Here is a 72,089-nt window from a genome sequence, read left to right as displayed (position 1 = left end):
TGCATATTTGGTATATATATATTAATTAGCTATATATAGAAATATATTTTTTCCAAATTGATTTTATATATTATTTTCTTACTTTGTATTCTATCCAGTTTTAACCCCCCAAAAAAAGGAATTTACTATTATTTATTAATAACAAGTAATTAGATCTTTTTCCAATGAGAAATTGTAAAAAATATATATAGCAACGTATATATAGCTCATAGCTGGTTCAATATTGGTCCAGCTATATATATTGGTCTAGCTATAAAGAGATTTAATAATAGATAAATCTCTTAATTTATACTGATTCTTACAAAAAACTAGTATTTCAGATATACTCCTTCTGATTTACAGTTGAAGAAATATCTTTTTAAACTAAGTTTTCTATTTCCGCTAATAAGTTGTATGAATGGAATATTGACTGATGGATTATTTGAACAAAAAAATCTTCAATATTAAAATGAATTCGCTATATATATATATATATATATATATATATATTTGTCTCATTTGATTATTATTTCCCTCACATGATAAATTGGCCTTTTCCTCGATAAATTTGTAAATTCATTACTCGAGTAATAGATCGATATTCTTCCAGGTTCCAACCCGCGCGCCCCCAGTTTTTGGGTTTTAAACTGCATGCGATAGAAAGACAACTTAGAAAATTAGAAAGCCCTAGTTAAGACGTTATTGATATTCAAGCAATATATCATGCATGTAAACAGGAAGTCATGTAATTAATAATAAGGACGTTTTTGCAATATTTTATCCTTGTCTCTATCCCTTCAGGTAATATTGTTATATACAGTTGTGAAGTGTGTAGTTCTCGCATTTTTTTTAAAAAAAAATAAGATTATTATTAATATTTTTCACATGGATTTTAGAGTTATCTATTTTTTTAAAAAAAATATGTAAAAATTGTTCACTTTATGACTGTAAATATTATTTATCGCTAAAATAACTTTTTTTCCAATTAAAAATAATTGTTGGAAATTAGACAGTATTCAATTCAGAACAGAAAAAAAACGTAAAAAATACGTTCGCGTGTTTCATGCATGCATTTCATGAGATAATCGATCTACTTTCCGAGATTTTTTCTTTGGTTAGGAAAATATATATATATATATATATATATATAGAGAGAGAGAGAGAGAGAGAGAGAGAGAGAGAGAGAGAAAGTTGACTCGTTGGTGTTTGCTTCCATTTCAGGAAACCACTCACGCAAGATCACCCACAGAATCCCGGAAAAATAAAAATATTCCAAAAACAGTAAGACTTTAAACACACATATATATGTGTGTGTGGTACTGTCAAATGCTACTTCACAGCATTTCTCAATAATAATCTAACCAAATTATAAATAAGTAATACTAGATACAATTTTAAAATATGCAAGTCTTGTATACTGATAATTTTGAAAAATAGTGGAACCCATCATTAAAAAGTGAGATTTTTTCTGTGACTTTCAAATTTGTCTAATTTTTTCAAAGAAAATACACGTGAGTTTGCAGAATGTAAGAATATACTAATATTTTCCATTATAAATACAAGTTAGAGTGATATATATATATATATGTGTGTATGTATGTGTGCGCGCGCCCTAGGATTTGAGCTACTAGAAAGAAGCTAGCTGATCATTTGCCATATCAAAATGCTGCATAATATTTTTAAATAATTTTGAATAATGCTAGATACAATCGTTGAGTTTGCAAGCGATGAACGATCTTTTTTAAAAAGAATGAGATCAGGTCTACTATTAAAAAATAATTTTTTTCATGTGAATCTCATATTTACTCACTTTTTATCAAAAGGATTAAACGGCGATTGCACACTTTATGACTGCAAATATTATTTTTGCTTTCAATTAACGAGTCCTACTATTTATACAAAACCCAATAAAAACTCCCTCGAAATGATTTTTACTACTATTTATACTAATCAAAACTATTTTTCCCATCCAAACATCCTTTAGCCACAAATGAGGAAAAGTAGGAAATATGTTAATCCAGCTATAAATATTGGAAGGGTTGAATGGATATCCAAATCTATGTGCTCCTTTCTCCTTGAAAAACTAATGGTTATAATAAACCTACATATATATATATATATATATATATCATATAAACACAAAAAAAAGGAGAGATCGAGAAGAAAATTCTGTTGATATATCATATTATAATTATTAATGGAACGTGTTGATCAGGGGACTAAAAGTGGAAAAAAATTCTTCCAAATGGGGCCCCTTTCCTTTGAATTTCAAGCCCTTTTATGTTATCCCAACTAAACTGGGAATTAATTAATTAATTAATTAATGTTGCATGCTTCCTTCTCCTTTCCTTTGCTCTCCAGGTTGACTATCCAACGGCCGGCTGATCCTCTTGTGTTACCGTATAACGATCCATTTTGTAGAAAATCATGGCTGTTGCTATATTTGCAATACTATTCTGACTGGAAAACACCTAGCCATGTCAAATCCGGCCTAGCTAAAACTAACCCTTTGGCACCATCTTTATAATTATAACATAATCTCGAACCAAACTATATATATATATAGCTATATATGTATAAACAGAACTTGTGTTTAATTAATTCGCTATTATCTTCATCATTTTGATATTCTTTACCTATCCGCATATATCTGTTTTCGGGTATATAGATACGAGCCAAGACGAAGAAGTTCTCGGAGTTTGGAAGGGAAACTCCAATCGATCATTCCATTTGCTACTTAAGCTTTCATTTTTAGGTAAATAAAGCATTGCAAGAATAAGATCAATTGAATGGAAGAGATGGTGACTGAGTTTCATGCATGTCACACTTAAAATATTGGTCCCCCCATGGTGTGTGACATAAAGAGGAAAAAGGAAAGAAGATTAATTATCAAGAGGGGACAAGGGACGGTTATAGGTTGTTAAAATGTCATCTTAGATACCTAGGCCATGCACCTCCCTAATACCTACTAGACCTTTGATAAATTAGAATATCATGTATATAGATTTGGCCTTTAAAGTAAAGGCCGTAGTAGTAATGAATGGACTAGTTTATGCAATATAAATGCTTTAATTATAAAGAGATTCGATCTATAAAAATAAATCTACAAACTGACGTGACTTAATATGATATGTTAAATTGTAAAACTACTTTTATTGTAAAGTCTAATGTACCATATAAAGTCCAGTCAATTTATGAGATTATTTTTGTGAAATCTCTGTAATTGTAGTAGTTCTCTGTACATAACGCGATAATCTGCTTGCGCTTTCATCGCATTATAATAGTACTTCAACTCAACTCCTTGACCAATGCATATAAGGAAAATTTAAGAAATAAATGAATTCTAGTGTCATAATTAGAATGATTTTGCTTTCAAAAACTTTTTGCAAGTCATATTGGAAGAAATATTATTCCCCCCATTCATCCCCCCTAAAAGATTTGAAATAATAATATTCCTCTCAAATCTGTGGACCGGACGTGGCTACATGCAGCATATGGGTGGTTAGTTTCAATGGTCAATTACGTTTTGGAGACAACATTTATCACAATTTCATGTCAGCTGAGTCATTAATATAATTAGGACCGTAAACAAACCGAGACGTGCCTCGTGAATAATAACGTGAAATTGATCTTGATTCGTTTAAAAATCATGACCTAGCTATTTATCATGACGTACTATGAGTTTTGATTTGGATATTAAACCATATATATAAACTCATATATTAATCTCTCTGCTTAATTAACTTGATAAGTTGAGTTATAAGTTGAGTTCTTTTACTTGTATATATAAGCCGGTATGTAAAACACATCATCTCTATATATATATACTATTGTCGACATGGCATGTTGTTGTTGTTCCATCAAAACATATAAATGTTGAATATTAGTCTATTAACATTGAACTTGGTAAATTAAATGAATAGTTAATTAAATAATTGAAAAATGAGACTATTCATGAGCACGGATTGACTAGTGCTGCTAAGATTATGCAATATTGAATTTCTAGCAGTATATCCCATAATAAAAAGTGTGTAATTATATTGTTCGAGAAGAAAGAAACAAAAAAATGTGTTAAAGCTAGTACAATATTATTGTAGAGAAGCATGATTATATATCAACATTATCATCATATATAAGTTGTTTCGTACGTAATAAATTAATCATTCGTTGCTTATACTTTATATATTCTCAATTCCTTCTTCTATAACTCGAGCACCATCTCAAGGAATTGCAACAGCGGTCGGTTAAGCACATGATCTCAAGGAATTGCAATAATGTGGCTCATTTATTAGTTAAGGATGTACTTAAACTCTCTGAGGAGAGCATTGTACTGGAGGGTATTCCTCCTTGTATTCAAGCTTTGTTACTTTAAGATGAATATATAAGAATTGATATTCTTCTTTTTTTTTAAAAAAAAATACTAATAATAATAATAATAATTCGAGCACCATGAAAGAAGAGATAAAGATAACCCCACGAGAAATTGGTTAGAAATCCATATTAATAGAGTCCGAACACAGCGATATATTATCTTCATGTATAAGGATCTACATTAGGTTAAAACCAAGTCTATACTATATATATATATATATATATATATATATATATAGATATTTAAAAATCACAACAACACACCCTTTTTCTTTTCTATTGCAATTTTTTGAATTATTATATGAGGATATTTAGACACTCTATAAAGAGAAATAGAAACTTTGAGACATACTGAAATTGATGACATCTCTTATATATCCCAATAATGACACCAAATTAAGAAATATTAAATGAATATTGGAATTCAGACATAGATGGAATATAATAAGATAGAGTCACTTTGAGGTTTCGTATGAAATGATATTGCATGGATTAATAAAGACATTGTGGAGAACGGGAATTGGACTCCGTTAGATCTATAAGTTCAATTGTTCCTCATAAGCATAGTGGTAATTAAGTGGTCTGGTTATAAGTTTGAGTTATTTTATTCTCAAGTCAGTATATAGAATACACTATTTATATCACGTAAATGGTAAGATTTAATTTGTAAGATTAAAATTTTAAAATTTATCTTTAAAATCAAATTATGTAATGTAAGCATTTTACTATATATACTTTACATACCGAATTTAATTGGGGAGATTTGATTCGGCTCCGTTTGGATTTAGGTTGCGTTTGGATGTTGAAGTGAGTTGAGTTGAGTTGAGATGATAAAATATTGTTAGAATATTATTTTTTAATATTATTATTATTTTGAGATTTGAAAAAAGTTGAATTGTTTACTATATTTTATGTTGGGATTTGAAAAAATTGTAATAATGAGTTGAGATAAGTTAAGAGATGTTTAGTAACCAAACGAAGCCTTAGAGTTTACCTCAACTCATCTCATCTCATCATTATAACTTTTTTAAATTATCACACAAAATATAATAAACAATTCAACTTTTTCAAATCTCAAAATAATAATAATATTAAAAAAATAATATTTTAACAATATTTTATTTAACTTTCAACTTCCATGTTAACTCAGTATATCCAAACCTCACCTCAATTTAAATTCTTTAATTCATAATAAAATGGTTGTATTTAACTCTTAGGAACATGTAACGGCCTATTGTCTCCGTCTTTGTTTCCATGGCATTCCATCTATTTAGCAATAATGCCTTGGTGTAGGTGCAGGACAATTCTAATTTGTTGCTCTGTCTTGGGCTGTTTCCAACTAGCTGATTAAGAAGTCTAATGTCAATTAATTAAGGATGGAGGCTTTAATTGCACAAATCCTATTGGATATGAGTGCTGATTTTATTGATCATGTGGTTTAAAAAAAAAAAAAAAGAAAGGGAAAAGAAAAAGGCATATATCAATGCCCCCTTTAGTGGTTACAAGATATTCTTTTAATTGATATGATAATACATTATAATACTCAAAATAAAGGCCTTGTATTATAATTATATATATATAATTTATATATATATTAGAAAAGTTTTATAGTGACAATTTTTTTTTATAAAAATAAATACACAAATTGATATAGTTTTACATGATATATTAAAATTATTTTATAATAAAAATAATTTTATAATCTTACTTACGTACGTACCAATAATACAAATAGTGTAACATTCTAATACTTATAAGAAACGTCAACTTCAAACATTAGCAACGATGTAATTATTTATGGTTCACACAAAGGCAAGTAAGCAAGATCATGTCTAATCTTTCTAGCTAATATGTTGCTTATCTGAGCAAGCAACGTGAATTAAGTCATAATTAACAATGTCGCCCTCAAACGATCAGTATTTTAATTTAATATTCTTAGATTCATCCCTCCCACTTTTTTTGACCAAATTGAAAACAAAAACAAAAACAAAAGCTTTTCTTCCTAGAGTGCTTTATAATTTTTTTTTAAAAAATGAAAAGACTATTTGATGGATCATTAATTGCTTATGGGTCCAAATCTAATGCAAATTTGCATAACTCTATCTTTTATGCCTTCCATCTAGGGGTGCTACCCATGGTACAGGGCGGGGGCACCCCCTCCCCGCCCCTCGCCCCCCGCTACCGGGGGGTGGGGTTGAAACTACACCCCACCTGGCCCCCCACCCAACCCAATATCTAAATTTTTTTTTTGTCTAAAATTTTTTTAAAACTCAAATTATAGTATAATTTCAATTATAAATTAAAATCTATACATTTAAAAAAAAAATATAAACTTATTAAAGTTAAATTTTGGATTGTCTTGGCCTCCTAAGCCAACTATTATGTAAGAGGTCAACATAATACAATAGTCATGCTTAAACAATCGGGGTTCCGCTAGAGTCAACCCGCCTCCTGCCCCTGTATGGGCGGTGCGGGGTAGCCTGCCCTCCCATGCAAGGGTGGACTGGGGCGAGGTAATCATTCTTCTTTCTTGGGCGAATTACACTTACAACTTTTTTACAACTCATTTTAAATTAACTAATATAATTGTGACACTTTATTAAAAAAGAATTAATTTTACATAGATACCCTTCATTTTAAGTAAAGTAGTAAAATAAATGTAGAGAAATTGTAACTTTATCATTTTCCACATTATAAATAACACCATTATTAAAAAATAATAGTTATTCCCTTTTTATGAATCCTTATTTATTTTCACAAAACAAGATTTGACTTAGAATTACTCATTTCATTTAATGGCAGGGTTTCACTGAATTAGAAAGTTATAACTTGGTAAGTTTCCATGATACTAACGCCACGTTTGGATAGTGAGATGAGATAAGATAATTTTAGATGAAAGTTAAAAGTTAAATAAAATATTATTAGAATATTACTTTTTAATATTAGTATTGTTTTGAGATTTGAAAAAGTTGAATTGTTTATTATATTTTGTGTGAAAATTTAAAAAAATTATAATGATGAGATGAGATGAGATAAAACCATTTCTGTAACAGGACCTAAAGGTGAGATCCAATTAGGTCCGTGGCGTCTACCTATTTTTCCGTATCCCCTATTTTTTGTTTTGTTGTTTTAATTTATTTTTAATTATACACGACAAATATACAATTATATAATTATGGGTGGCTATTATTTTTTGTGAGCTTCTTTCCACACACACACACACACATATATATATATATATATATATATAATATGTACATATAAAAATTGAAAAAAGATAAACTTACTACGTACTATACAACTATTTTACAATACTATTTCAAATGAAGAGTAATTATGTAAATTGTAATTAGTTTTAATGAAATTAATTATGTGACATAATTAAAAAAAATAAAGGGTTGGGCTGCTTCTATTTTTTTTTTTTGGAATAAATACTTCTCTTAGCATTTAGCTGATGAAGAGAGAGAGAAAAAAAAAACTACAATATTTTCTTGTAAAGAAATGAAATATAACCTTTATATTTTGTTTTATTGTGTAAGAAAAAGTGCTTAATCAGTCCACAAATTAGCCAAAAAAAGAGAGTAAAGGACCATTTAGTCCATTTGTTAATACTAATGGGTTCAACATATTATTACTTATAGATGATGCTTCTGATCTTCATGCATTGGATCTACATGAACAACAATATATATATATATATATATATATAGATTTATTACTTTCTTTTTTACTGCCCACAACAGTATAACTTATACTACTAATAATTAGGCGATACTTTTCGATTTCAATTTTACATTAATCATACTTTATATTATAATTTTATTTATTTATTTATTTATTTTGTAGGGAAGGAAGATTAATATATATGTATTGTAAAATAATAACAATAAGGGGTCAACGGGGAGATCACTATAAATAGGATATGTCCAAAGTGAAAAGCTGGATACCCTAAATTCCATATCAGATTTTCAAAGATACCCAAAAAAAAAAAAAAAAAAGCAATTTCTAGCACTAGCACTCTACATATATTAGTATCATTAGTACTATGAGAATGAATGAATGAATAATATAAATATATATATATGACCTTTGGATGGGACAAAAGGATGAAGCATGTAAATGGTAAAGAAAATTTGCCAGAAAAATGGCGCCAAATTAGGTGTCATGTCATGAGAGATGTTGTAGGTCTTTCCAAAATCTAAAGGGTTCTTCTATATATGGTGGGGGCCATTTGAGATGTATTAATTTGGTCCGTCTTGTTATATAATGCCCACCACCTCGACTCTTTCATGGTCCCTCTAATTCTCTTTTCACTCTCCTCTCGTTTCTTTCCCTTTTCCTTTTGTCACAAAGCTGCAGATCTCTCTTCCTTTTGTCTTTCGTCCTCGATCTACACCTACATAGCTTGCAGCTGCAGCAGGCCTTTGTGATCTTTTGCTTCCACCTTCCAGCTTCCAGTTCCAGGAAGAGTACTGCCTTGCCTGCCCTGTAAAAACTAATTAGAAGCTGACTAGAGATCACTGTTAGCTAGGGGGCTGCAGATCATCAGGGACACGTATATATATATAACGTACGTTGTTGAGACAAGCTGGTATATACATACATATATATAGCATGAAGGAGAGTGGCAGGAAAGCAGGTGCCCCTTCACCCTGCGCAGCATGCAAACTGCTCAGGAGAAGGTGCGCTCAGGATTGCGTTTTTGCTCCTTATTTTCCAGCAGATGAGCCCCAGAAGTTTGCAAATGTCCACAAGGTCTTTGGTGCCAGCAATGTCAACAAGATGTTACAGGTAAATTATTTCTACCTTCTTATATATATATATATATATATATTATGTTTTATTCAATTAATTAATTTGAATTAGGAAATTCTTGCATTTAAGACTGCCTTTAATTTATTTCTTCTACTCGGATCAAACTTTTCTTAAAAGAAAATTGGAGTTTTACTCTAAATTATATATGGTATGTAATTTGAATTATATATCCGGCCAGATCATATATATATATATATATATATAAAAGTAATGTTACATATAATCGTAAAGATCGTAAATTATTATTAAAAAATTAATTTGAATTATATATCCTAGCTAGCTAGATCATATATTATATATGGTACTTCGCATTTGTTCAAGTCAATAATTCCCGAACTTGAAGGTTGCAACTGTACGTCCTAAGAGTACTGCAGCTAATTCTCATCGCTTTGAAGTAGCTTTCAAAGATACCCTTAATTACGATATTTCTTATTAATTTTCTGACTTTTCAGGTTCACGTAATGTTAACATTCTTTTTCTGAGATAGATGTTTGGGTCTCGCGACTGGGTCCGTGACTCCGTATACGACGTCATGAGAAGTGTTATCGTTATAAAAAAAATTTATAAAATTAAACTCATAAATTAGAATTTCTATATTATATCTATTTTATGATAAATATAATTTTATATAAATTTAACGTATTACAATAAATTATATCAATTTATAAATTTATTTTTATAAAATCTTCGTGATTAAAATATTTTCTGGATAAAATATATATATAGTATATGGAGACACATCATGAGTACCGATACATGACATGATATAATATGCCAATTAATTAAAAATTAACAATACAAATCCCTAACCATATTATATAGATGAGAAGTTAAATTAATGTATCTGTGACACGTTTTGAATGTTTTGGATCGATTAATTTGTGTATGGTGTTTGCAAAGATCGAATCTCACTAACCCCCATTAGTTTGTGTTGCACACGCACAAAGCAACCAACAGACTTAATTATGTAGTGCCAAAAAGATCAGAACTCCACCTCTTGATTGGACTTTAATATCTTATAAATTCTCTCTCTCTCTCTCTCTGATCTGTAATTTCACTAATAATATATCCAAATCGTAAGGAGTATCTGGAAACTATATATAATTATTAATGGAGAATTATTCTAAGAGGATGGCCTGAGCACTTTTTATTAAAGAATTTTTAAATTTTTGTCTGAATTGGAGTATTTTAAGTGAATTAACTATCTCTCATTTGAAATTTTAAGATTAGTTTGGATTCAGAGATGAAATAAGATGGTTTTGGATAAAAGTTGAAAAAAATATTGTTATAATAATATTTTTTATTTTGAGATTTAAAAAAGTTAAATTGTTTATTATATTTTATGTAGGAATTTAAAAAAATTTTAATAATAAAATGTGATGAGATGAAACGAAACGAAACATTTTTTGAATACAAACGGACTAGAATTAGGACAAAAAGTTGGAAGATACGTTTTACCCGAGATTTTCCTGAAAAATGAAGATCCCGAAATTAGAAAGAAAGAAAAGAAAAGAAAAGAAAATATGATTATGAATGTGTGATTTTTCAAATTAGTTGCCTCGTCTTTTCGTAGTCCAAGATAGACAAAGCTTGACAGCTCGGAGCACGAGGTAGGGATCAGGGGCATTTAAGTAATTTTACAGACATGATAGATATCTCTAGCCCGCCATTGGTAAAATTTTATTAGATTGATATGTCTGTGGGTTGCAGCATGTGTATCTATCTTATATACATCATGATACAGACATTATATATATATATATATATATATATATTTACTAAAATATATGGTCCCCTGCCATTAATTTACTAAAATAGTTCCCATAATTCAACTACCCGAACTAACCAACCTGATTTTCTTTGCTTTGTCCCCTTTGGATCAAGACATGCATGAAGGTGCATGCATGCATGCAACTAAGCTAGCTTTTTGAAGAAAATCATCAAAGTAATCATGTCATGATTAATATATCCTAAGCTGGTTTAATTGGAGCCATGCATGGCTAAGACGGAATTGCATATTGTGAAACGTAATTTGCAGGAATTGCCAGTGCATCAGCGAGGTGATGCGGTCAGTAGCATGGTTTATGAAGCAAATGCAAGGCTGCGTGACCCTGTGTATGGCTGCGTTGGGGCCATATCCTCTCTGCAGCAGCAGATTGATGCGCTGCAGACCCAACTGGCACTGGCTCAGGCCGAGGTGGTGCACCTCCGGCTGCGGCAGACTGCATCATCATTCTCCCCCCATGCAGGGTTCCACCCCGGTAGCCCAAGCGGTAGCGGCTCACCCTCATCTAGGCTCATGGGTTCACATGTCAAGCCCATCTTTGACATGGATCATATGGTGGTGGATCAGGCCAGCTTGGGAGAGTCAATGTGGTCATGCTAGTTTTAATTAATTATATCTAAAATATTAATTAGTCCCCCTAAATTTTATCCATCTGATATATATCCTCAATATACTTGTGCTTGGTAGAAGTAATTAATTGCCTTGGCTGCGGTGATGGCGGTGGTGGTGGTGATTGGAGCGGTGGCGGAGGCCATTCGCCCGCTTTGGTTTGAAATATGTCTTTTATCATTAAGTTATATGATATTATACGTATCTTGTAAATGTAATTTTGATATATCTTAGCCAGTTAGTAAAATTAATAGTAGATTGAGGACTTGAGATCATGCTATTTGAATGGATTGTCCACAGTTATTACTCTATTAAGAGATGATTTGGGTATGATCAATAGCAAGTGAGCATCAATGGGTGGCATTTACTACTGGTTTCAGGATTGGGTATGTAATTTGTTCTTGTGGTTTGGAAATATACAATGACATATCAGCTTTTTGAGTGGAGTTTTTGATCCCCTATTTATATATCCTTCCACTCTTTTTTCTTTCCTATTAGAGCTGAAACTTCTCCTCCTCCTCCTCACTAACCTAGCTAGCTAGCTGTTTCATAAGTCTAAGAAATTAAAGAAATGGTTGCTTTGATGAAAATAATTTGACAATAAATCAATATGCTCATGCTTTTACTCGAGCCTCCAAGGGAACTGAAACTATATATATATATATATATATATATATAGCAATATTAAGTGCCTCGACTACCACACTTAGGATGTTTGGAAATAATTTTCATCTCATTCCATCTCATCTCATTTTATCTTATTTTATTTTCAAACATCATTCAAATACAAACACTTTTAAATTAATCATTACAGCTTTTTCAAACTAATCATTACAACTTTATTAAATTTTCAATAAAAAAAAAAATCAACTTTTTTAAATCTCAAAATAAAAATTATATTATAACAATATTTAAACTTTATAATATTTTTTACTTAAATTTTTCTCTCATTTTTCTCAAAACCCAATAATACTAAACTCAAAATACTATCTCATTACTATTTATAAATTATTTTTTTATTATTTACAAAATTTTAATCTCATTTCATTAGTCAAGCATCTCCTAAGAAAGCAAGAAAGGATGCTGAGAATTTCATAAAAAATATCTGTTAAAATCAACCTGCATAGCTCCTTCGAAACGCAACATATAATATATTCATAAACAATCTCTTGCACCAGTGACTGGCCTAGACCGTACGTACCTGCTTGTCGTTGCACCTAAAGCACTACCCTTTCCTTTGCCTTTTTCTCAATTCATTACCGGATGCCAATCTTTTGGTAGGTAATTCAATTGGTTTGGTTGTTGGATCATTTCCTTTGGTTGTTTCCCTCATGCAAGGATATTGAGTGTGTATGTTGAGTACCGTATCATAAAAACTGCATATGGATGTGGCAAAAATTGAGTGTTCAAATTCAATTGATCATATCAGGTATTGGGTTTTACTTAAAAGACTGTTTCTGACTTCATATATATACACGAGCCTAAGCCAGTTCATGTCGAAAAAGAGTGAACTTGTTGGGAAACAAGTACCAGCTTAATTGCCATTAATGGGGGTCTGGTAAACAAGTAACAAAATAATTGATATGTACTTTTCTTCTTTGGCAATATTGAGCCGACCTTGGCGAGAAGACTCCCAAATTGTGCTTTGTAGTCCCCTGTCGAGCCAATTTAGTCAGTTTGCCAAAAGAGTAAAGAAACTGATTAGGACTATACCTTGCATATGTTGGAATGGTGGCTTGATTCCAGTTGAAAAAGTATCATTCTAGATTGTTCGCTGGACACTCACTTGATAGACAGCTTAAGCGAACTTCAGATAGATTGTTCGCTTAACATCTGCTCTACAGTCCGTTCGAGTGAATGTTCAAAACACTTAATTCTTACGTCGTTTGATATATAAATAGATTTTTTGAAAAGTGAGATACATGAGAGTTGCAGCCAATATATAGAAAAAAGTCTTTTTATGAGATTCTAGAGAGTTTATTGGGTATATTGAGACTTTGATTGAGGACTTCTATGATTGATCTCTTGTACTCTACCTTTGTTTAATAGTGAATTCGTTGAGACCATCCTACCAGTGGACGTAGGCTTGTTTAAGCTAAACCACTAAAATCTTGGTGTTCTGTGTGTGTGATTGTCGATTGTGTTATTTGCTTTCACTAATCTATTGCAAAGTCATCTCTAAATATCTAGTTAATCCTAACAAACTGATATCAGAGAGTCAGGCTTTGTGAAAGATCTTGAAAGATGGCTATAACAAAGTGAAGTAGAGAAGTTTGATGGTCAGAATAGCTTCAACTTATGGCCCATCAAGATGAAGGCTCTGTTATAACAACAAGGTTTGTCAAAGGTCTTGGATGAGAAGGTGTCGGATGAATCTCCTACACCGACAAAGGAAGATGAAGAGAAAGCACATAGTGCTATTCTGTTGTCTCTCTCAGATGGAGTATTGCGAGATGTCGCTATTGAAGAGACCGTTGTCGATCTTTGGAAGAAACTAGAGAGCTTGTACATGAAGAAGTCGCTTACCAACTGATTTTATCTAAAGCAACAGTTACACTCTCAAAATGAAGGAATGTACTCCTATTTCTAAACATTTAGATGAATTTAATAAAATCATTATGAATCTAAGAAATATTGATATTAAGTTTGAAGAATAAGATCAAGCTTTAATTGTTTTGTGTTCGTTGCCTATATCATTTGATAAATTTGTGAACTCAATGCTATATGGTAGATATACTATCTCCTTGGCAAATGTAAAATTTGTTTTAAATTCTAAGGAGTTGAGAACTAAGTTGAGAATAAAAGGCACAAATAATCAAGCCAATGACTTGTTTATTAAAGGTTCATTTAGTAGAGGTAGATCCAGTGAAAAAGGTTCGGAGAAGGGTAGGGGTAGATCTAGGATTCTAGAGGTAATTCAAAATCGAAATTTAACAAGAAAAATATTAAATGTCATTATTGTCATAAATTTGGTCATTACAAGAATGAGTGTCCAAGACTGAAGAAAAAGGAAGAAGGTAAAAGTTCCTCTAATGCTGTTAGTGTTGCCAATGAAAAGTCTAACAACTCAGATATTGTCCTAACAATTAGTGGCTCTAACAGTCATATTGGTGACAAGTGGGTTATGGATTCGGCTTGCACATTCCACATGTGTCCTAGAAGAGATTGGTTCACCACCTATGATTCAGTCAACAGTGGTTCCATTTTGATGGAAAACTATATGGCCTGTAAGATTGTTGGGATTGGTTCTATCAAAATTAAGATGTTTAATGGAATTGTCCAAACTTTGTCTAATGTTTGACATATCCCAGATTTGAAAAAAAATCTTATTTCTTTAGGCACTTTTGATTCCCTTAGTTTCTGGTACACGGGAGAAGGGATTATTAGAGTCAGTATGGGCTCTGTGGTTGTAATGAAATGAGATAAGATTAATAGTCTTTATTTCCTTATGGGTAGTACAGTGACTAGTGCAGTTGCAATATCTACTTCAGATGATCCAGACTCAAACATTACTTGGTTATGGCATATGCGTTCAGGTCATATGAGTGAAAAATGAATGTCTATTTTAAGTAAGCAGGATTTGTTGTGTGATCAGAAAAATGGGAAAACTTGACTTTTGTGAGCCTTGTGTCTTTGGAAAATAGTACAGAGTTCAGTTTACTACATGTGTTCACAGAACCAAAATCATTTTAGATTACATTCATTCTGATCTTTGGGTCCATCCTCTTTTCCATCCAAAGGTGGTGTTCAGTATTTACTCGCGTTCATTGATGACTATTCAAAGAAAGTGTGGGTTTATTTTTTTTAAGTAAAAAGATGACGTATTTATTAATTGTAAACAATGGAATGTTTCGATTGAGAATCAGACATGCAAAAAGGTAAAGCGATTTCGAATTTGATGAATTTTACAAAAATGAGGGTATTGTCAGGCACCATTTAGTTAGACACACCTACAACAAAATGAAGTAGCTAAACAGATGAATATGACTCTCTTTCTTGGAGAGAGCTCGTAGTATGCTTTCGAATGCTTGCCTAAAGATTTCTGGACTGAAGCAGTCAACATAGCTTGCTATCTGATGAACCATTCTCCAGCCATGGCTATTAAATTGAAAACTCCGAATGAGGTATGGTCTGGAACTCCTGCTGATTATTCAAATTTGAAAATTTTTTGTTGTCCTACATATTTTCATGTGAATGAAGGTAAAATTGACCTAAAGGCAAAGAATGACATATTCATTGGAAATGCTAGTGGGGTGAAAGGATTCAGATTGTGGTGCACTGATCCTAAATCACCCAAGTTTGTAATTAGCAGAGATGTTGCATTTGATGAACAACGCATGCTTAATTCGAAAAAGGAGTTTAATGTTTCCACAGGTGAAGAGAAGGGTAATGGAAAGAAGGTGGAGTTACAAGTTGAAGCTTCACAAGGAGTGCATAGTGGTACTCAAGATCATGTTATTGTTAATGAGCATGATTCTGATTTTGATAATGGTGCACAGGGTGAGCAAGACTACAATATAACTACTAGTAGACAGAGGAGACATATTAGGCCACCTCAGAGATATGCTCATGCAGGCATGGTGATGTATACACTTACTATGGCAGAGAACATTGATAGTCAGGAACCTTCCATGTATTCAAAAGTTGTCAAGAGTAAGGAGTTTACACAATGGTGCGCAGCGATGACTGAAGAGATTGAATCTCATCATAAGAACCAAATCTGAGATTTGGTTAAATTGCCTAAGAAGACGAAGACTATTGGATGCAAATGAGTTTTCAAGAGAAAAGATGGAATACAGGGTGTTAAAGATGCAAGATACAAGGCACGCTTAGTTGCAAATGGCTACAATCACAGAGAAGATGTGGACTTCAATGAAGTTTTCTCTCCAGTGATAAAACATAGCTCTATTTGCATGCTGCTTGCCATGGTTGCTTTGCATGATCTGAAATTACACCAACTTGATGTTAAAACATCTTTTTAACATGGTGAGGTTGAAGAGACTATCTATATGCATCAGCCAGAGGAGTTCGTTGTTGAAGGTAAAGAAGACCATGCATGTAAGTTGAATAAATCATTATATGGTTTAAAGAAGTCTCCGAAGTAATGGTATAAGCATTAACACTTTTATAGTTGATCATAGTTATTTGAGAAGTAACTATAAGGGAAGTTGACAAAAGTTCAGACAACTCATGAAGCTGCCATTTAGCTGAGAATCAAGGACATCATGTCTGCAATTCAAGCTTGTCGAAAATCATTTCTTTTGTAATAAATGCCGAGAATCATGGGCTTTATTCTCTGCAATTAATGCCTTCTGAGAATCACCTCTTTTGTAATGAGTGCAGAGAATCATGGAATTTATTTTCTGTAATTAGTGTTGTCAGGGGTAGAACTAGGATTTGGTGCGTGGGGGGGCGATTAGCAAAGTGTGTCATATGTATGGGTGAACAGTAACCAACATTTAAGGTAACAAAGTGTGTCACCGACATTTAACATTAACCATATAAGGTTGTTATCTAGGGACAAACTAAATTATTAAAGTCACCCATCTAAACATCTCACTTGAGCTCTATCGGACTTAAGTGAAAGATAAAAATTAAGATAGAAATAATCATGTAAGATTTTTTGAAGCAAATGATAAAAATTAAGTAAATAAAGATAAATGTTTTTGTTGAATCTAAGATTGAATATTGTAAAGTCTCTATAATATAGATAAAAATAACTATGCGAAATTTGTTGTATTCACTCATAATTGTTAACTTGATGGTAATATATATATATAAATATATATATATATATATATATATATTTACTAACAAGACTAATACAAACAAGCTAGCTAGTGGAAGACTTAAAAGGAAAAGTGTAAATAAATAGGAAAAATGAGGTTGTAAATTTACCAAATAGCTTATGATAAAAGACCAAGATATTTTATTGCCTCTTATGAGATGTAAAAAAAAAAAATTTGAGAATGTGAATTTTATTAATGACAAAAAATAGGTGTAATTATGAAAAAATTAAAAGAAACCTAAAACCTAGACAACTAAATACTAAATGAGATTCTTGAAAATGTTTTTTTTTTGGGGTGGAAATAATTTTTATATTAGGATATCTTTGATAAAGCCATGTACTAAAGCATATTTTTGAAAGATTTTGGTGGGGCAATAGCCCCCCCAACTACCAACGTAGGTCCGCCCGTGAGTGTTGTGTAGCTACTGCTATAACATCTGTATATTTTTTAAAATATAGTTGGAGTCCTGTATATAACTACTCTGCATAATCAATAGAAAGTGTATTGAATCTTTCCATTGAAAAATTCCCAATATATGATCTTATTCTTTATATGGTATCAGAAGACCAAAATCTCTAACGAAAATTCAATCCAATGCAACCATATCTTCCTCAGACAACCCAAACACACAGCCTATCTCTTCCACTACCACACCACTTGTTGTTTCCAACATCACTACCCAAATCAATGAGAAACTCACACCTTCCACATTTCCACAATGACGTGCTCAATTTGAAGCTCTCATCATTGGCTACGATCTGATGGACTATGTAACCAGTGATTTATTGTGTCCATCATCCGATGGCGCCTCTTCTTCCATTTCTCAGAAAACCCATTGGGTTAGACAAGACAAACTCATCCTAAGTGTTATCCTTGCATCTACATCCACCACCATTACCCCCCCTCATTGCCATCGCCAAGACCTCTCATGAGGCATGGAAAAAATTAAACACCATGTATGCAAGAGCTATGCAACTCAAGGAAGAACTCACCATGATCCAGCGTGGGAATTGATTGGTTTCAGACTATTTGCATATTGTCAAAGCCTTAGCCGATGAAATCGCCCTTATTGATCACCCGATCTCTGATGATGATCTCACTCTCTATGTTCTAGATGGCTTGGGTCCCGATTTTGGGAAAATTGCTACTCCCATTCGGGCAAGGGAAAAATCCCTTGTTTTTTAGGAACTACATGATTTGCTTGTGGGGCATGAAAGCTATTTGAGAAGAATGGATGTTGCAACTCAGCAGCTTGTTGCTGCAACAAATTTCACCAGCAAAAGAAACGGCTCGCATGGAGGACAACAACCGAAGGGCTTAAATTGGTCAAATGGGTCTTCAAGGCAACCAACATCCAATCGCAACTCTCTTGGGTCCAACTTCAACCAACGCCGTTTCTCTCAACAATCGGGTAAGCCCAACTCAAATCAGCAATGTTTCCAGCCCAAGTGACAGTTTTGTGATCAATTGGGCCACACAGCCAAGGCCTGTCCACAGTTGCAGCAAAATGAAGTGACTGTAAATTGTGCTACCTCTTCTCATGCCAATGAAAATAAATGGCTCATTGATTCGGTGGCTTCCCACAACATTACTGGTGATCTCACAAATTTATCTATTCACTCTGAATATGATGGAACTGATGAAGTTGTTCTTGGTGATGGTACAGGTTTGGTTGTTTCACACATTGGTTTTCTAGCCTTACATTCACCTCATAAAACTTTTTTCTTGCGTGATACACTTTGTGTTCCCAATATTCACAAGAATTTAATTTCCATACATCACTTTACCAAACAAAATCATGTTTTTGTTGAGTTTCACCCGTCTTATTTTCTTGTGAAGGAACAGAAAACGGGGGCGATACTACTAAGAGGTGCATATGAAAATGGCGTCTATGTGTTTCCGAACTCACTGGTGGCTTCTCTTCCCAAAATGGTTGCAAATGTGCATGAAAGAACTTCGATCGATGGATGGCACAAACGTCTTGGCCACCCCTCAATTAAAATAGTTCAAAGTCTTGTTAATCATTTTTCTCTTCTGCTTACAACTAATAAATTGTCGTCCTCATGTACCTCGTGTTCTATTAATAAGGCACATCAACAACCATTTCGTTCCAATAGTTTTCAAAGTCATGCTCCTCTTGATATTATTTACACTGATGTTTGGGGACCCGCATATTCTACTGGTCTTGATAGCTCTCAGTATTATCTTCTTTTTATTGATCATTATACTAAATACATGTGGTTTTATCCCATGGCTACAAAATCAAGCGTGTCTAGCATTTTTTTTCCCAATTTAAACATCTTGTTGAAACACGCTTCAATTCTAAAATTAAAAGTTTGTACTCTGACAATGGTGGTGAATTCATCGGTTTAAAAAAATATTTGTCTCTTCATGGTATTAGTCACTACACCACCGCACCATACACTCCACAACAAAATGGTGTCTCTGAGCACCGACATCGCCATCTTGTGGAAACGGGCCTTACCCTTCTTCATGATGTGTCCTTACCTCTCTCTTACTGGCTTCATGCGTTTCAAACCGTCACATATCTCATAAATCGACAACCCACTCCACTCTTTCAAAACAAATCTCCTTTTGAGGCCCTTTTTGGACAAAGACCCAACTATTTAAAACTAAGAAAATTTGGGTGTCTTTGTTATCCTCTAACAAAGCCTTACAATACTCACAAATTACAACCCAAGTCCATTCCGTGCCTATTTCTTGGCTACTCACAAACTCAAAATGCATTTAAATGCATGGACCTAACAACTAAAAAGTTGTACATCTCACGGCACGTTCTCTTTGACGAACTGAAATTGTCAATCTTACTTGACGACCCATTGCATACCGAAAGCCCCCTTTCCAACTTGTCGTCTTCTTCTTTCATTTCGCAGGGCTCGACTTATTCACGTTCTTCCACTGACTCCTTTGCTCTAGCACCTGCGCACCTACCTGCGTTCCCTTCGTCGCTGTCAATGATTTCGAAACCGCATGCTGCTGCCGCTGCATCACCTCCAGGTAATATCCCCTCTCTTTCTGTTTCAGATATTCCTCATTCACATGTTGCCCTAGATTCCCTTGATTTAAATCCGAATTTACCATCATCAAATTCTAATTTAAATCCTGTACCCATCAATCTTCCATTGTCAAATTCGAATCAAGACCTTGTTCCCATTAAGTTGGCCCAAACAAAAAATCCCCTTTCCGAACCCATACCATGCTCACACGGTCAATGAACAATATCTTTAAACCCAAACATATTCACATGGTTACAAAACATCTCATTCCACCAACCCTTGAACCAACGTGTGTCAACCAAGCTGTATCAAATCCTCAATGGCGTGAAGCCATGTCCAGTGAGCTCACTGCTCGTATGAGGCATGGTACCTGAGACTTAGTTCCCCTACCCAAAAACTGTAATCTAGTTGGATGTAAATGGGTGTTTCGAGTAAAAAGGAAAGCAGATGGCTCAATAGATCCATTTAAAGCACACCTTGTTGCAAATTGGCATAATCAACGTCCTGGACTTGATTACAAAGAAACTTTTAGCCTCGTGGTTAAACCAGCCACTATACGGTCAGTATTAAGCATTGCTATTATAAATGGATGGGAATTATGACAAATGGATGTAAACAATGCTTTTTTGCATGGGAAGTTAACTAAAACTGTGTATATGATACAACCTCCTTGATTTAAAGATATGTCCAAAGTTGATCATGTGTGTCGATTCAGAAAAGCCATTTATGGCCTAAAACAATCCCCGAGGGCTTGATATTCAGCCTTGAAGAATGCTCTCATGGAACTTGGTTTTCAAAATTCAAAAGTTGATTCTTCCTTGTTCATTTATCGACATGATTCCATTACATGTTATTTCTTAATTTATGTCGATGACCTTGTTATTACGGAAAGTGATAAAAAATTTGTGGTTTCTGTTATTGAAAAACTTGGACATCAATTTTCCTTGAAGGATATGGGTTCACTTCACTTTTTTTTAGGAGTGGAAGTCATACCAACTTGTGCAGGTTTTTTCCTATCACAACATAAATATATTCATGAGCTCTTGCAAACCACGAATATGCTTGGTGCCAAGGATGTTTCTACACCTCTTTCAACTACCACATCTCTTCATTTAGTGGATGACACCGCTGTTGTTGATAGTATTGAGTTTAGGAGAGTGATAGGCAGCTTGCAATATCTGTCATTGACTCGTCCCGACATTTCATTTGCGGTTAACAAGCTCTCACAATTCATGCACAAGCCAACTGTCACACATTGGACAGCAACCAAGAGACTTCTTTGCTATCTCAAGCAAACGTTGTTCCATGGCATTCAGCTTAAAAAATCTAAAGTTTCATGTCTCTCAACCTACAATGATGCTGACTGGGCTGGAAACATTGATGATCGCACCTCTACATTAGCATATATCACTTTTCTAGGCTCAAATCCAATCTCATGGAGCTCTAAGAAATAAAGAGCAGTTGCACGTTCATCTACGGAAGCAAAATATCGGGCTCTTGCAAATGCGGCATCTGAAACTATGTGGCTTCTCGCTCTATTTCAGGAACTTGGCTTCTCCCTAAAGGCGCCACCTTCACTTCTTTGTGATAATCTTGAAGCAAGTCATCAAAGCTTCAATCCGGTACAACATTCACGGATGAAACACATTCAAATTGATCTTCACTTCGTTCGTGATCTAGTTCAAAAAGGAACTCTTCATGTTTGGCATGTACATACTCAAGATCAACTTGCAGATTTATTGACCAAGCCACTGTCAAAACAACGCACATAATTTCTAAGAACCAAGATTGGTCTTGCCAATGGAAGCACAATCTTGCGGGGGTGTATAAGGGAAGTTGACAAAAGTTCAGACAACTCATGAAGTTGCCATTTAGTCGAGAATCAAGGACACCAAATCTGCAATTCAAGTTCGTCGAAAATCATTTCTTTTGTAATAAATGCCGAGAATCATGGGCTTTATTCTATGCAATTAATGCCTTTTGAGAATCATCTCTTTGGTAATGAGTGCAGAGAATCATGGAATTTATTTTCTGTAATTAGTGTTGTGTAGCTACTACTATAAGTCTGTATATTTCTTAAAATAGAGTTGAGTCCTGTATATAACTACTCTGCAGAATCAATAGAAAGTGTGTTGAATCTTTCCATTCAAAAACTCCCAATACATGATCTTATTCTCTATAGTAACTACGATAGTTGTGTCTACCACAGACAACTGTTTGATGACTCTTTTATTTATTTGTTGCTTTATGTTTATGTCTCCCATCCCCTCCAATTGTTTTTTATTTTTGTTGATTCTAGTGATTTAGGTAGCTGATCTTAATGTCTCCTGGTTAATTACAATACAGATTGCAAAATACAAATCCCATTTCCATGGTATTACTCTTTTTCGTTTTCTTTCTGGCTTTGGTCATGAAGAGTGGTAAATAATGTGTAGGATAGTATTAGTGGTGAATAAGGACTGAAATTCAAAGACCGGATTAGTAAATTTTTTGGGTGATGTCCAACACAACACATAAGCAAATAATTACACAAAATCAATTAAAAAAAATTTACATTTTCAATACAAAGAAATCTTCCCCACCATTAAGAGACCTCCATCTCCTCAGACAACTTCCCATGGTGATCAGGCACTCCACCCCATCTCCCTCCCCACATCCCATGCCAATTAGAAGCATGACCAAAATAAAATCAAAATGAAAATCATTGTCTCAATATTTTAAAGAAAAAAGAGAGAGCAAGCCTGAGAAAAAAATAAAGGCAAAGAAGTTAGACATCCTTGGCAATAAGGTCGCCATTGACGAATTCTCTGTAGGCAGCAATAGGCCAACTGAAGCCTCTGAAGGCCAACCTCGAAGCCAACGGCACATCAATGATGATTTCCTTCTCCGTCGGCTTCTTTTCATCCCTTATTGCAATCAGGTAGCTGCGGCCAACCCACCCAATCCACCCCGCTATGTACAGAAACAGAAATCCCGGTGTTATGAACTCTCCCCAGTGCCTCTGATCACCGCTCACTATCAAATGGGGAAGCCCGTCCGACCCGCAGAGCAATCCCGCCTTTCCGTAGTTGTCGAACCTCCTCTTCGTCTTCTCTATCGTGGCTTTGATTGCCAGAGCCGGCGCGCTGTCCGGTGCGTACAACTTCAACGACGACTCCAGCTTCTTGATCTGTTGCTTCTCTCGTTTGGCGAACTGCTTGGACTCCTTGCATGGGGTCAGGCCGGCGATGTCAGCCATGGCGGGAACTGGGGCCGCAGAGAGAATGATGGAGGAGAGCGCGAGTGCAGCAGAGAAAGTCTGCAGTGGCGAAGTGCTGGTAATTTTCTCTGGGTTGGTGTTTTGAGAAGTCGAGCTGCAGAGTATCATAGGCCTCGATTTTGGGCTCGATGGAGAGCTCAACTTCGGCTTTAACATGGGTTTAGACAGATTTGTGGGAATCGTGAGAGACATTTTTATTGTTTATGTATTTTTTTTTTTAATGTTCTCTCACTATTTCCTCTGGATTTCTTCTGAGTCAGACTGAAGAAAGCAAAGGGTGTGGGAGTAGTGGGGAGAAAAGGTTTTTAGATTCTGTGAGGAAGAGACTGGTGGTGGAGTGAGAAGGATAGTGGATAAGGAAGAAGTAGTAAGGAAGCTGATTTGGATAGTTGCCATTGGTTGGCGGGGCTTTTTGGTTGGACCTTAATGGGATTGATCTATCTTACAAAGTTTGAGTGGATAAGAGAAATGAAGAATGTTTAACAAACAATACTTTTCACGCTCATGTTTTAAAATTAAGAATATTATTATAAAATATTATAAAAATATATTCATTTTATATCATGAATTGTGAAAAATATTTTGTGTATCATTACTCCAAATGAAATAACATTAATGAAAATATCTATTTTTTACTATTAAACTGCCACATGGGTTTAGTTTTTATCTTCTAGCCTATGGATAAAAAATTATAGGTATAAAATGTGAAAATAAATAATAACTAATGTATAATAATCATTTAAAAATATAAAAATTTCGAGAAAATTTCACTACAACTATTTAATAATTTCGTATACTTTTAACTAAGATGCAAAAAATAATAATAATTAAAAAAAAAAAAAAAGGAGTCCAAGTGTGACATACCAGTTTTGGTTTTAGGGTATATAAGTAATTTTTCTAGTAAAATTTTTATTTTAGAATTTATATTATTATGATTATAGTTTTATCAGAATTTATATTTACTTTATCTTTATATTTTCTATTGTAGTTGTTATTTAAGATTTGTTAGAGTTTCGTTTTAATAAGGATTTCTAAAGTGTATCAGATTACGTTTACTACGGTTTTGTTTTGAAATTTAAAGTTTAATTTTTCCTCTAGTCACCGAACCTCATCTCATTGTTAGCCTCTGTGTAAACACTTAAATCTCCAAAAACCCGTAAGTTCCTTGTTTCAAATTTGAAACCCTAACCTCAAACCCGTATATTTCTCAGTGATTTTCACTAACATCCCAGTGGACAACTCTGTTGCCGAGTATCTTCTACTCGTGCACGTCTCCACTCTCTTGCACGTGCACGTCTATGCTCTTCTAGGGTTTCTCTTATTTTTCTCTATCATTCTACCATTATAAAGCGTACTTACCCGTCCATGAAAGGAGAAACTTGTGAGCCGCGTGAATCTCCTGTTTCTGAAAATCCCCTTTTGCCAGAGTCTGTGCCGTCGCCCTTCTCCTCGGTAGTCATCTCAAGAGGCGCCGAACCCCTCTCTGACGACTCAGAAGCCGCCGACCTGCAGCCCCTGTCGAGCCACTCTTTTTTCGGTAAGGCCTCGACCACCACTAGCCTTTTCTCTCTCTCTCTCTTGTTTCGGTCTAGTAGTTCCTCTCTGTAACTCTCTATTTTTCTCTCTCACTCGATGCCGCACCACCATAGGGACACCCCCAGTAGCGTTGCCGATCACTCCCAGCCACCAGCACTGCCATCGCCTCTGCCCTCCCTCGGTGAGCCACCATCGCAGACCCTCTCACTCTCTCTCAACTCTCTGTTTTTCCTTTGTTGCCATGTTTTCGGATTCTTGAAAGAATCCGTAGGTCTTTTGGGCCGTTGGGTCCTAAGCCCTTGTGCGTATGATGGGCTCTTGTCTTATTATTATTATTATTATGGGCCAGAGTTTTGACTTTTTACAGATTATAATGATATTTAATTGAACTTATATTTCAAGTCAGACTTGATCTTATTTTATTTCAATAATTGTTTTAGTGATTTTTATTGAGTTTAATATTACTAGTTGAGTTTATTTTTATTAAATAAATATATTTAGTTAAAGGTTCATTTTAATAAAAATGTTTAAAGAATTGGAAATATGTTTTAAAGTATAATTTTAAGTCTAATATTTGAGTTAATATTTCCTTTGTCAATTTAGTAAGATTTTAATAAAATTTCTATGTTAAGAATTTAATGGAATTTATTAAGTTTCTTATAAGATTTAATAATTATGTTGAGAGATGAAACTTAGTTTAATAATTTAAATTTTTGTGAATTATTTTAAAATAGCTCGAGTATTTCTACTAATTTATAAATTAGTATTTTAAGTAATCTAAATACTAGGATTTATTGATTTTAGTGTTAAACAAAATATTTGTTTGACTATCTTTTAGAATTTCAAATTTAGTTAAGTAAGATATAGTATTTATTTATGTATTTCCAAACAATTTAGTGATAGTAATTTATTATATATAGGTCTCAAGTTACGAAGTATTATTCAAGAAGAAACGCATCGAGGTAAGTAATTTGATCATAAATTAGGATCATCACAGTTAGCTTATATGTATGTATTATTCAAGCCAATTCATTGACAGCCATTATTTATGAACCGCTCATGTCAAGTGCAAGCATGTCATCCAGCATAGCATACGATCATGTCATTCAGCAATCATGTTTAAATTCAGAAATTATGATTATGTATGTAATATGTCATGCATCTCATGTGTATAAAACACGTAAGCCATCTTAAATTTAAGTGTAAGATAAGTTCAGATCAGTTAATAAGATGGCCATTCAGATGCATGGTACCGATGCAGTTCAGTTTTAGGGTGGTGTGCAAGCCACGAACTCAGTCGTGGTCCACCATAGTATGCTAGAATACTATCAGCGATTCCCCTTGCTGTAGTGGGATGTGGAGCCGGTGCACAACCTTGCACACAAGGTTAAGTGTGTTGGCCAATCAGATAAGTCAGATAAATCAGTCAGTTAGTTCAGATAAATCAGTCATACATAGCATAAGCATCAGCATGAATAGTCATGAATTTTAAGCTCAGCATGAAAGTTCTTATGAAAATCTTATGTTTATTATATTTTCGTTGTGATAGATTTCTTACTGAGTCATCGACTCATTTTAATTTATTTTCATATTTTTTAACCACCGTGGTGAAGATGATGATTACAAACAGGCAGGCCAGGAATAGAATGAGCATTTTAGTTTTAGTTCAGGCTTTCTAAAATAAAACGTGTCTTTTATGACATAAATTTATTCAGTTTATTCCTTTAATGTTTTTAGAAGACAATTTTATTAGACCTTTTATTTCATAATAAATTAGTTCAGTTTATTTTTCAATTATGAAATTAGAGAATCTCTTGCCGGATTTATTTTCATGAAAAGTACGTGACACACCTAGCTTACGGGAAGAGGGTGTTACACCAAGGGTCGGTTCTTTGATGAATCCTTTTTTATTATTATTATTATTTCCAATTCAAATGATAATAAAGCTTGAAAATAATAGAAATAATATAAATGCAGTACTAGTCACGTGGATGTAACAAGTTGTGTCAAGGTAACCAGGATTCGAGACACTTAAAATTGCAGGTGTCTGATATAATTACTGACAGTCACATTAACTGACAAATAATATGTTCTCCAAAAATGTGGCAAAAACACTACATTCCTCATTCTTGAATAGCACGGTTTGTAAATTCTTCATGCTGAGACTACATTAAACGACACTGCCTCTTTTACTTTCTTAGCAGCCCTGCCGTCATGAAAATTGAAGCCATCCTCATCATCCCTTGATATCTTCTTGTACGACATATATTGGCTTGCATGATAATCCAAACCAAACACATACTAATATTTATAGGGTGAACTGACTGGTATCAGATCGTACTAACCTGGCAAGTACATAGAGCACCTTGCTTATCACTCACAAATTATTCTCCTGTGAATGCCTTCTGTGCTCCCGATCTGCATAACGACTCATCCTGTGTCCATCTTCTATGGAGTCATGGTGATAACTCGGTATGTAATCCTGCCGCTTCTTCCCCTCCAACTGCCTGTCCAGTGGGCTCCCAGCTTTTCTCTTACGGCTGTTCAACATAGGAGAAGCATCATCTAACATCTCTCCCTCTTCTGCATTCTCTACTTGCGATCCCCTTGATGACTGGCCCTTTATTGCCGAGTGGTTTCCCACTCCAACTTCCTCATGCTCCTTCCCATGATCTAAATTCTCAGATTTTGACCAGCTTTGCCTTCTATCCCGCTTGTTTTTCTCATCTTCTGCTGCCAATTCAACCCCGTCTTCTAGTTCCCTCTCAATGATATCATCCTCATCCATCACGTCTTTCTTCCGTGTAATTTCCCCACGAGACTTCCTTCTTTTCTCAAGTGCAGCCTTAAGCTTGTCCTTGTCAATCTTCATAGCTTCTTTGGGTGATTGGCCAAGGGGACCTTCCCGGAGCTCCAAATTTCGACCAACCATACTGCCGGACTTTCGTGAAGCATCATCATCCCTCCACTCTCCTGGTTCTGCAGTCTCATTCCTCCCATTATTCCTTTCTTGGTCTTCACCCCCAGGTCGCTCTGTCCCCACCTTGGATCTATTTGGAACTTCTCTGATGTTATCCTTTTGGGGAACATACTCAGGATGCTGAGCATCTTTAATTTCTACATCCACCTTGTGCTCAGTAATAACACTACCCATCTCCGCACTGCCATTTTCATTACCTTGATTTTGCAAACCTCTTGCCGGCAAGCCATAATTGTCACCAGATGAAAGATCTGACACTAGACGAGATGCAATCTGCTTTGAAACTTGTTCCTCGTTCATGGATGGAACTTTCGTCGGGCCCCGATGACTTGGCCCACTGCCAACACTTCCTTCAACTTCACTACCTTGGGATGGGGGCACTCGGTTTTGCTCATAGAGTTCCAGCATTTGATTACTAACTTCTGCAAGACAAAATGACCAAAATGATTTAAGAAAGTATTTAGAAATGAAAACAGAAAAACTACAACCCACCATTTGCACAGAAATACCCAGGGCAAATCATTCAGTGTATGCCACCCCCCTAAGGCTGAGACTTCTTCTCACCTTCATCAGGTAACAGAAGCCATCCCTTATCATTCTTTTTCCAGACTGCCCAACATTTTCATTTCAAAGGCACCATCTGAAGGAATGATGTAAGGGACAGCTAAAATCACCTGGTTTTGGTATATTTCCACTATTTTAGAAGGCAAAAAATCTACGAGTAAACAGAAAGCATTTGACCCACAAGGAGATCTAAAGGATGTCTCTTGAGTCCAAATAATTTCTACAACCAAACGAAGGGAAGGAGACCAACCCTCCAATTGACGTGGGGTGACATCAAATTCTTGCCACCAGACCTTCTCACCATCCGATGGAAGCTTCACTTTGAGGAACTTGGCAGCAAGGAAAATGGCACCTGCCGCAATGTGATGAGGCTTAAATTGCAGGCAGAGCGATGTTCTCAGACTGCAAGCCATTTTCCAGTGTGTGAAGAAGAGCAAGAGAAGTGAAACCATTGAACTGGAAGTTTTAAAACTTCAAAGAAAACATTGGGTCATACCCATCATTAACAAAATTCCATGCAACTTGAGCAAGGGCATTCTGAGCAACCTTGAACTTCTTTATAGCTTCAACAAGGGGCTTATAAGGGTGGTGAACATTGAGGTCAAAACCCAAAGTGGCAAGTACCACCCTCTCTCCAAGTAAAATTAGCTCTTTTTGTTGCTCATATACTTCCTGCATTATAGGGAGGGCAATGAGACACCAAGAAGAAAAATAATTTCAAATACCATAAAACAGGAAAAAGGATTTTTTTTTTTTTTTGGGGAGGGGGGGGGTGTTACGAACTAACAGGGGGTAGGAATATAGTTTACCCACAGCTCTTGATGAGTAAGTGAGAAAACTGAGCAAGAATTTATTTATTTTTATATGTAAATATAATAATAATAATAAATTGGAAGCAGGTGAAAAATTTTCAGATAGGCATGGACTGCAAAAATTTGGATACATGCGGACTGAACAATAATTTATTATGAAAAATTCTATACACCATACTATCATCCCATTAAGTATGATGTGGCACATTTATCACCATTAAATGATCATTTATTGCATGCTTCTTTATCATCTAATGGTGATTAATGTGCCACATGCTACTTAGTATGATTAAAATATGATGAGAGTGTGGTGTATAGCACTACTCATTTATTATTATGGCAGTTAAGCAATTTACCACCAAACCATACAATCTATTTGCAAGTGGACTGCAACTATGTACAGGCTCACTCCCTCCAATGCAGGGCTAACTTAGATTGACTCATCTAAAAATAAAAATGGTAGGTTTGAAAATGAAACTGAAGGGTGGGTCTTTCTGTCATCAAGAGAACAAGGACATAGGGGCAGAACTTTTACTTAAATGTGTGTGTGTGTGTGTGTGAGAGAGAGAGAGAGAGAGAGAGAGCACAAGAAATACCGGTAGTAACAACTCAACTAGGGAACATCAATTATCTTAAAAAAAAAAACAGAAAACTAGGGAACATCAATTTGAGGAACTATACAAAAAACTGGTGTAAGCACCATCAGTAAGTGAAGACCTTCTGTTTGATCCTCTGGGCTGCAGCCGGATCTTTTTTGTGAATTATCTCATAAGAGACGAGAATAACATCTTTAAGTGGACGAGGAGTTTCTTCAACCTTCCCAGCCAGGAACATACACACAGTTGCAATTGTCTGCAAGCATAATTAATGAAGTTACGCACAAAAACAGAATCACGAACACTTTAACTCAAACTCTTATTAGATTTTCTTAATTAATCTAATAAAAAATAAAGTTCTCACATAAATGTCCATAGGGGCAAGGAGCCAAGAAAGAGAACATTTTTATTATAGGTAATAAAACTAGACGTTAAACGCATGTAGAGTATCTGAATGCGTGAGCCTTGTTAAAAATTGAGGCAAATGCTAGAATCTTAAATCCAGATCACTATTGGCAGAGAAAGAGAACATTTAACCCAAGTCAAGCATACACACGTTATTCAAATATCAAGGAAGAGAAATATCTTAAGCAATAAAAACCAGAAATTGTCAATAAACTAAATATCACTTAGCCAAAACCTTTGTACTAATAAAATAACAATCAATTTGCATAAATGCAAAGTCTGGTTAAGTCTGTCAAATCTATCTAGAAAAAAAAAAAATTATCAAACCAGAATGTCACAGCGATGTTGATCACACTAGATGACTAAAGAAACAGGTGAACACCCTCAAAAATACAATAATGAATAACTTGATTGAGACAAGCATTTCTCAAACCATGTTTGCTTGCTTTTATCTTCGAGACAGTGCTTCAAGAATAATCATCACACATCAAGGGGCATTGGGATCAAACCATGGATCCCAGGATTCTTTAGTTTCATAAAAATAAAAATTGTGGAAAATTGAATGAAGGGGTCATTAAAAAAATTGATGGTATGGAATTGCAACAAGGAAGGGCCCTTCAAACCCACCCGTGGGGAGTAACCCCAGATACACAACCCCACTTGCCAAAGCCATGCATCAGTGTTATAAGTATACGATTGTATTAATAATAATAGGCTTAGCCCGAGTACTAAGAAGGTATACACGAGTTAACGCCTATCTAGGAAGAAGAAAAAGAAACAAGTCATGAAGGCCAAGGCCATTAAAATCTACAGCTATAGCCTATAAAAATAATATTCTAACAAAAAGTGATGTAAGTTCCTCTATAGAGCGTTCTTTGTCTTCAAACATCCGGTCATTTCGCTCCTGCCATGAGCACCAAAGGATGCAAATAGGTACCATTTTTCACAGTAATTTGCGGAGCCCCTCCTAGATTTGACCAACTGGCCAAGAACTCAACCATAATGGCGGGCATGACCCAAGCTAGCTCTAACCTGCAAAACACATCTTCCCATAGCGCTCTAGCAACCTCACAATGTAGTAGAAGATGATCCACAATCTCATCACTTTTTCTGCACATACAGCACCAGTCTACTATGATCACCCCCCATTTTCGTAAATCGTCCATCGTCAAAATCATACCCAAAGAGGCTGACCAGACAAAAAAAGCTGCTCTAGGAGGCGGCCTATTTTGCCAAATCCTCTTCCATGGGAATTGATTGTCTTGTAATTGTGTGAGAGACTTATAGAAAGAGCGAACTGAGAATATGCCTTTACCTATGGGTATCCACCACAATCTGTCAGCCCCTTGAAAGTTCGGTCTCATGGAGTATAGAAGACGAAAAAAATCCTCAAAGCTACCGATTTCCCAATCTTGGGTAGCCCTACTAAAGTTCACGTTCCACTAGACTTGATCTCCAGATATCACCATAACATCAGCCACTAAAGCTTCTTTTTCATAGGTCATCCTGAAAACTGAAGGGAATGAATCTTTAAAGACGTTATCACCACACCATAAGTCGCTTCAGAATTTAATTCTAGAACTATCTCCCAATATAAGTCTAGTGTGAGGGATAAAAACCCCCCACCCTCATCGAATATGCTTCCAAACTCCCCCATACCACTCCAACGAAAATCACAGTGCAATTTCTCAATCCGAGTCGCCACACTTGCAGGAATTGGGAATAGTTATAGGAAATACATTGGTAAATTAGACAAAGTGCTTTTGATTAAGGCGATCCGACCACCTTTCGACAAGTACAATCTCTTCCAACCAGCTAATCTACATTCAATCTTCTCAATCACTGTATTGCAAATCGATTTAGCCCCTGATGCTGCCTCCAACAGAAGACCAAGGTAATTCATGGGAAGAGAGGAAACCTTACATCCAAGAATGTTAGCCAATTGTAGGATATTGCAAACATTACCAACTAGCACCAACTCTGATTTGTCTAATTTCACTTTCAAACCAGATGTCACTTCAAAACAAAGTAAGAGAGCCCTCAATGCCTACATCTAATTTTGTTCTGCCTCACAAAAAATCAATATATCATTTGCAAATAATAAGTGAGAAATGTTAAGAGTACCCCTATTGGGGCCACCAACCAAGAAACCAATCACAAAACCACTATTAACCAAGGTCGAGATCATTCTGCTAAGCCTCCATAACTATGACAAATAAAAGTATAGACAAAGGATCCCTTTGTCTTAGGCCTCCCGAGTTGTTAAAGAAGCCAACTAGACCGCCATTTACTAACATTGCAAACTTCCCTATTGGGATGGACCATCTGATCCACGAACACCATCTCTCCCCAAATCCACCCCTCCCAAGCAAGTAAATTAAGAACTCTCAACTCACATGATCATAAGCTTTTTCCACATCTAATTAACATAAGATCCCCTTATTGCCATATTTTAATATACTGTCTAGGCATTCATTGGCAATGAGAACTGAGTCTAGAATTTGCCTACCCCTTACAAAAGTGTTTTGGGCTTTCAAAATGATCTTTCCCAACACCTCCCCTAAACGATTTGCAAGCACCTTGGATATGATCTTATACACCTCATTTACGAGGCTAATGGGTTCATAATCTTTCACTTCCGTTGCCCCTAGCTTCTTAGGGACAAGTGCAATAAAAGTGGAATTTAGGCTTTTTCCAAGTTTGCCAACGGAAAAAATTCTTGAAACACCTTCATAAAATCCTCCTTCACCACATCCCAACATGTTTGGAAAAATAACATAGAGAAACCATCAGGACCAGGTATTTTATCTTTAATCATTTTCCTCACCACACCATGAACCTCCACCTCCTCAAAGAGTCTCTCCAACCACGAAACACTCTGTGGATCTATGGATTCAAAAGCTAGTCCATCGAACTTTGGCGCCATCCCACATGTTCAGTAAGTGTGTGTTCGAAAAAATCAACAACATGCTCTCAAATCACAGGAGCCTCTGTTTAGCCACGTTTATATTCAACATTTCAATGGTATTAGTTCTCCTATGAGAATTGGCCACTCTATGGAAGAACTTTTTACTTCGATCGCCTTCTTTCAACCACAATGCTCTAGATTTTTGGCGCCAAGAGATCTTTTCCAACAATATAACCCTTTCTAATTCTGACACTAATTATGCCTTCTGAGATGAATCTTCCAAGGAAAGGACCCGATCCTCCTGTATCCTTTCTAATTCTTGTAACTCTCCCAACATAGACTTCTTCCGGTCACCTATATTACCAAAGGACTGAGTATTCCAGAGCTTTAAATCTTGTCTCAAAGCTTTCAGTTTACCTGTCACAATGAAACTAGGAGTGCCATAAATCTGATATGAGGACCACCATTGGCCTAACCCTGTCCACAAAGCCTTCAGTTTTTAGCCACATATTTTAGAATTTAAAATACCAACGCCATCCTTGAATCCCACCACAATCCAGCAAGATAGGAAAGTGATCTAAACACATGCGAGGAAGCCTCTTTTGGCCCTTTTTGACATAGATCCGGATAGTGGCTTTCCCACCCTGATGAGACGAAAAATTTGTCCAATCTAGACCATGTATGGTGATTGGACCATGTAAATACTCCACCAATGGGAGGAAGATCCACCAATCCCAAATCGAAAATACACTCCAAAAATTCCATCATTGCAGGTCGCATCCTACTTTCTCCTGACCTTTTGCTTGGAAACCTTATAACATTAAAATCACCGCCTATGCATCATGATGTGTCCCACCAACTATGAACTCCTACTATTTCCTCCCATAGAAGTCTTCCATTGCTATCTGAGTTTGGCCCATAAATACTAGTGAATGCCCACAAAAAATTGTCTTCAAACATTCTTGAAGTAACATGCCTATGTAGTGCCCAATGAATTCCTCCATGCATCGGTTAATCAGGGGAAACTCCTAATGCGGAATTGAACTAGGATGTCTGAGTCTAAGGTTGTGTTTGGTTGTTGAACCAAACTCAACTCATCTCAACCCAATCATTGATGGGACCCACTACTTTTTCAACTTCCCAGAAAAAAGTTAAATTCATCTCAACCTACTTCATACGTTTCAGCCTAAAAAACTTAAATCCATCTCAATGGGACCCACAAAATACTATTATTTACAACTCAACTCATCTCATCTCATCTCATATCAACATCCAAACATAGCCTAAAGCTCATTGCAAGTCTACCCTTTGACAACTAGGCTACACCCTGACAGCTACCAAGCAAATAATAATATCTTATATGTACGAGTATATAAAAGAACAGCATGATTTCAAGCACGTGGACACCAAACCAGAAAAGAGGACAGAACACTGTTAAAGACTTAAACTAGTTTAAAAACTTGAATGATCTATATAACAGCAGAAATCCAGAACCTACTAGGAGTATTTAGTTTTTTACATGTGTGCCTACCACAACCCAAATAACAAGGCAGATATTGCTTGAGAAGATAAATAGACTGTGTCACAAAATAACAAAACAAAAAAGTTGAAACAGGAAACAGGAGAGAACCAGCGGGTACAATCCCCACGCAACCAACACCATAATATAACTTTCAAGAACAGCACCAAGCAATTAATGAGAACTGAGATATAACTTCCATTCAAGAAACTCAATGACCAATTCAATCCCTAATAAATGCAATGATAATGTGATACACTGCTCATCTTCAACTAGAGTGGTTGGCACTGAAGACCGGTTCATGGGATGCTGATGATAATGGGTTCAATGGCCTCAAGGCAATAAAGCCGATGACATGGCCAATCACCACCTTCACAAATCCAACAAATGGTCCAAAAGTCCGTAGGCATCTCATACATAACACGAGAGTTTATAAAGCAGTGTTTTTGGTTGTGAGAAAAAGAAAACTAGAGCTGTATTTTTGCGATACAGAATTTCAGTTCAAGATCATGCAGTTGCATATATCAGCGACTCTCAAGAAGGAGAACATCGTACATGCTCGGAAAAGGTGAATGAACCGTTCTCATAATGGTTGTTTTGGAGTTTGGAGTTTGCTGCCTCCAACCCACAGAAATTTCCATTGCCAATTTTTAATTTTTTTCCCCCAAGAGGAGAGAGATGGAGGATCAGAAGCAGTTAATGAGGATGTGAATTAAGTATGGGTATTATAGTTATGGATATGGGCATGCAGAGGTAGGCATGGTGAGGGAAATTTTGATGACAACTCACCGTTCAGGAGAACAGGTAGAAACATAGAAAATTGCAAATGTCGGCTAAACACAAACAACATGGTGATGAATATAAAATAATATTGAAGTTCTTTTAATGATAATTTATGTACTGAAAAGGGATTAGTGAGATTTGGTTTCTTCAGAGTTCAATGGTTGTTTGATGTTTGTCTACATTGTGTTTCTGTGGGTGGTTGTCTTTCTCAACTTGTTTTGAGCGTTTATTATGGGGGGTTTTAAAAGAGATGTAAATCGTAGAAAAAAAGAATGTAAACCCTGATAATTAAGAGCATTAGCATTTGATTAGCCATTCTATTATTCAAATGTTGACTAATATGTAGCTTTTTCACCTTTAGCTAATCATTCAAAACTTAAAGTCTACATTGGATTAGTCATCACACTCTCTATAATAATAAAATATTATTATTTTTTATTATTTATATTTTTTAATTAATTTTTATTTTATTTTTATAATCTTCAATAACCTCCAACAAATCATATTCATTTTTATTTTTACAATCTAATAATCTATAATATAATAATCTCATATGTATATAAATAGTAAAATCTCATATGAATAAAAATCTCATATCTATAATATAATAATCTCAAAAAATACTTTTAGACTTGCTATAGTTCTTTTCATATTTGAAAAGAATAATGATTTACTGTAACTTATAGTTTGGATGAAAACAATTTAGCTAATTCAATGTGGAGCAAATATGGATGATATTTGTTAAATTTGAAGATGAAAAGGCATTTGGCTAATCCAATGCCAATGCTCTTAATATAATATCCAAGTTTTCAAAATTATTAGTTTTAGATGTGAAGGATTTTTATTTAAGATGCTTCGCAATACAAATAACACCAATTAATAATGTAAAACTTAAATAATCATTGCTTTGAATTCTGAAATGTGCTTGCTGTCATTAGTATTTGTAACCAAACCCTGGTGAAAGTTCACCAACAAAAGTTTAAAATGACATTCTTTAACATCAGATATTATTGAGTTGAAACGAAAAAAGAGAACAAAAAATGAAATAAACAAAAGGGGTCAAAATCTAATGAAGAGAACTATTTTCCATGACCTGTATGTGTGGTAAATTTTAAGATGCCACTTTTAAGGAAGACTGGTCAGCACAACTTGTAGATAAAGACTTATCCAATACCACAAATATATACCGATACTGATTATATGATTCGAGTGGTCCGAACTGATGTTGCTAAAATCCAGGTTCAAAAGAGGATCATTGGGGATTACCAGAATCAAACCATGAAAATTCAAAACTGATGTGCACAACTCATCACAAAAGATTGATCTTAGTTTCACGTGAAAACATTACATAAAATACAATTATCAGACATGGTTCTTTGAACTTTTTAACATATTTGCTCCAATTAAAACTTAAACCACAACTTTGAATCTTCACCAAAAAAAATTGAACAGTCTCTTAACATAAGAAAAGAAGGAGAAAAGAAACAGGAGAAAAACACAAATATTAAATATGATCACCAAGTGCTACCTAGACAAAATGAAGAGAATGAAGACTTTATCTGCTAGGTTCTTATCTCTATCTGTTAGGTTCTTATCTCTATCTGTTAGGTTCTTATCTTTATCACTTCGTCTCTGTCATTGCAAGGCTACTTCAAGCCAAGTAGTCTCTGGAATAAAGTAGCTTTTGAATTAGTAAACATTGAGGTCCGGTTTGGATACATGGATGAGATACAAACTATCTTATCCCAGTTGTACGGTTGGCTTCATCCGTGTACCCAAACGCATGTTAGTTCAGTTTTTAAAAACTCATCTCATCTGTGTACTGTCTGACAGCCCATGTGCAGATATTCAAATTAAAAATTAACAATTCACGCCTTCCTCAGCTATTCGAATTAAAAATTCATAACATTAATGCACAAATAGATGTGCAGTAATTCGAATTAAAAATATTGGAGGAAAAAAGATATTCAAGTTTTTGAATAAATATAATTTTACATTACAATATTCAATTTTATTGGAATACATAATTATGGCACAAATATTTTGATTTCCTAATAGATAAAATAATCAGTAAGTCATAATTAAAATAATATATTTTCACAAAAAAAATTGATATTTTTGGGAGTATTGAATAGTTCAGCAGTTTGGGCTTTGGGGTTTTATTAGGAAATTCGAAACTAATAAATTGGGAAAAAAATATCTACCACACTTTTAATACATATAATTATCTATTACAATAATCAAAATTATTCTAATTTATAATTAGAATAAAAAATTTCGAATTTCTTATATATAGAAAAATAAATAGGTCATAATTAGAATAATATCTTTTTAACAAAGAAATTTTAATTTTTGGGAATAGAGAGTAATCTCTGCCAACAACAAAAAAAATATATAATTTGGGATTTAAATTTGTTTATAGATTTTTTAATTAATAATAAATAGTATTGTTTATTAATATATTCATAACTATTACACAATAATTATTAAATGATTTTCAATCATTGGTGGGACCCATCCCTTTATCAAATTCCAAAAAATAAAAACTATCCCATCTTATCTCACTGTCCAAACACATTTTTTTACAAACTACCTCATCTCATCTCATCTCATCTTAACTCAAAAATTTCACTACTATTCAAAATATCTCGTCTCATCTCATCTAAACTGCGTAACCAAACGAGGCTCGAGTGTGTTACTTCCTATTGGAGTCCTCGTTAGGCTATGGCATATTTATTCAACACTTATTTTATCGCTGAGATATCCATGGGAAGAACTATTGAGGCCTAATCACTTGAATAAGAGTTGGTTTTTTCACTATTTCTTATATTTAACATATTTTGTCCACAATATTTTATTCGTGTATTTGTTACTTCTTACTTTGTTTTTTTCCAGGTTTTTTATTTGCAGAGATGTTCTAGTGGGCACTAGTGCAGGGCTGCCGGTTGCATTTGCATTGGGATGTTGACTGAGACTTGAGCAGAAGTTGCTTCTTCTGTATTCTGAATTCTGGGAATGGGAATAGATTGTAATCTGTATATATAGGGTTTGTACTGCTGTGTATTTGTTATTTTGGTGGTGTAACCTGTTATTTGTTTAGTAAGATGTTGTGTACTTGCCATTTCAGTGCTGTAACTTGTTGAATACATGGTGTTGTAAGGCTGTAAGCTGTAACCTTTTAGTCTATTTGTTACATTTTCTCAATTTGTTCTATTTACTATAATTGTATCAAAAAAGTTAAAAATGGTCATGATAATCTGGCTTAACATGCTTGAGATTTGGCTTAAGAGGCCATAATTGGGCTTAAAAGGTGCAAAAATGGGCTATAAAAGCCCATAAATGGCTTTAAGAGCCGAACATGGCAAGGGCCTGGACATATACCAGGCCCACCCTGCCTGACTGTTGGGCAAATGCAGTTGGAGTGCCATAGGAGTAGTGGCGAGAGGCAAGGATCATATGGCCACACCGCTAGCACGAGGGCTGGGTGCAGGCAGGAGAAGGCAAAAGCTGCCCATATCCAATATAAAAACCACATCAAATTCCACAACCATGCTTAACCAACTTTTTTTTTAATAAGAAAGACTATGCTTAATACATCTTAAAATTGTATCATTGGAGAAAGCACATTAAGCCCCGGTTTGGATTGGAAACTTATCTCAACTCATCTTATCATTACAACTTTCTCAAATTCTCACACAAAATATAATAAACAATTCAACTTTTTCAAATCCCAAAACAATAATAATATTAAAAAATAATATTTTAACAATATTTTATTCTACTATTCACAAACCATCTCAACTCATCTTTGAATCCAAATGGAGCCTAAATCATTTATCACACAAGAAAACAAGGGATGGACTTCACAAAATAAGGAAACAATGAAATTCCTGATTTAACAATTGCTTGATCACGATTTTCCCATCTAACATCTCACTTTTGTTGGAAAATTAACCCGATTTTTTTGTTGAATAAGTAGATTTATGCCATACCCGTTTTCGAAAATATTTTTGTACCAAATATCAAAGAATATAATGTTCTGCACATCAATGATTATTTGGAGTATGCTGAGCATGTTTCAAAATAAATGTTGGAGAAGCTTTGAAATCCACATTACACTACAAGTCATTTACACTCATGTGATCTATCATTCAATCATAAACCAAGTTAAACAAAGACTAAAGCACAACAAACTCCAATATAATATCCATAGCAAAGAGTAAAGAAAACCTACCCTTCTGTCATTCTTGGCGTGTGATTGACGAAGGAAAAACCGATGACAAAATATTATTGCTGTAGCAATGGTTACCTGGGGCCTGCATTGTGAAGTTCAGATCAACATGTCACTCTGGGCACGTTTTAACAAAGAACATTCTGAAATTAGTTTTTGGACTTTTTTTATATAGTTAAAGAATTTACCAACGGGACTACCTAACAAAAACAATCACCAGATGATCCATTCATATTTCATATACTAACTTCTGTTAGCCTTATAAGAATTTCTCACCGTAGGTTACAATTGTTGAAGGTGGACAATGGCACAGATGATTTGAATAATTTACATGAAAATGCATTAACTAAATCAATCTAAACAACTTTTTTTTTTATCACAGATTTCACTAGTACAATCTTAAGTATATAAGAAAATCTGAAAACCCCAAGGTGGGGCCCAAGTGGTAAAGGCCTTGGCTTAGGGGTATCACTCCCTTCAAGGTCCAAGGTTCAACACTTCATGAGTACAAACAATTCTTTGGGGCCACACCCCTTGGTGGAAAGCCAGCGATTTAACCAGTTTCATCTAGGGAAACTTCCGAGGGTGCGGTGCACAGGACCAAAGTTTACTCTACGGGGTGGGTCCAAAGGGCCCTACCTTGGAGAGGTTCCCCGACATTAAAATAATAATTATTAAAAAACAAATCTTAAATTAAGCTACAATGAACATTGCCTAGAAAATGTGTCCAATCATAAAAATGAAGGCAGATGCAAATTTATTGTTAAGCTCACAATCATTACAATTTCAGTTATTACACTCCCCACCATGTCCACATGATACAAAGTGGGGCTTTGTTCCAAATCTTTGCAATCAGCATTATGGTCAAACCACCTTTTCCAACAATATGGTATCTTGCCAATTTCTATGCATAAACATTTTTCTCCAAAAAGTCATGGCATCCACGACCACAGATTCTTGATACTGACAATTTAGGAAGAGGTACTCTATTGTGTAACTATCTTTTTTTTTGGTAAGACAAAGGGCCTAGGTGTAGTATACAAGATGTATAAAAGAGACATGCAGAAAAAAAGAAAGAAAGCATTAATGTCTAAATTACAAAGTTTTAAGAATCACGTAGGCAAAGCCTACTGGTTAAATGGTGGGCTTGGGATGGGTTGTAGACATAGACAAACTCAGTTCCATTCAACGAGTTCCCTTGAATTACTTGAGACACAATTCAAAGGGTAGACCATGTATCTGGGTTTACTCCCCGTGGGTGGATTCGTAGGGCCTTGCCTTGGAGGATTTCCATACCATTAGAAAAATGTTCTAAGAAACCCAACGTGGAGAAAGAAGCAAAACCGATTACCATTCCCAATCAAATAAGCGATCTTCTAAATAATGACTTCAAGCATTTAGACTTTAGCTGCATCAAAAGTCCTAGCATTTTCATCCCACTAAATACTCCAAATCAAGAATAAAGGTATAGACTTTCACACATCAATACTTTGATATCTTTTGAAGCATTCTCCCCAACATGCCAAAAGCTCTCTCACTGAATAACAAAACCCAAGATCCCAAATAACGAGAATACTCACAACGAAAACTCCCTAGCACTAGGATGCCTCTGTTCAAGACTCGCACTTCTTGGTGGCCGACTGGAACTTAGTTGGAAAACTCAAAAGCTCTGGCTCAAGCTATGCTATGGCCCTTTGTGCAGCGGCATTTGCTTGCACAATTAATTGAGCAAGGCAAGGGAAAAAGAAGTTGTCCCCTCTTCTCTAATAACCTGTCGCCAGTCATAGAGTGCTCTGTCCGCTTCCCCATATGTAGAAAAGGAGGGAGTAGGGAAGGAAGAACAACCGTTTGACTTTGACACATGAGGTGGCAGCTTTGACTAGGTAACATAATGGAAATGTATTGGATTGCAAATTCTAGAATAACGGTTCGACCCCGTCCTTGGCCTCGGGGAGTGGCAAGCAGCACGGAACTTTAATTAATCAAATGGCATAAGGGGGCTTTCATATACTTTTAGTACAGTGGGGAGAGGGCGCTTTGAAATATAACACCAAGAAAAACTGACTTTCTTGCAGATGTATTAGTCATATGATGCTTTTACTAAATGGAAAATATTAACCTCTTCCATCACGCCAACTGTTCATTTGTTACTACTAATTACCATAAACTTTCTTCTTTGCAGTTTACAAGCTCTTCAAAATAAGTGGACCTTGATAACGATGGAAATTGGTGTAAGAGTTGTAACCTAAAGAAGAGTCATGGAGTTATTTGATCCAAGTTGGACAGATACCAACCTAGATAAGAAAGTGGTTCAGGTGATGAAATAACAACATAAAAGCTTTTTCTCATCAGACAGCGGCAGAAATACATATATCTCATATATCATGAATGCACTTTTCAGATGAATGCTGAGCCTTTGTCCACAGAGATCCAACTTACAACATCCCTTATATGAAAAATTACCATCATCAAAAGAAGAAAAGTCAATATTCTCACCAATGAAAATGCTAATGGTTCTAAAGAAATATATTCCATCAGTGAGCTGACTAAATTGAAACATATAGAACCTTATATAAAAAATAAACTAAAGCTGCTCATACTTGTCTTTCTTCTTCCAGAATTTCTTTTACTTTTTACTTTTACGATTAGATGGAATTATAGTATACTCCGTGTAAGTGGGTGATGCCTTTCTGCCCATCAGTAAAATTCTAACTTATCAAAAAAATAACAGCTTTGACGATGAACATCCACTCTACTTGCTCGCACATCTAATAGCAGTCTACGATAGAACATCATTTAAAACATGAACAGTGCAGATAAACATGCAATTCATTTTCAACCATAAAGAAGCTCCATGTATGTAGAACACTTATCTATTATTTTAGTGCAACACAAGCATAAGGTAAGAACTCCCATTTTATTTTTCCTTTGATGATTTAACAGAAAACTCAAACCAAAATCAGATTTAATATCTGAAACAACCGGAAGTGTTGAAAGAACAAGGAAATATTTGGTAATTATGGACTCACACTTTTAGCCTCATGCCCAAATCCTGCAAAAATGTGCAGTACGACTTGCGTAAATATGTTTCTTTCTTCAGGTCAGTCCCATCTCTTCTTGAAGGGGAATTTTCTTCAATTTCCTTTCTTGACAAATACCAGCGACCAACTTCCTCTTGCCTGTCTAGAGAATTTCTTGAAGACCCACCATCAGACGTGCCATGATGAGATGACTCCCCAGGTAAAATTCCAGCCATGTGTATCCCCAAAAAGTACGAAATAATGGACAAAAATACGTCTACTACAGCAAGAAAAGGTCCTTTTCCAGCACGAAACAAACAGATCGATCAGAAATTAAACACCACCTGAATATGATGTACTAAAGTGATCAAAAACAAAATAAAAATCAAACAAATATAGAATACTCAAATTAGTTAAGACTTAAAAAATTGGCAGAACACACTCTAAGTCATCATGACAATGCAAACCTTTTTTTTTTTTTTATAAGTTCAAGACAATGCAAATCCTTTGGACAGTACACATCAATATGAAAAGCTCTTTTGATAAGTATGGCCTTATAAAAAGAAACAAAACAAAACTTTATCAAAGGATATTTAAAATTTGGAAACTAAAGCCATAAGTAGTTATTAATTGTACACCACTACATCATCTTTGCCATTAAGTCATAACCATTACAGCCTTGACCTAAATGCAGACCATCAACAAAAAGTATAAACCCGCAAATTTGACAATCAGCTTTTCTATGATCACTAGCGGTTTTTTTTCTTCTCGGCCTACTATCATTTTCAATACTGAAGAAATAAAATTACGAAAAGCATGTTACATGCTTTTTTTTTTGGATAAGTGAAAAGCATGTTACATGTTATGGAATAATTCCAAAAATCATCAAGGCCTCAGTGTGAAATGCTATGAAAAGCATTAATGACATAAAAATCACCAAAACAGGAATGCTTAAAATCTCAATCGAACATAAAGTTCACAACAGATAAAATATATTACCATTGTATAATAAATTGGATATAAACTGACTTTAAATGCATAAATACAGAAATAATTATATCTCAGAGTCCACACAATCTTGGACACACAATAGGTTTGATAAGAATGTGTATCAAAGTTACTTGGAACTCACCTACCTATCAAGTGAAACATGTCAAATCCTACTGCCAAGCTTCTTTAAATGATTTTAACATCATGATAATCCAAGTTCCTCCATGAATCCATCCCCAATCAAACCATTAAAGTCTTTCATGACTAAAATATTCAATAGTGACAAGAAGTTGATGGAAATATCATAGTCCACGTTATATCCCTTCTGATAAACACCTAAAACAAACCAAGCCATTCGGATCATCATGCAAGGGAAGCATCAAGCATGTAAAAATGTAGATTTCATGACTAATTAAGCACGGAATTCAAAAAACGGGTCGTGAATTTAGGTCATATTTATTCTCCTAAATGAATGATTGGTGTATCACACGGTGAATTAAAACTGGTAAAATATACAAGCCTCGAGTAGAGAACAGCAGACTAAACACGGAGTTCACAACAAATGAGCTCTGTGTGGAGTGTCAATTCACTTTAACAACGCCAGTTATACAATAAATAAATAAAACAAAAAATAAACTTGTGAAAACCTCGAGAACTCACACCTAACCAAGTTCTGGGGCAAAAACCTAAAACTATAATTTCAATGTCAAAGAAGGGGGAAATTATTGGAACCGAAAATAAAACAAAAAGCTCTCATTATGGACAACCTACGGCACACATACAAACCTAATATGCACTTTTCATGTTTAGAAAAAAACGCACAATATTATACAAACCCACGTAATATAAAACATACCCATCAAGACCTAACTAACGCAAACCTCACCCAATTCCCTAGGGAGTCCTCCGACGAAACCCACTCGAAAATTAAATTGGAACCAGAACGCATAAAATCCCGCTTCTTTGCGAACCTAAATAGAACTAAATCTCCCAAATCGAGATCGAGAGGCACTAAAGCAGTTTTTTTTTTTTTTTTTTTGAATGGCCGAAAAAGAGAGAAGGAAGAAGAACATAATAAAAGAAGAAAACCTAACAGGGTTTTAGAAAAGAAAAAAATGAAGAACAAAGAAGAAGAAGAAGAAGAAGAAGAGAGAATGAGGGCGCACCAGGCTGAACAGTAAGCGCGGTGCGGCTGCTGCTGTATGCTGTCGCTGCTGCGCTTCGCTTCGCGTGTCGCAAGATGCCTTTTTCTTTTGCTCTTTATGGGGGGAGCTGAGAGCAAAGGCTCAATTAAAGGAGGAAAAAATAAAAAAAGTCTTTTTCTTACGAGGCTACTAGTTGTTTAAAATTACTCCTCGGCTCCTCAAAATAATGAGATTATAATATATTAATATTTGAGGTTTATTTTGAGAAATATTGTAAAAATATATAAAAATAAATTTATAAATTAACGTAATTATATCTCAAGTATAAAATAGATAAACAATATAATATAATAGACAGTATAACCGGTCATATGCATGATAACAGATAGAGCAGGCAGTATAACTGACCATATGCATGAGGAAATAAATAATATAAGAGAGATATATAAAATAAACTTTTTCATTAAAAACATAATACTTATAAAGAGACTAATTCTCAAAGGAGTTGAAGGTTGAAGACATTGGAAAAAAGGATTAGGAGATGAAGTGAGAAGGAAGGACTGGACGGATAGAGAGGTTTGAGCGAGAGAGGAAGGGATTTCAGATCAGGAATTCTGAATGCCCTTCTTTCCTCATGAAGCCCTTTATATAGACACTTAAACAGTAAGTCTAATAATACATGAACAGTACTAGCCGACACTAAAAATAAGAACAGTATCAGCTGATGCTAAAAACAAATACAGTACAGCTGACACTAAAAACAAACACAGTACAAAACAAGTAAACTTGTATGTACACAAACAATAATAATCTTCTGAAGGGATAATATCTCTGACAACTTCCGACTATCTTGCTGATTAATCGAAAAGTAATAATCTTTTGGAGTCACATATTCTGAGGATCGTAATTTGCTAATTCAAGTTCAAATGGGTCTTGAGAATCCATCAGTTGTACTGGATGATAAGGTGAGTAATCTTGAGAGGGAGAGGCGGCTTGGTTACTATGGGAGGCCTATTGAGAAGGAGAGGCCTGATGAGCTGGTGATAATAATACGGATTGCTGTAGTGGAGATAATCTAGCTTGGTGTTGTGCTTCTTCTTCATCGTCACTGTCTGATACTTGTGACATTGTTTCAGCTAATTTTTTCAAATCCTTCTTGTTGGTAATGGATGCTAATTGTGCTTGAAATCTGCTTCATTAGACTAGGGCTTCTGGAGTTTTGGTGACTTTTGAAAACATTTTTAATATATGATCATAATTGTATTTTTCCCACCATTTGACAGAAACTTAGCGGGCTAGAAACATAATGGTTTTGAGAGAGGGACGAGGTTTGATAACATATTCTCATTTCATAATCCAATTTAATTTTGTTTTGAGAAAGAAAGGCAGAAGTGGAGAACAATGGTTTAATACTGATGGATTGTCATTTTGTGAAATGAAATTTCGGAGACTTTCTTGAAGGGGAAGAGGAAGGAGAAGAGTTTCAGGTCCGTAATATTCCCACCATAGTGAGAACCATTTCGGGAGTGTGGTGATTTCTTGTAATTTGTCAAAATGAAGGAACCATGAATGACGCAGGTTTTTATTTTGTTTTAGAAACATTTTTGTCCATACTTACTGGTAATCATAGTAATCATAATAAGGAGGATCATAAGGATGAGAGAAGTTTCTTGTTAAATAGGGATTTTTTTCTCCATTGTTCCAGAGTAAGAACTTGTTTAATGGTGACTTTATGAAAAACAGTAATTGGTGATGCAGGTGGAGAATGTTGGGTTTGTAGAGAACAAAGAATTTCAGAGAGAATAACTGACTCGGTATCTACTAATATGAATTCATAAAAATGCTGAGTTTTCTTAATTTTTTGTGAAATATAATGCCAATCTGGTAAAAGGAATGCATCAAATAATTTATGGGGGTCAGACAGGTGTTGAATTTCAGATTCAATAGGAAAGACTGGGTGCCAATGAGATTTGATGATAATAGGAGATGAAGAAAGTTGAGATAATAATGGGAGATTAATAATTTGGGAAGGAAAAGAAGCTTTGGAATAGGTCGGTAATTTTGGAGCAGCTAATGGTGAAAATGAATTATAAGAGGGTCTAATGTTTTCTAGTAATGACCACAATACCGTATATGGTCTTGGAGTTGCGGAGGGACAAGGTGAAGGATAGGGAGGAGATGGTGGCCTCGCATATGAGGATTTGGACTTTACTGTTGACTTTGAAGAAGACATGATTTTTCCTGTAAGAATTATCGGGATAGAAAATCAGGAAGAGAATTAAATTTTCCTTTAATATGTTCAATATCAAAATAAAAAATACTTAATATAGCTTATCATCTGGCAAATATTTGCTTAGCAGCCAGGTTTTTAACATCTTTAATCAAAACTTCCTTGGCTGATTTACAATCTATTCTAAGTAAAAACTTTTGATTCAGCAAATCATCTTGAAATTTAGAAATACATAATACAATAGCTAGAATTTCCTTTTTAATAGTATTATAATTCTTTTGGATAGGATTCCAACATCCTGAATAAAATCGAACAATTTGTTCCAAATCAGTTGATAATTTCTGTTTCATAATTCCTCCATATCCAAGATCAGAAGCATCTGTTTCAACAATTTTAAAGGTATGCGGAGATGGAATTTCTAAACATGGTAATTTCTTAACATGAGCCTTAATTTGTTTTATAATATTAGTATGTTCATCTGTCCAAGGAGGTGGGTTCTTTTTTAATCTTTTAAATAATGGTTTACATAATGGTCTGAGAGATTGATAAAAGTCTGCAACGTAATTGAGACTTCCTAAAAATCTCTGTAATTGGTTCTTATCTTTTATTTTGTCTGGAAATTTATCGGCAAATTCTATAGCTCTGCTAATTAGTGTAATAGTTCCTTGATAAATCTCATGTCCAAGGAATCTAATTTTATTTTGAAATAATTTTATTTTAGGTGATGAAACTACTAATCTATTTTGTTTGATGATTTAAACAAAAGTATTTAAATGTTTCCAATGTTGTTCAATAGATGAAGAAAATATTAATACATCATCTATATAAACTATCGAAAATTGAGTAAAATGAGTAAATATCTCATTCATAATATTTTGGAATTCACTAGGGGCATTTTTTAATGCAAATGGCATAGCGTTCCACTCAAAATGTCCAAAAGGAATTGTAAATGCTGTTTTATATCGATCTTTTTCAACAATTTGAATTTACCAAAATCCACTTTTCATATCAAATTTTGAAAATACTGTAGCATTATAAAGTCGAGATAATAAATCTTTTTTATTGAGAATTAGATATCTAATCCATTGTAATACTTTATTTAGAGGTTTATAATTGATGACTAGGCGAGGAACTCCTCTTTCTAATTCTGCCTGTTTCTTAACATAAAAAGCAGCACAACTCCATAGTAATTTACTTTTTTTTATTAATCATTTTGATCTTAAATCCTTAATTTCTTTTTTACAGTATTCTAATAATTCATTATTCATTTGGATAGGTCTAGCTTTGGTTGGAATATTTTTCTCAGAAAAATCTTTTTCATAGGGTAATTCAACTATATGCTGTTTTCTGTTCCATAAAGCATTGGGCAAGTTAGAGCATACTTTATTTTCAATTATAGTTTTAAAATTTTCAATTTTTTGGGTTAATAACGGGTCTTTTAGTTGTTCTTGGATTCTTTTGTATTTTAATTCTTGTTTTAAAAAACTTATCTGGTTTTCTTTTGTTTTAATTCTATTTCTTGTTAAAAAATTAATTTCTTTGGTTAATGAGATTTCTTTTAAAGAATTAATTTCTTTTGATACTGGAGGAAATAAAAATTTAAATTGAATTTCCTGTCCAAGTATTTTAGTAAAAATTCTTTCTTCTGTTACAGAGAAAGGATAAAGTAGAGTAAGAAAATGATTTCATAATATTACTTTAGTATTCATATTTTTTACTAAAATAAATGTTGTTTTAAAAAAAATCCACTATTACAAATGTGTGCATTGGATAATTTATAATTTATGTTTAATTTTGTTTCATTAGCTTGAGATAATGTTTCTTTTGTCTTTTCAAAATATTTAGAGGGTATTATTCCTTCTTGTATACAATTTAAATCTGCTCCTGTATCCAGGAGGGCAATTATTGTAAAAGAAAATCCTTGGTTAATAGAAATTGTTACCTCAGTATACCATTTTTGAAAATTTATCTTTTCAAGGATATTAATGAAGTTATCTGTTTCATCTTTTATAACTAAAGTTGAGTATTCTCCTTGTTATTTATCATGTTCTTTATTATGAAAATTATTTTCATTATTTCTATTTTTAATAGTATAATTTCTTGTAATAATTGTTCATTTGAAACTTCTAGTTTAAGATTTGATATTTTTAAATTTTTAATCTCCTGTTTTATCTTATTAATTTCTTATTGTATATCTTATATCGTAATTTTCTGTTTGTCGGTTTTAAATCTTCCTATTATTTTTGAAAAATTATAAGATGTTGCAGATGCCGTTACTGAAGAATTTTGATTACTAAAAGTATCTTTTAACTTTTCTAAGTAATCTTTTCTTTCTTGAGGGTTATTAATTTTATCTATCAATTCTAATATAATGTCTTCTTGCCTTGAAAGTACATTAATAGTTTTGTTATAGATACAATTATCTTTATTTAGATAATTACAAATCTGTACTTCATCTTCTTCGGATTCATTATCAGAAGATTGTTCTGAAAAACTTTATTCTTTTAATTGATAGATTTCTTCTTCCTCTAAAGAATTATCTTCTTCCTCTTCGCTTGAATGTATTATAAAAATATCTAATAATCTGTTTTTTAATGCTTCGGATATATCTAATTCATTAATCTGTTGTTTGACTTTACAATTTGAATTATAATGTTCAACTTTTTCGCATTTATAACAAACAATCTGTTTTTTCTTTTTATTAGTCTTTTTAGGATTTTTTAGTGGCTTATTATATGTTTGTTTCTCTTTTATCTTTTTATAGAGTTTTTTGTATTTTCGTCTTTTATTAGAATAATTCTTATAGACATTTTTCTCTTTTTTATGTCTACTTGAATGGGTTAATAATGGAGTATAGCCGAATTGTTCACAAATGGTACCTAATTCTTCTCTAGCAAATTTCTTTTCTTTCTCCATTTGTTTTTTTAATTTTAAATCATTGCACATAGTTAATGCAGTTCTATTAATTTTATTTATTATATCACCATATGTAAGATTATGAAAATCAATAGTACCATCTGGTCTTAATAATGATTCTCGTACCTTTTGGGCGAAGTAATATGGAAGTCCGGCTATGAACTTTTCCTTCCAGTATGGTTGTTGGCAATCATTTCTGATCATAACTTTAGTTATAAATACATATTTATATCAACGGAAATCAGATAATTGGGGGCATTTTAAATTAATCAATAAATCACTAGTTCTTTCTTTGAACTGAACAGGATCACCAACAAAGTGTTTAGTTAATGCATATATTAATGTGTTTACAGCATCTTCTATAGGTAAATCATTTTCAATCTTAATCATTTGCATGTTTTCATCATATTTATAAGCATTTAATATCTGTGACCTTTGTTCGTAAGAAATATAGTGATCCCACCAGCCTTTTAATTGGCCAGTAAACCCTGTGATAATAATGTGTGTTACTTGATGATCAGTCTTTCTATTACTTTTATAGACATTGGCAACCATAATCATCTCTTGGAAATGATTTAATATTTCATATTCAGATAATCCATCTATATTTTATTCATATAATACATCTGGTGCGAAAGCAAATCTTACTATATGTTCTCTTTCCTCGAATTGCATATCCGGCGGAGTGAGCCTAGGATACCAATTTCGAGTAATAGAAACATGATGTTTAGAATCTCTAACTGAAAAGCTATTAACATGATTTCCTCTAATCTTATTTATTTGTAGATCTAGATTTTTAAATTAGTTTTCAATATTACTAATTTCAGAGTCAGATAATACATGAGAGTTTGTCTTACTTAATACATTAATATGGGGTTGTTTTGAGGTAGAAACAGAATTACTAATAGTTAATTTTTCTAATTTACTAGAGATTTGTTCTAAAAAATCATATTTACTTTTAGAAAAATCATTTATCAGTATTTGTAATATTATGTTTTTTTTATTGGTGAAACTAAAATTTGAGTGTTTCTTTGATTAAACTTGATAATTTCAAAATGGAGGTATTCCTCATAAACAGTTTGGTTATTTTCTCATTTAATCCATTGGTTAGTGGTTCTGTTTATAGTAGATAATCGATTAGATTTATATATCTCGAATCATGTAAAGAAATGTATATTAGTCTGTATTTTTTCTAAATCCTCATAATATTTTTTTTGAATATAATCTCTTTCTAATTTTGTAAAAGTTGAGAAGAATATTATTCTTTTGTGACTATTTTCCCCATTCATATAATCTTGTTTAAAGTATTCCTTGTTGATTTTAAAGTCTTCTTTATTCAGGGTATATATTTGGGCATCATCTCCAACTACTTATGAGTACGTTGGGGAAGAAGGTTCAGGTTCTTTTTCAAGATTACGAGAGGTGGATACTTTATCAGGATGGCTAACAGTATATACTGGTGTATCTATAATATTTCCAGGAATAATTTCCCGAATCTGTGTATCAAGATTCTGGGATCTAGTATTAAAATTTTGAGATTTATTCTGAAAGATTGATGTAAATGCAGATCTGGGTGTCTGATAACTAGAGGGTGCTGGAGAAGAATAATGTGAAATGATCTTCTCAAGGGTTAAAAAGCTATTTGAATTGTTCCGTCTATTTTTTGTTCTATATATTCAAGATCATTTTTAGAATTATTTTCTATCTTAGGTAATGAGATAATATTCTCTAATTACCGTTCATTTGGAAGTGTAATTTGGTTCAAATTGATTTGTTTAGGAATTTGTATGTTAGAGTTTTGTGTACTAGATTGTAATAGTAATGTATATCCTTTTGGACTTGTAATAAGAGCTTGTGACTCTAATGTTGTTTTCATTAATTTATAGTGGATCCTATAATTTACTGTTAAAAGATGTGATCTTTTCATCATATTATAACCATTTGTTTTAATATTTAATATTAAAGAATGCAAGATATTGGTATCAAATAATGAAAGAAAATAATTGGGATAACAATTAAAATAAACTGGTCCTTCAGACAGACTTGATTCTATCATTCCAAGTAAAGAATCATGAAAATTATAGTGCCTTCCATCTTTTAAACAGAGTAATACTGAGGTGTTTAATATACTTCTAGTAAGTGGTTTTATAGCCACTTGTACTAATCCAATATGTATGAAAGAGTATTTCTGTTCTTTGTGACGATTAATTGTTTCATTTGTTAATAAGTGTAATGATTCATAATCATTATTTAAACTAATAATTTTTTCTACTGTTTTAATTGTATAATTCGTAAGAAATGATATTTCAGAAAAAGTAGACTGTTTGTATATTTGATGATTTGGAACATTAGGAATTGTCCAGTCTTGTAAGTTTCTTTCTATATCTATTATACTATAATCTTCTTGGTTGATGTTATTAAGTTCTATGGGAATAATATTAGTAGGTTCCTTAGATTTGAACAAAGATTTTATTGAAACAGGTTTTTGAGCAAAAATTTCCTATATCCAAAAGGAAATAAGTAGATTAACTTAAAGCCTTCTGCATATATGGGCTGACCATCGGTTTTTCATAACTTACCAACACAGGCTTCTTAATTTAAATTAAAATTTCTTATAAATAAAATCCGTAAACTCCTACTATATATATGTATTTCACTTAATTACTGTTTTTTTAATTTAGTATCCCCAACTTTTGGTTTTTTTACAAATTGATGATGATTGTAATCTATTTTTTCATTTTATTTTCTAAGATAAGTTGGATAAAGCTTATTTTATTTTTAATGATTTGGGCATTTTGGTTAGAAAAAGAATTTTACTTTTATTAACTATAATCACCATCCAATTAAACTAAAAGGAAAGAAAATTACTCAAAAATTTCCAAATGATTTAAACAATACTCTAATTGATATGTATAGTTTTAAAATCATAAAACTTCTTTCAAATATATTTTTTTTAAAATTTTAAAAATTAAAAAAAAATACAAATTCACTAGTAATCACTTTTTTAACTATTAAAAAAATAATAAAAATAAAAATAAAATACACTAGAAGATGTTTGGCATACAAACATTTTCCAATTCTAAAAAGTATAAAATTACATTTTGAAAAATAACATTAAAGATTTCTAAACTACATAAATTATAACAATTTATTATGAAAATTGATTAAAAAAAAGTTACTAAAACACTATAAAAACAAAAAATGAAATTATTATGAAAGGTAACGAAATTAATGTTTAATTCAAAAAATAAAAAATAAACATTTTTTTTTTTTAAACTTTGAAGAGAGATGGCCCCACGGAGGTGGCCACCCATGGGCGATGGTCAATGTCGGGCACCCCGTTGGTGATCCGGTAGGAACGGGTGGCCAACGCTGCCAACCCCATTGGATTGCCTAAGCAAGGGCTGGCAGGGCCACATCGTGGATGGCCCCGACGGTATCCAACAAGGAAATGGCCACCCCTCTAGGGCTATCGGGCCGAGGTGGCACACTAGGCCTCGCTTGGGCATTCGGATCTGGGCAGCCCAAATGCTACCCCGCATTTCCTATCTTTGTTTTAATTGAAACTTTGTTTATTTTTTTTTTAACTTTAACATTAATTTCATTATCTTTCTTTTTGTATTACCGTTTTTTATTTTCCGAAGCATTTTAGTAATATTTTCTTCAGAATTCTCATAATAATTTTTTTTTATAATTTATGTGTTTCAGAAAATTTTAATTTTTTTTAAATGTATTTTTAGAATTTTATATTTTAAAGTTTTTATTTGCTTAAAAATTGTTCTATTCATTTTTTTATCTTTATGTTTTTAAAATTTTGTGATGTTTCTAATCTTTTATGTGTCATTATTATTTTTTGTTGATTTACGAGAATTTCTAAGATTTTTTTTAATTTCAAGTTTTATTAAAATTCTTTGGTTTATAAGGTTTTTTATGTTTTTTATTTTGTAGATTTTCTAAAATTCATAAGAAAAAGTTCTTAATTTTATATTTTAAAGATTTTCTTAATGTTTATAAATTTTATTTGATTTTTATTTTTATTTTTTATTTGTTTATTTTATCTAATTTATCTCATTATTTTATTTTGAAAACTCTTTTTTAATTTACCTGTTCTTTTTATATTTGTTTTACTACTCATGCTGATGTGGCTTGCCGACCGTACATAGTTTGCCAAATGTTGTATTCTGATTGGTCGTGACATGGCAGTTAACTATCATATCACAATATCACCATTTACTTTGAGTGTTTAACCTAAAGTTTGAAATTTCATATATTTATATATCTACGTATAGATTTTTATGATAATAAATGAATTTAAATATAAAGGAGTCTCAATTTCAAATTGTCTACATAATATAGTCAAGCACATCAATGAATCAAGTATGAACAAGAAAGAAAACAAACTTACAAATAAATATTTTAAGAGTAATTTTGTACATCTCTTAAAAAATTTAAAATTGGATTAAAGCTCAAAAATAGTTTTTTTCATAAAAGATCAACTTGCATTTTTTGCATGTGCATGATATATTTAAAAGAGAAAATCTAGAGACCGGTCTGGCTGGTCTTCCTCAATAATCAGCCCTCCAACAACAATCCAACACGTAAGCATTTTATTTTAATTAACATGCATTTGCCTCCACTAGAACATAACAGACAACCAAACCATGCTTCCCTGTCTTCGTATTCCAACCCAAACCCATCCCCACCCCACTTCATCCCAACCCAAACTCATCTTCACCCTACTCATCTCCAACGACAGAGAGCACGTAATGGGCGACGACAATCGTGGTGGGCGACGACAAGATCTCGAAGATGGTGACGGCAAGATCTCGAAAGGGTGACGGCAACTGTGGGGTCTCCGTTTGGTGGCGGCAACGGCAAGATCTCAGTGGAGGCCATGACAAGAAAAGAAGAGGGGATTTCCCCAAGGATTCACGCCCTGTAATTCTTTCACTTTGTGAAAATAGTATTGCAGAAAGCTTCAAATTTATGAAATTACTTGCTTTTTTCAGTGAGCCTTTCGGGAGATGGGGTAAAACAATTAGGCCATTAGCAAGACTATTTTCAATGCTTACGTGATGGCCGGCTTGCTTGCTTACAGGTAAACACGAGCAAACATTTTTGGGTTTGCATAAGGAAACATATAAATAATTAAATCTTTAAAAGCAAGTCTCTGGTAGAGGGGAATACAACGTTTGCATGTAAGAATGGAATATGAAGAATCCAGTTTCAATTCTCTGTATGCTAAAATGGAGAAGTGCATCCACAAAAGCTACTACAATTTTCATTGGAAATTCCGGTGGGGGAAGGATTTCGAGAAAGAGAGAACCTGGAGCAGAGCAATTCGGTTTTAATCACCTGTATTGTTTTGTATTGTCCTCATACACCAGTTTCTTACGTGTCTTATGCTTATTGGAGGGCTATTTTTATCCTATAAATAGCAGGGCTGTCTAGAAGCGTTTCCCTATTTAAAAAATAAATAAAAAGTTTGAAATTTGAATTTTTTTTGTCACCTTTCACGTGCCTGCTTTGTTTGAAAATTTGAAAAGTAATTGATACTCTTTTTAACATATGTAAAATGTAGATGATTTTGTTTAAAATTTGTTAAAAATAAATAATACTCATTTTGTAACATGCGAAAAGTAAAATATTAGATTTGAAAATTTTGAAAAATGATTGCTATTTTTTTGACATATGTGAAAGGTAAATGATTTTACTTGAAAATTTTGAAAAGTAAATAATGTTCCTTTTATCCTATGTGAAAAGTAAGAGATTAATTTTGAAAATCTTGAAAAGTCATTGATGTTTTTTTTGACATATGCAAAAGGGAAATGGTTTTGTTTGAAAATTTTAAAAAGTAGATAATACTCCTTTTGCCAAATGCAAAAAGTAAAAGATTAGGTTTGAAACTCTTGAAAAATCATTGATGCTTTTTTTGACATATGTAAAAGGTAGATGATTTTGTTTAAAAATTTTGAAAAATAAATAATACTCCTTTTGTCATATGCGAAAAGTAAAAGATTATGTTTGAAAATTTTGAAAAGTAAGGCCCTGTTTGGATGTTGAATTTAGTTGAAATGAGTTAAGTTTTTTATGAATAATAGTGAGTTGATATGGTTGAGTGAGTTTTATGGAGCCCACTTAATATAAGTTTAGATGTGTTTGTATGTTAAGATGAATTTAGATCTATTTATGGAAAGTTAAAAAAGGTTGTGGGTTCCACATGTAAAGATGTGTTAAGTTGAAAAAAGTTGTACGTCTCACTTGTAAAGAGGTTTTGAGTTGAGTGATATTTAATGATTTGAGAGTTATGTGTTTTGATGTTAGAATAGGTCTAAAACAGAACTTAACTGAGATGAGCTGAGCTCATTCAAGAATCCAAACGAAACATGTTGTATTTAACAATTGTAAAAAGGAGATACTTTTATTTGAAAAGTGAGTGGTGCTTCTTTTTAATTTGAACATGAAACCTCATATGTCTATAAATAGCTCAATGAGATCTTTATACTACGATACATCAACTACAAGGTTTATAACATTCATTTATCAAAAGTTTTCAATCTTTCTTTTTTAAGTATTGAGCCTTAAATACTTATTCATGTTGAGAGAGATATAATTTGTGTTGTATTGTTTTTATTTTACTCATTGAGAAGTGTTATTTGATAACCTACCAACTATGAGTTTTGTATCAGTAAAAGGGTGTAGGAGTTCTATACGGGGAATAGTTAAAGGAAAATTCTATACACCATACTACCATCCCACTTTCATCCCACTAAATAAGATGTAACACATTTATCACCATTAAATGATCATTTACTGCAAGCTTCTTTATCATATAATGATAATGAATGTGTCACATACTACTTAGTATGCTCAAAATAGGATAAGAGTGTGGTATATAGCATTACTCATAGTTAAATCACCACTTGTAAGGTGATTGTAAGTGTAGAAGGTGTTCTATACGGATTCTTTGAAGTGGTATTACTCAAAAGTGCAATAGGTTTCTATCTTCACCTAAAAGAGGTTGAATAATGAATTTGAGAATCCTCAAAGGATAGCTTGAGACGGGGATGTAGGCAGTGGGACTTAACCTAGATAAAATATTGAGTTTGCTTTTCTCTTACCCTTACTTTTTACTTGTATTTTATTCACATTTTATATTGTGTATTTGATTTATAATTGTTACTTTTTTAAAATAACACAATTCACCTCTTCTTGTGTTAGTCATCTAGGTAACAATCAGTAATGTTACATGTACTTACAATTTTAAGTACAAGACTCATTTTATAAGTTTTCTTTTGAAATTCAAATTTCATAATTTTCAACATATCAATAATTGACACTTGGAGAAATAATTTTTTTTACAAGTTTTTCTTAAGTATAATTAACATTTTTCTTACTTCATTTATGCCATAGTTATGGCACTACACGCGGCCCATCACACTTGGTGGTTAAATTAAAGTTTTCAATTTCGTTTAAGTGATGATTTCAGTTTGAAACGAATATTGTTACTGTGTTGAATTGAGTTAGGATGTTTTTATCTATGAAATGATTAGTTGGGTGCTTTGAATTATGAAGTGGTTTGAGTTGAGATCACGAAGTTGGTTTGGTCCAGAGGGAATGGTGAAATGTTTGCTTTCGTTCTAGACGAGATCTAGATAAAAAGATTTAAGATTTTATTATGCTTGGCATGTCCTAGACGTGAAGTCATGAATGGATGCCAAGAGTTTATGCTCAAAACACTTAAATAGTTGCTTATAAATTGACAATATGACATTAAAAAACCAAAGTTATTCTTTTTTATGGAAACATACTTCATTTAATTCAATGAACCGAAATTACAGCTGTGACTTATAAATACAGGAAAAATCGGGACTACAAGCCAAACTACGCATCTGCTCTGGGGCACCCCTGCACACAAAAGCATTTGTGGCGGATATTGTCTTAACTTCTATAAAACTCTCTCCTAACAAAGAGAGCGCTCTGTAAAAATATAACTAAACGACCGCTCTTCCAAAGAAGAGAAGCACTAGCCCATTCCGTGCTTCCACGGAGGAGATGTACGAGACTCTGTTATGGACATCAAATCCAATAGCCTATTTCTTTTTTATTAATAACTAAAACCAAAAAACTGCAAAAAGAAAACACATAAAAAAAATTGCAAGTGGGGCTTAGGGTTTCATCTTATCCTAGCCCGCCGTCTCAATCTTTTACTTTCTTTGTTCTTTTTCTTTATTCTTTTTCTCCTTCTTACATTTCTTCGATGTCGTTGCCCTCCCTCTGCCGCTCTCTCCTTAGCCCGTCCCCCTCTCTGCTATCGCCGCCCACCACGAGCACCGACTTGAGCCCAAACAGCGCGCCCACCACAAGCATCGGCTTCCCGAGCCCAGACGGCATGAGCACCCAACTCGCACGGACACCTGCCTCCACTGCGCAGAAGACCCTCCTACGCTCGAGCACCGCCGCAACGACCATTGGCCATAACATCGCCCGCCCTTCTCGAGCAACTCTTGCCCTAGGTTGCGTTTGTTCCAAGCGGCTCGACACCTCATTCGGGGCCAAAAGAAAAGATGAAAAAAGAGATTTATCTGGAAGGTGAAAACACAGATCTCAAAAAAAAGAAGAGGAACAAAAGCCATGCTAAGATTGGGATCACCCGAAAGTACTCACCCTTATTTGAGCTGAAAATAAAGCACACAATAAACAAAACCAAAAATGATAGACTGAAAATAAGGATAGGAGGAAGGTGAGGGGGGAGGAGCCAAAGCTCCCACCCCCTCAAAACTAGATTTGGATTGGAAGACTTTTTAGAGAGAAGTTGGAGTTTCTCTCTATCTAGGAAAAGAAAAAGCAAGTCATTTTTCACATGGAGAGACTTCTTTTCTTGCAAAGATTACTTGTAAAAAAAAACCAAAGTTATGAGTGGCCTTCTTTAGGAATTTTATAACCAAACAAAAGCTACACAAGTAGATTTATGGAGAAAAAAATTGTTATTCAATTCCACTTGCATCCAATATACACCAAAACCTAAACAAACTGCCAAATTGAGCTATATATTAATATCAGTAATTCACACAAATATAACAACACCAAATATCAAACATCAAAATATCACCGTCGATGGTAAAGACTGACTCAACTACGTGAATGGGATCATCAAAAAAGGAAGCTCTATAAGCATGGTGGAAGGACTCAAACATGGGCAGAGTTGTGATGCTTGGAATGGATTGGAGGGGGTGAGGAGTGAGAATTAGGTGCTCCAGTGCCTGGAATTCCTTGGGGGTAGAGTTGGTACCCCATAAATTTGACCATTGGTGCAGAATTCTTGTCTACCTTTGGCTCTGCCCAAGAAATAACACCCAAAACCAAATAGCGTGCAGAAGAGAATCAAAGGCACCGAAATCACCATCACCATACCCATTTGATCTTTTGCCTTTTTTCTTCAATCCTCAAGGCCCCTGAGTTCTTCTAGATGTTAGAGATATATAGATTTGTTGCGTGCACTTGGGGAAGAGACAGGAGGGACTAAAGTACTAAAAGAGAGGTTTTAGGTTCTTTCCAAAAGTGCAAGCCATATTGTAAAATGCCTTTGCCAATGGTAGGCATAACTTTTAAGTTTCTAAAAGATACACTTTTTTGGGCTAATCAAAACAACACAAAATGGCTCTGGCTAACCATTTTGTTGTCCTTTTTTTAGGAGAACCGAACTACCTTTGGAAAATTGGAATTGCATATTAGTAATTTTCTCTCTAAAATCTTGCAACATCGTTTGTTTCAACTGTACTCGATTGGTTACTCATAAAAGCAGGCAAAGATCCGCATAGTTTGGAGACTGAGGGAGAATCCAAACAAACCAGCATTTTGTGATGCTTTTTTCACAACGCTTAGAACCATAAGAGCAACAAACTATGCAACCTTGGCCCATACATGTTAATAAGTTCAAAGATACGGGAGGAAGAGGTGTGTGATTCAAATAAATTTCTTGTTTACATATGTTTTTTTTAAGATATATATATTATTAACTTCACTTATGGCGGAGAAATACCGTGGTTACATTCCAACACTTTGAGTTATATTACAGATGCACAAATAAAAACAAAATAAAGTTGAGAAATGAAGCTAAATAAAAGGTTTGTCCTTATAATTTCTTAGCTAAATAAAGGTGATTGATGCAACAAACAAAAGAGTTGTGGCATATCTTGTTTAAACCATATAAGTTTTTAATAATCCTTTTATTTAGGTGAGTATACTAGGGGTTGGCTCAAGTGGTAAAGAACCTTAGTCTTGGTGGTATACTCATTTCAAGGTCCAAGATTCGAATCCCACCATTGGATTGAGAGATTTTTCCCTTGAATTATCCGAACTATTCCCGGAAACTTGATGCCAATAAAAAAAAGTATACAAAACCCAAAGCTAATTCCATAATTAATAATAATAGATATAGCTTTTATACGTTCATAATATCTATTGACTCTCAACAAATTGGCATCAAACAATTCTTATCACTGAAAAAGGTATTAACTCCTTTATCCAGTGCTTCATTCTCATTTTTTTAACTAGCAAAATGGATTTATGTCTTTTTTTGTGTACGTTTCCGTTAGGAGAATGCCAGAGATCCACTCTAGCGGGTTATCCACCCCACTCCACACTGTCCAATCACATTTGCTAAGGAGCAGGTGGAGTTCAAGATCCACCACCACTCAAGCCATCTTTCCCATTGCTCATGACAAAAACAACATCACAATGCCTTCGGCACTCCTAACAACCAATGGTGTACTCTCTCAGCCGCATTGTTGCCTTACATGTTGACATAAACCATTTCCATTCAGATGATGTTTAATGTTTTTGTCCACAACACCCATTGATATTATTGGATATATAATAAAAATAATTTTACAATCTGACGTATCATAAATCATGATAACCTCTTTGTAAGTATGGGCCTAGTAATTTTGCTATCAATTAACCAAGAAAATAATCTTTCATTGATTGAAATGAATGACTCAGGAGGACTAAACATGAGCAGCTGTCGGGAGTCTCATTCCTAACCAACAACACCAATTTTTAAACCAGTGCTAAAAAATAAGTTTTAGAACAATAGCAAATAAGAACTAATCCAATTTTATTACCATCTACTGCCAATGCTTATCTACATGGGGCTCCACTTGCGTCAATGCATATCCTTGTTGATAATCCACCTTCTTGCTCTCCAATGATCACACTGAGAATGCACTGCTTTACTTGTCAACCTTTAGTTCTAGGGTGCATTTGTGATCTCCCACAACCAACCACATCTGAGTCCACCACTAGATGAAGCACCAAGGCCTAAAGTCAGCGAGTCAGCCAGGTTCTTCTCCAGACCTACTTCTAAGGGTGGGCAACGAGGCCTCGCAACCTGCTACCCCACCCCTCAGAGGGGTTCCGCCCTGCCCCCCACCCTGCCTACTTATTTTATATAAATATATATATATACATATTTATAAATATTTGTTATTGCTTTTACTATATATAAATATAGTAATATGTATTACGTATATTTTTTACTTAATACTTTGTGCAAGTTATAGTGTAGCCTAATATGACCTTTATATAGGAGGCTAAGACAATACAAATCTCTTACTTAAGTAATGTAGGACTCTTATATTGCCTTGGCAAAATATGCAGTAGAAAATTTAAAAACTATGTTATTAGTTTTTAAATTATAGTCATACTTAGAAATTCAAATTTACAATTTGAGTCTACAAATGTGTTGGAGTGAGGGGAGGGGGGGATGATGGATCCACACCTGCCCCCAGCATTCAGGAGGGGTGCGGGGCTACCCCGCTCTTGCATGGGCAAGTAGCATCCCTACCTACTTTCTTAACAAGCTTAGGGGTGCCACAGGACACCATCTAGATTTTAACACATAGGAAAAATGGGAGAGGACAGACAAGAAGGAAAGAGGGAGCGGGATAGGGATAGGAACATGAGGATGGAGGATAAGGAAATGGATGGGGACACTTGGTTGAAAGACTAAGGTAGAGAAAGAAACAGAAGAGAGGCATATGAGAGGGGCAATCAAAGGAGAGCATAGGAAAGGAAACTACCCATGACCAAGCAATGTTCTCATGTGTTGTTGATACAAGATTAAAGGGGAAAATCATGTTATTGGTAGAATGCTAACCAAATTTTGAAATAGTCTCCCTAATAAAATAATTTGAACTAGATTTATTACTATAAAATTTAAAGGAAAACAAAAAGATTTCTAAACTGCATTAAACTTTTGCGAAATAATTATAAAAAGTTACCTTAATGATCTAACATATATCTATCATACATATTCTTGAGACATTGTGTACACCATGCCTATATATATTTGGCATATAGACTACTACGTGAAATTTTGTTATACACGTACCATGGTTTTAAAAAATTTTGTTTTACTTTAATGGTATAAATCCATGCATTCACAACTGTTAAAACCCCATTAGTTATCTGGTACATTTGTTGATATATCATTTCACTCTATATACACACTTTGATAAGAACCCAGTGATAGTTTCAATTAACAAAAAAGAAGAGATTGTAATGGGAAATGAGATATGATTGTTCGAGGAACCAAAAACCTCCAATTTCAGCAAATGCCTTTGTGTAATTCATTCATAGCAAATACTGAAACATTCTATCAGTAATAATATCCCATGCATAACTGAATTATAGGGAAATGACAGTAATACCCTTAATGGGCTGAAATACTACAGACATACTAATGGACTCAATTTTAAGCCCACATCCGAAGTAAAACCAGGCCACTTGGCCTAGACCCACGACAACAACATAAAACAAGTAAAAAGTCAACTAATCTTTAGAGTTATCCCTTCAGTTCCATGCCAACAACTTGAGACAAAGATGGAGGAACCCTAGATCATAACAACAACTCCCCCTTCAGAAGACCTTGCCCACAAGGCTGGGATACTGACGGCCGTAGGTGTTTGATGGTGACCCAGGTAGAGTTTTCCTCTGATTCCCCCTTCCATTTAACCAACAACTCAATCAAAGGCCGATTCTTGACTTTCTTCATTCTTCTTTGCAAGATCTGCTCAAGCTCTACATGCATAGCTCCATGTATGTTAAGGGAAGGCATTCCTATCACCGAAAGTCCCAAATGTTTCTTCAAACAAGACATATGGAACACAAAATGGACAAAGGAGCCTATCGGCAACTATAATCGATAAGCTACCATTCTGATCCATTGCAATACCTTGAAAAGGCCAAAACATTTGGGGGAAAATTTCTAAGTTTGGCATCGAGCTACACTGTGTTGCCTATATTTCTAAAGCTTAAGGTATACCATATCACCTTCTTCAAATTATCGTATGATATGCTTGCTGTCATACTGATTTTTCATAGTTGATTGTGCCTTGAGTAGAGTTTTCTTTAAAATAGTAATGATCTCATCTCGAGACCTTAGCTGAGAGTCCACCATGGCAATTTGTGTGGTCCCTGCTACATACTATAAGATGGTGGGAGGGAGAAACCCATACAGAGCCTTGAAATGGGTAAGCTTGGTGGAAGAGTCTCCGTTGGTGTTATACCACCACTCTCTCTAGAGCAACCAAGTCACCCACTCTGTGGGTCTGTGGCTGACAAAACACCTCAAATATTGCTGGATAACACGGTTTACCACTTTTATCCACCCATTAAACTAAGGGTGATAAGCTGAACTATAGGCTAATTGAGTACCATGCAATCTGAATAGCTCCTTCCAAAAGAAGCTAGTAAATGCGACGTCCCTATCTGTGACTAGGGTGGAAGGCATGCCATGTTCTTTAAAGACATGAGATATAGAAATTCTGGCCATTATGGCTGCTATGTAGGGGTGGGAGAGGGGAAGACAATGAGCATACTTAGTGAGGCGATCCACCACCACCAGAATCACTGCGTAGCCTTTGGATGAGGATAGGGACTTAATGAATTCTATAGAAATATTTGTCCAACTTATGGATGAGATGGGAAAAGGTTGGAGTAAACCAATAGGATGCAGGTTTTTAGACTTACACTACTGACAAGTAGGACACTCCTTTATATGATCCTTAATGTCTTTTTTCTTCCCTGGCCAATAAAAATCAACCTTTGCCTTGTGGAAGAATTTTTGGTACCCAATGTGCCTCCCATAGGGGTTGCCAGGTACATACTGAAGGACTTGTGTCTTAAAAGTGGAATTCTTAGGTAAATAAATTTTACCCTTAGTAACAATCCATTAACTAAGGAAAACTTTCGAGTCAAGAATTGCCTTTGCTACAATTTCTGACAAAGTTATGCATGCTCCAAGTCAGTCTATTAGAGGCCCTCAAATCTTGTAGCCACATTGGGTCCAACACTGTGATGTTAGCTAATAACACTTCCCTCTCATTCTCAGGTTTTCTAGACAAGACATATGATACCTTATCCTCCATTCTCTTCTTATATTCGATCATAAAATCATAACCCAATAGTTTGTTAAACCAGTTTTGCTAAGAGGGGGTACCAATTTACTCCTATAGCAGAAACTTCAAGCTCTGTTGATATGTCCTCACAGTAAATTCCCTGGCCAAAATGGATGGCTGCCATTTTTTTATAGCATAGACTAGATCCAGAAGTTCCTTTTCATAGGTAGATAGGTCTAAAGCTTTTCCCTTGAGAGCATGGCTAAGGTAAGTCAAGGGTTTGTCCTTTTGCATCAAAACAGCCTTTGTGCCTACCCTTGAGGCATCACACTCTATGAGAAAAAGGCTTAGGAAAATTTGGCAAGGCTAGCACTATTGGTTTAATCATCATTGTCTTCAATTCTTCAAAGGCCTTAAAGTCTGCGATAGTCCATTGGAATGAATTCTTCTTCAATAGGTCAGTAAGTGGGGCAACTAAAGATCCATAATTATGTACAAATTCCCTGTAATAGCCCGTGAGCCCCAAAAATCCTCTCAAGGATTTGAGAGAGTTGGGTAAGGGTCAATTGATCATAGACTTAATCTTCGAGGAGTCAGCTTTTTACACCTTAGCTGAAACCAAGTGTCCCAAGTATTCTATCACCTTACATCCAAATTTGCACTTACTCTTTTTAGCAAAAAGAGTATGAGCAGCCAAAGTTTCTAACACAGTAGCCAAGTGAATTACATGGTCGTCCTTAGTCGTACTATATATCAAAATATCATAAAAAAAGACAATCACAAACCTCCTTAGATAGGGCTGAAATACCTCATTCATCAACCATTGAAATGTGGTTGGGGCATTCGTTAGTTCAAAAGGCATCATTAAGAGCTCATAGTGGCCATAATGAGTCCTAAGTGTTGTATTTGGAATGTCTTCCTCCTAAACCCTTATTTGGTGGTAGCTCGATCTTAGATCCATCTTAGAGAAAATAGTGACTCCATGTAATTCATTAAGAAGCTCATCAATAACTGGAATGAAAAATTTGTCTTTGATGGTCTTCTTATTTAAAGCCCTGTAATCAATACACATCCTTCAGCGACCATTGGCCTTTCTCACCAACAATACAGGGGAAGAGAATGGTGATTGATTGAGCCTAATTACCCTACTAGCTAGCAATTCATGTACAATTTTTTCTATTTCTAATTTTTTATAATAAGGGTATCGGTAAGGTCACATAGAAATAGGGGCAGTCCCTTTCTTAAGTGTTATGTGATGATCACAACTCCATTTAGGAGGCAACCCTTTAGGTTCCTAAAAAACCCCACTGAACTTTCTCAAAACCCTTCTAATTTTGGTGGCACTGCTGTCTGCACTTCTTCTTTTCTTACTTCTGAAATCTGGAGCAACATTCTTCTTCTTTCCACCTTAGTGAGCTGGGATAGCTTTAAGCCATCCATCATTTGTGTGTGACTAGGGTTTAAACCCATGAGTATGACTGACCCTTTGTCTCGAGTGAAAGTCATGGTAAATAGGTTGGGCTCTGACTCTGACGGAGTCAGAATGCCCAACTACGACCTCCAACTCGAAAGTCTGAGGCCAAGTTGAGCACTGACTTCGAATCTGAATCAAAGTGGATTCTGACTTAGATTAGAGTTTTCAGAGTCATCTGCCGAAGCCCAAATTGCAGTTAGGCTATTTTTCTTCCCAATTTTCTTACCACTTTCCCTGCATCCAAACATTATTGAAATAGTCCAAACAACACAAAACATATGAAAAAAATAAACATCCAAACAACCCAAAGCATACGAAAACAATTAACAAACCAAAATACTTTCCAAGCATCCAAACAACATCAAGGAATGGATCGAAAAGGAAGCTTTGCGGCATGGCAACAGAGATGAGATATAGATTGGGCAGAGAGAGAGAGAGAGAGCAATGGTATGCATTGTGAGTAACATTTCAATTAAATGATTTCACGATTGATGAAGATAGGTAGAGAGAAAACGAAGTTAGAACAAAGAAAGAAAACAGAGGAATATTCAAGAAAACATAGCTGCTGTTGAGACTCCAGTATAGGCTGAAGGGCTGAGGGAATGTTCATATGTAGGGTTTGGCTGAAAGAAGAGATGAATATATAGAAGGTATAAACGACATCGTTTTAAGATTTAAAAAATCTTTGCAAAAAATCACAGTCTCGTACACGGGGGAGCTCAAACGCGGGTCGCATGTTGCAAAACGCATGGTTGCACTGTTAGGCCACTCAACTACCTATTACTAATTCTACAATATTAAATATATTAAGTATAAATGCCAGAGTCGGAGCCTACATTAACTCCAACTCCGACCAAAATTTTCGGAGTAACTCTGACATTAAACTTCGAATTTTCTAACTCTTTCGGAGTTGGAGTAGACATCGGCCACAGTCGAAGCCATCAGAAGTTTTGAACAACCTTAATGATAAGAGAAGCAAAATTCTAGGCTCAAGGGTTCTCAACCATTGCATCCCAAGTACCACATCACATCCCCCTAAAGGCAGTCGGAGAAAATCAGTGGAAAACAAGTGACCTTGTAACAAATTTCTGCCCCTTCCAGTTTTCCCTCACTTTTAATCATTTCCCCATTAGCATCCATGACTTCTATTGTTCTGTTGTCTCAAGGGCTAATTGAGCCTTGGGAATAATGGTAGGATCAAGGAAATTATGGGTGCTACCAGTATCCACTAAAATCAACACTAGCTACCCTTTAACCATTCCCATTACTCTCATTATCCTTGGACTAAGAGAACTCGCAATGGCATGCAAGGAGATCTCGAGTGCCTCCACCCCTAGATTCTGTACAGCCACCTCCACTTCTAATAACTGCTCCCCATTAATTCCCTCTTCTGCATCACATTCTTGATCAAACTTCATACCCTCCATTACATATAACTTGGCCTTTCTGCACTTGTGGTTGAGATTTTATTTCCCATCACAATAATAACAAAACCCATTGTCTTTCCTAGGGCCCTGTCCCGCCCCGCTTCTGCTCAGCCCCTATTCAACAGGGCTGAGCACCCCGTCCGTCAGCTGCAGGGGGCAGGTGGCCCCCGCCCGCATCTGACCCCAAAGGAGGGGGCGAGGGCGGGATAGGGACGACCCCTGCCCTGCCCAATATTACTTATATATATATATATATATATATAAAATAACCCAGGCATGAAACGACATCATGCTTGGGTTTTTTTTTAAATATACCCATAACGAAACGACGCCGTTTCTTCAATGGCAAAACGACATTGTTTCATTTTTTGTTTAGAATCCCCCTTATGAGATCACCCTCCCACCCTCCGACTCACCCAGAATCTCTCTCGCTCCGTCGCTCGCTAGTCGCCGCACTCTCTGAGTCTCGCTCCGTCGCTCGTTGTCACAGTAGCCGTCGCCGCAGCCTTCCGTGACTTCGTCTTCATCTCCGTCACCGATGGTAATAAAACCCTAAATCTACTACAATTTTTTGTGATACTTATTTTATGGAATGGAGATTGGAGGAAGGATGTGGTTTAATCGGAGATGGAGGATAGGATTTTGTGAATTGTGTGCTATGGAGACTTGATTGTGCATGTGGTTCACTGGTTTGAATGGTTGATGAACAATGTGTACAGTGTATTCATGTGTGAATCTCTCCGTGATTGGTTTGATTTTTTCATTTTTTTCGAAATACCAATTTAGGGTTCTAATCTGAAATCCTAAATTAATTTAGGGGTTTCAAAATTTAGGGTTCCAATTCGAAACCCTAAATTAATCTAGGGGTTTCACCTTGAAACGCGTAGTCATAGCATGATTTGGTTGTGTTTTTAATTGAGTGTTTCTTTTATATACTTTCACATTCTTATATTTTTATGTAAAAATTCTTTACAACTTTTATAACCCATTTTAATTGGGTATTTAATTTTTTTTTTTTTTTTATGTTTGATGTTTTTAATTTTGGTATTTCATTTTTTTTTTTATGTTTGATGTTTGATCTTCCAACTTCCAATATATATGTTAATGCTTGGATGTTAATTGTTTGGCATGTTGCTATATTTGCTTTAATTTCAGATTTGTTGTTTGCTTGATACATGAGACGGCGTCTACGACTACCTCCGATGCAATATGACTTTGTATTGGACCCACCATTGCCATGGTTTGCACAATTTGTCATTTATTTGTTTTTTGTATTTATAATTTTATATCATATTTTAGTATCTAATTATTTTGCTTGTATGTTTTTTAGCTTTTATATTCTCAATATACATATACCGAATCGTAATGAACGATCTATACTCATCTGCCTCATCTTCATCTCAAATTCCAATTGTCCAATCCCAATCTCATCTTGGTTAGTACTTTTAATATTTTGTATTTTAATTTTTTTAATTTTTGTTTCATTTTATAACTTTATAATTCTCATTTGTTTTATTTTTAACTTATTAATATTTCAAGTTTTATAACTTATTAACGTTTATGATCTTGATTTTCAGTCTCACAGTAGTCGACACAACTCACCACTCAGTGAACTCACCACCACAGCGCCATCCCAAATTGATCAAATTGAAAAGTTATGATTTATAACTGTTAATTTACAATTAAGTGTAATGTTGCTACAATAGTTAATAGTATAATTTGTAATATTTAATATTTTTAGAGGAGTTTGTAATATTATAATAGTTTAAGTTTATTAGTTCTCTTAGAGTTTTAATTTGTATAATTGTAAATTGTAATAGCTTGGTGCTTTAGTGATGATTATTACTTAATTAGTTAATAGTTAAAATTTAGTATATAGTTAATAGTTCTATCTATATATATGTATAGATTTTTTTAATTTTTAAATATATTTATTTTTTTAGTTAAATTCTGGGTCCAAAAATAGATTCTGGGCCATTTAGGGCCTAGAAAAATGAGCTGGGCCAAAGGCACAATAGGGGGGCGGACGGATGGGGGTCCACCCCTGCACCCCTAGCGAACGGACGGGGTACCCTGCCCTTGCCCATGGAAAATTTTGACACCCCCTCCCATGCAGGGGAAGGGGGTCGGGGAGGGATGGCCCCGCCCCGTAGGGGGGGTGGTAGCACCCCTAGTCTGTCCTCCTTCATATTAGAGACGCTAACCTTTTGGATAAGAAATTTATTCTTGGAAGGGAAGCCTTTAGGGCCTGGAAACTTCTCCCCATGTGATGAACCCGAGGCTCCTCCCCCACTAAACCCTTTTGGAGAGCGTGTACTGTATTGGTTTAAGGGTTTACTCATTCTCCTGGAGCTATTAACATACTCTTATTGGATCTTGGCTAATCCAAATGCTGAATTTAAATTGTGTGGTTTTAGCATTTTTAGGGGTAGCCTTATTTCACCCTTAAGCTTGCTGAGAAAGCAATTAGCTTATAGTTCTTAGAAAGTCCCCTCAATCGATTAAATAGTACCTCAAATTGGGTCATGTAAGCTGCCACATTGGTCATTTGCCTCAACTTGGTAATGGCCTTCATGGGATCATCATAAGATGAACTCCCAAATCTGATTTGCAGCGCTTGAATAAAAGTATCCCAAGAGTGTAGCTTGCCAGTCTCCTCAGCATCCTGGAACCAAATCAATTAGGGCTGAGCAAAAATCCGACAATCCGACTCCGCTCCGGCTCCGCTCCGACTCCGCTCCGGCTCCGACTTGTCGGAGTCGGAGTCGGAGGTTTTTTCTTCATGACAGTCGGAGTCGGATCCATTGATGATCCGACTCCGACTCCGCTCCGATCCGACTCCGATCCTCCGCCTCCGCCTCCGACGTCTCCCTCCGACTCCGCCTCCGCCTCCGACTCCGATTTTATACATATTTTATAAAATATGTGTTTTTCTATATATTAATTATTTAAATTTTATACAACTATATCTTATATAGTTAGTTAAACTCAATAATATACTAGTTAAATAATATATTTATACTATAATATATAGACTAAATTGACTAATAATAGTTTAGTATATGACTATATGTAAATATCATACTATTACAAATTTACAATATTACTACCATGTAACACTAAATTACTAATGTATAAATATAATAGCATATAATACTAATAACTAATGTATATATAATATACTATAAACACTAAGATGAATAATAACATCGACATGTAATATTGTAATACTAATGTATAAACACTAATCTATAAATTTATAATAACATATAATATAATGTATAATAACTAAAGTATTATTCATATAAATTACTAATAGTCTAATAGTATTAATTACTATATATAAATTAGTAAACCACTTTAAGCCTATATATAAATGACTATATAAATTACTGTAGTAATAGTATCAATTACTAATACTATATTACTATATGATACTATTAAGTTATTAACTATAGTGATATACTAGTATTAGAAATTAAGTATACTAATACAATCAGTAATATAGTCAGTATAATACTAATATACTAATACTATTATATAGTTATACTAAATTAAAATCATTATAGCAAATACTAATATATAGTTATTCTAATCATTACAACTAATTCTAATACTAATATAGACTATAGTTATAACTTGTAGTATCATAACTATACTAAATCACTATAACTTATACTAATATAGTTATACTAAATGACTATATCTATAACTATATATATTATATAGTATTAATATCACTATTAGTATAATATATAGTATTAATAATAACTAATAGTCTAATACTAATATAACTATTAGTATAACTAATATCACTACTAGTATAACTAATAATACTAATATACTAATACTATTATATAGTTATACTAAATTAAAATCATTATAGCAAATACTAATATATAGTTATTCTAATCACTACAACTAATTCTAATACTAATATAGACTATAGTTATAACTTGTAGTATCATAATTATACTAAATCACTATAACTTATACTAATATAGTTATACTAAATGACTTTAACTATAACTATATATATTATATAATATTAATATCACTATTAGTATAATATATAGTATTAATAATAACTAATAGTCTAATACTAATATAACTATTAGAATAACTAATATCACTACTAGTATAACTAATATTAATACTAATACTAATATACTAATACTATTAGTGTATTACATATATTTATATATATATTAATATATATATAAAGTATATTAGTGTATTAATAATATTTCGTATACAATGTCGGTGTCTTTTTTTTAATATTCATATATAATAATATATATCATATATTTTTTTATGAATCTTCATATATATATATATAATATAAATTATAATGATAACATTAGATTGATATTGCATGGTCTTCTATTTAGTTTAGATTGTAATATTGATAAAGTTAAAATTTGAAAGCTCACAAATTTTGTTTTTTTTTAAAAAATGGGTCAAATATGAAATTAAAAAAGACAAAAAAATAAAATAAAAAAATCCGACTCCGCTCCGACTCCGCT

General features: G+C 34.1%; 3 protein-coding genes and 1 long non-coding RNA gene across 9 annotated transcripts; 2 read left to right on the top strand and 2 right to left on the bottom strand.

Annotated features, from left to right (window-relative positions):
- Positions 1-8,627: 8,627 nt before the first annotated feature.
- Positions 8,628-12,006, top strand: LOC108982322 (LOB domain-containing protein 4-like). Its single transcript, XM_018953654.2, has 2 exons — positions 8,628-9,141; positions 11,204-12,006. Exons 1-2 carry the CDS (start codon positions 8,965-8,967, stop codon positions 11,549-11,551), a joined length of 525 nt encoding a protein of 174 aa, XP_018809199.1. The 5' UTR covers positions 8,628-8,964; the 3' UTR covers positions 11,552-12,006.
- Positions 12,007-22,808: 10,802 nt separating this feature from the next.
- Positions 22,809-23,951, bottom strand: LOC108982326 (photosystem I reaction center subunit III, chloroplastic-like). The gene has a single exon (XM_035688966.1). It carries the CDS (start codon positions 23,815-23,817, stop codon positions 23,134-23,136), a length of 684 nt encoding a protein of 227 aa, XP_035544859.1. The 5' UTR covers positions 23,818-23,951; the 3' UTR covers positions 22,809-23,133.
- Positions 23,952-27,153: 3,202 nt separating this feature from the next.
- On the bottom strand, positions 27,154-45,286 carry LOC108982325 (cyclin-T1-5-like). Of its 6 annotated transcripts, none has more exons than XM_035688513.1 (8): positions 45,136-45,245; positions 44,112-44,305; positions 42,989-43,323; positions 39,963-40,044; positions 30,235-30,369; positions 29,202-29,377; positions 28,956-29,107; positions 27,154-28,563 (listed from the first exon to the last, which is right to left on the bottom strand). In XM_035688513.1, exons 3-8 carry the CDS (start codon positions 43,213-43,215, stop codon positions 27,539-27,541), a joined length of 1,797 nt encoding a protein of 598 aa, XP_035544406.1. In that variant the 5' UTR covers positions 43,216-43,323; positions 44,112-44,305; positions 45,136-45,245; the 3' UTR covers positions 27,154-27,538. The 6 variants fall into 6 exon arrangements, with proteins under 6 accessions (XP_035544406.1, XP_035544405.1, XP_035544407.1 ...); XM_035688512.1 differs by having other exon boundaries at positions 42,989-43,277; XM_035688514.1 differs by having other exon boundaries at positions 44,116-44,305.
- A 9,594-nt stretch (positions 45,287-54,880) lies between these two features.
- On the top strand, positions 54,881-55,757 carry LOC108982324. The gene is made up of 2 exons (XR_001994682.2): positions 54,881-55,198; positions 55,270-55,757. It is a non-coding gene; the product is annotated as an uncharacterized LOC108982324 (long non-coding RNA).
- The last annotated feature ends 16,332 nt before the right edge of the window (positions 55,758-72,089 follow it).

Source organism: Juglans regia, chromosome 3, assembly GCF_001411555.2.
Source record: "Juglans regia cultivar Chandler chromosome 3, Walnut 2.0, whole genome shotgun sequence".
In the NCBI taxonomy this organism is placed as follows: domain Eukaryota; kingdom Viridiplantae; phylum Streptophyta; class Magnoliopsida; order Fagales; family Juglandaceae; genus Juglans; species Juglans regia.
This window is presented reverse-complemented; position numbering and strand designations above follow the sequence as displayed.

Bases quoted from the DNA above. Each gene is read 5' to 3' on its own strand.
- LOC108982322 (XM_018953654.2), top strand. From the start codon at position 8,965: ATGAAGGAGAGTGGCAGGAAAGCAGGTGCCCCTTCACCCTGCGCAGCA. The intron at 9,142-11,203 runs GTAAATTATTTC...CGTAATTTGCAG, and splicing joins ATGTCAACAAGATGTTACAG to GAATTGCCAGTGCATCAGCG.
- LOC108982325 (XM_035688511.1), bottom strand. The intron at 40,045-42,988 runs GTGAGTCCATAA...TTCACAATGCAG, and splicing joins TTGGGCATGAGGCTAAAAGT to GCCCCAGGTAACCATTGCTA. The intron at 30,370-39,962 runs GTAGGTTTTCTT...TTATGCTTGCAG, and splicing joins ACGCCAAGAATGACAGAAGG to ACAATTGCAACTGTGTGTAT.
- LOC108982326 (XM_035688966.1), bottom strand. From the start codon at position 23,817: ATGTCTCTCACGATTCCCACAAATCTGTCTAAACCCATGTTAAAGCCG.